A 72,089-nucleotide genomic window follows, 5' to 3' on the forward strand; every position below is an offset into this window, starting at 1 on the left:
GAGTGACTATAAAGATAGTCCTGTTGTTAGTGGATTCTGTAGCTGCTCAAACACATTATCTCTGGGTTTCACAGTCTGACTCTTTCTTCCTTTCATTGATTCAACACATATTTATTGAACTTCTTGTATGCACCAGTTATAGGCTGGTTACTGTCTTTCAGAAAACACTATCATATTTTTGAAGACTGAAGGGTATGTCTTTTTTGGGGAAAGGATAACAGAAGTGCAATAGTTTTTTAAATATTTTTTTAGTGGCTTTGCCTATGACTATGCACAGTATCAGGAGACTCTAAGTATTCAATATGTGTGTTGTTTTGTTTTTAATCAGTTCCCAAGCACTTTACTTCATGAAACTTCCTTTATCTATTTGCCAGTGTGCATCATGATGCCATAAAACACCCTCACTTTGCATGTACTGGACGGTGTCTGTTTGCATATCTGATGGGGCACAATCAGCAAATAACAGCTTGCAGGTGCTTATCTTAAACACTCCCAACTATTATTACAACTATTGGGTTAAAAGCCAGGATAGAAAGAAAATATCTCTGAGTCTTTGGGTATATAAAATGTTGAAATAGAAAACAAACCAAGTGTCAAAGAACATAAATCTCCTTGTCAAGACGAGTCACTTAGATCAGCATTTCCCAAAATATTCTCTGGAGAACAGTAAGAAGCAAGAAACTAACTTATTAAAGGGATTCTGGTCAACTAAGTTTAGAAAGTGTTGCCCTTGAATAAGTTAAGGAGGTTTCTTTGCAGCAAGACATAAAACCTTTAATCTGATACTGTGCTTTATAATCACTAATCACGTTGAAAAAATGGCCAGTTTTTCACCTAGAAACACTAATCACTTCCTTTACTAATATTGGTACTTTTTGGAAATCTTTTTGTTGAAATCTTATCTTAAGAAAAAAGATGACTTATTTTATAAAGTTGTTTCAAATCTTTTAAAGAATGTGTTTCCCCAATTTAAAAAATAAACAAAAAACAACAAAAACACAAACAGAAAAATACCTTATAATAATACAATTCAATTGAGAATCCTTGTTTGATTCATTACTTAGTTTAAACAGACCACACAAATTGACATTTCCAACACAAATAGGCAGGTTAAAATCTGTGGAAAATGTATTATCGGTAGTAAATGAAGTTTTTTAATATGCTAAAATATATGATGCTTTAAAATCAGGGATAAATAATAAGCAATAGACCATGTTCATTAAGGGCATATGCTAAGGAGATAATCTGTCCTGTGAACAAATCCTGACTTTGACATATACTAACTTAAATTAGGATAAGTTTCAAAGTTCCAAGTTCCTCATTTTTTTTCATCTGGGAAACTGAAAGAGTAATGATAGCTAACCTCACAAAAGTAATTAATAAATGTGAAACACAGAGTGCCTATTTATAACATTGCCTAAGAAAGTTACATATTTTATAATTATATACAAAGGCATAGTGTTAAGCTCAATAAATGGGGAATGCCAACAATATAAAATAAAAAGGTTAAATTCAGAATGACTGACTACTATTCAAAATTATTTCTTATAAAATGCTGAAATGAGAATTTGATGCATTGTGTAAATTAAAATCATTTATCTGAAGATATATTGTGTACTTTACAAGTCACAACTCATATGAAACAATTTAATTTTATTTCTTAATGAAAATGCTAAACAACTTTAGGCAAATTTATTAATTGTTTGAGCTCAATTTTCAAGCTAAGATTATTATTTATGTCTAATATTAAAGTCTAATTTTTCCCTTCAAGGTATCTCACAGTCCCAAGCACAAATTATATGAAAAAGGAAATAGAGAAGTTAGGATAATTTGCTCAAGACTGCTTAACTAATAACTCACAGAACTGAAATTTGAATATGGCTCCATGTGATTTCAAAGTAATTACAACATGACACAATTTTTATGATGTTCAAAGATTTTTGAGCACAGAACCTAAAAGCTATGTCAGGTAAATAGAAATTTTTGCCATATAACCTAAGTTACTAGGAAGAGAAGAATACTTTTTTTTTTTTTTTTGTGATCCATATGCTGAGATTTCAGCAAAAGTCTATAAACAAGAAATTATTTCATATAGTCCTTCACATTTAACAACCTTTAATGCAAGGACATAGAGCTTTATATCATTTAAATAACAGATGAGGTTCAAAACAATGCCCTGCTTTAAAAATATAGAAGCTAATTGTCTAGTCTCCAGGAACTACTTTGGAAAATTTAGGAGTTAATGTCCCCTGGGAAAATTTCATCCAGCTGCCTTTGATTAGGGAATAGACCAGTCAACTTGCTATCCTTCTATAAAAGTGTGCATGCTTCCTGCTTTGGGAATAATTAGTCAATTTGGTTGTTGATGGCTGGTTCCTGTAACTGGCTATGGAGAACAAAGGAAGGACAAAGAACATAGCGACAGAAAGGTTCTTTCTCAATCCAAAAAGAAAAAAAAAAAAAAGGCATAAATTCTTCTCTGGTTGTCCTGATCTTGAAAATAATTACAAAAAAGCCTCACTAAGCTACATCTTACTGACACAGTTTGTGAATAAATTATTCTCAACATTTTACAATAAAGTTTACAATTGTATGAAAGGAACACTTTGTTGCACAAATAAGACAGTGATGGACTGGTCACTAATTTTAAGAAATAAAGCAAGTGTACTTCTGTGTCCAATTATTATGAAAAATTATATGCCAATAAATTGGACAATTTAGAAGAAATGGATAAATTCCTACATACATAAAATCTTCCAAAAACTGAATCAGAAAGAAATGGAAAATCTTGAACAAACTAAATGCTAGTAATGAAATTAAATTGGGGAGGGAAAAAAAAAAAAAAACCTGCAAAAAACAAAAGCCAAGGACCAGATGGCTTTACCAGTAATTTCTACTAAACATTTTAAGAATTAGCACTTATTCCTCTCAAACTATTCTGAAAAATAAAAGAGGAAGAAAAACTTCCAAATTCATTCTTTCACCCCACATCACCATAATTTCAAAACAAATAAAGGCACTACAAAACAAAACAAAATAAAACAAAAAACTACAGGGCAATATTTCTGATGCACATAGATGCAGAAATCCTCTACAAAAGTATTAGCAAACTGAACTCAACAGTACATTTAAACAAAAAAAAAACAAACAAGAAAAACACTTGCTACAATCAAGTGGGATTTATTCCAGGGATGCAGAGGTGGTTCAGCATTCAAAAATCAATTAGTATGATTTATCACATTAATGAGAGAAAGGATAAAATCTATATAATTGTCTTAATAATGCAGAAAAAACATTTGACACAATACAACATCTACTCATGACAAAAATTCTCAACATAATGGATTTAGAGAGAATATAACTCAAGAAAATAAAGCCATATATGAAAAACCCACAGCTAACAACATACCCAGTGGCGAAAACACTGGAAGCTTTTTCTCTCAGATCAAAAGACAAGGATGTCCACTCTTGCTGCTTTTATTCAACATACTATTGTATGTTGGTGTTGTATTGTATTGTATTGTATTGTATGTTGTATTCAAAATAGTATTGGAAGTCCTAGCTGCAGCAAATAAACAAGATAAAGAAATAAAAGACATCCAAATTGGTAAGGAAGAATAAAACTGACACTGTTTGCAGATGACCTGATACTATATATAGAAAACCCTAAAGACTCCACCAAAAATTACATGAATTCAGTAAAGTTACAGGATAAAAAATTAATATGCAGAAATAGTTGCATTTCTATACAGTAATAATAAAGAAGCAGAAGGAGAAACTCAGAAAACAATTCCATTTATAATTGGACTAAAAATAATAAAATACCTAGGAATAAATTTAACCAAGATGGTGAAAGACCTATACTCTAAAAACTATAAAATACTGATGAAAGAAATTGAAGATGACATAAAAAATGGAAATATATCCCATGCTTGTGAATTAGAAGAGTTAATATCATGACTATAGTGCCCAAAGCAATCTATAGATTCGAGGCAATCCCTACCACAATACCAACAACATTTTTCACAGAACTAGAACAAATAATCTAAAATTTGTATGGAACCACAAAAGACCCCAATAGCCAAAGCAATACTAAGAAAAATAAAGCCGGTGGTATTACAGTTACAGATGTGAAGATATTCTACAAAGCTATAGTAACCAAAACTGGTACTGGCACAGAATAGAATGCATCAATGAAACAGGATAGAGAGCTCAGAAATAAACCCGCACCCATATGGTCAGTTAATCTTCGACAAAGGAAGCAAGAATATGCAATGGGGAAAGACAATTTTTTCAATAAATGGTGTCGGGAACACTGGTCAGCTATATGCAATAGAACAAACTAAGCCATTTTTTTACAGCATGTTCAAAAACGAACTCAAAATGATTAAAGACCTAAATGTGGGACATGAAAACATAAAACTACTAAAAGAACAAAGGCACTAATCTCTTGGATTTCAGACTGAGTAACATATTTATGGATATGTCTCCTCAGGCAAGGGAAACAAAAGCAAAAATAAACTATTGGGACTACATCGAAATAAAAAGCTTTTGCACAGCAGAGGAAACAATCAACAAAACTAAAAAACAACCTACTGAATGGGAGAAGATATTTCCAAATGATATATCTGATAAGGGGTTAGTATCCAAACTATTAAAAGAAGTGATACACCTAACACCAAAAAAAGGAAAAATAAAACAAAACAAAAAGCACCTCAAGTTGAATAAAAAATGGTCAGGGTGATGGGGGGTGCCAGGGTGGCTCAGTGGGTTAAGCCTCTGCCTTCAGCTCAGGTCATGATCTCAGGTTCCTGGGATAGAGCCCCACATCTGGCTCTCTGCTCAATAGGGAGCCTGCCCCCCCCCCCCCGCAACCTGCCTCTCTGCCTGCTTGTGATCTCTCTCTGTCAAATAAATAAACAAAATCTTAAAAAAAAATAATCAGGGGATCTGAGTAGGATTTTTTTTCAAAGACAACATAAAAGTGGCCAACAGACACAGAGAAAGGTGCTCAATGTCACTAATCATCAGAGAAAATCAAATCAAAACCTCAATGAGATAACACCTCACATGAGTCAGAATGGCCAGTATCAAAAAGACAAGAAACAAGTGTTGGTGAAGATGTGGAGAAATGGAAACCCTCATGCACTGTTGCTGGGAATGCAAACTGGTGCATTTACTGAGGAAAACAAAATAGAGCTTCCTTAAAAAAATTAAAAATAGATCTGCCCTATGATCCAGTGTACCCACTACTGGGTATTTAGCCAAAGAAAACAAAAACACTTATTTGAAAGGATATACACACCCCTACATTTACTGCAGCATTATTTACAATAGCCAAAATATGAAAGCAACCCAAATGTCCATTAACAGATGAATGAATAAAGATGACGTGTATATATATGTACAATGGTATATTATCCAGCCATAAAAAATGAGATTTTGCCATTTATGAAAATATGGATGAACCTAGAGTGTATGATGCTAAGTGAAATAAGTCAGACAAGAGAAAGACAAATACTGTATGATCACATTTATATGTGGAATCTAAAAAATCAAAACAAACAAAAACCAAAAAACAGATTCTTAAAAGAGAACAAACTGGTGGTTGCCAGAGGGGAGGTTGGTGGGGAAATGGGCAAAATAGATAGAGGGGAGTAAGAGGTACAAACATCTAGTCATAAAAAAAACTAGTCATAAAGATAAGAAGCACAGCATAGGGAATACAGTCAATAATACTGTAATAATGCTGTATGGTAACACCTGGTGATGTCATTTACTGTGGTGAACATTAAATAATGCACAAAATTGTTGAATCACTATGTCATACACCAAGAAATTAATATAACATTGTATGTCAATTACGCTTCAATTAAAAGAAAGCCTACAAATAAGAGAGTGGGGACTGGCTAGTCAGTCATAGACTGGCGGTCATGTTAGGGCATAGAGCAAATGTGCTTCTGTGTGTTCATTTCTTCCAAAAATGTTATTAATTCTATCGCAAGGATACAACTTTTATTCACAATTATCTATTTGCAAGTGTAGACTCCTTTTAGTTATTCTTTTTATAGCTGAGTTTAGCCAAATTTGGTCTTTGTTTAAAATAACTTATTTCTTATTAGCTAAATGCTAGTAGAAATGAGGGCAATAATTCAGGCATTGGAAATATATTTAATTTCCCTAATCACTCCATTTGTGTGCCTAATAATTCAAAACCTTTAGTTAGAGCTTACCCTTCCCATCCTCTGTGACATATGCAACATATCCACATTCAGATATAACTTCTATGTCCTTAAGGAAACTCAGTATTTAGTAAAGATTAATTGTAAGTAATAAAATAAGAGTTTCTATATAAAGCTGGGTGAGAGGTGTAAGTTTTATTACAAAGCATTATTTTTCCTATTTTAACTAGTTTTGCTTTATTCTACTTTTCTTTTTTAATTAGTTAAAACAATCAGTTGATTACTCAACCTTCAAATTAATTATGTACATATCTTTTGGTAGAACATTCCACTACTAGCAATTCATTCAAAAGAAATAACAAGCACATAGAGAAAATGTTATATACTAAGATTATCAAGGAAGAATTGATTGTAATAGTGAAAAGCTGAAAACTACCTAAATGCCCATTTATGACTTCAAATTAAAAACTGTATGGTTATCTATAAAATGAAGCATTATAAAACCATTAAAAAAGAAAACTATAATATAATTTATATAACTATAATATAACTATAATATATAGTTATATTATAAACTATAATATAATTTATATAACTGCAAATCAACTATAAAGAAAGATGATTTAAAATACACTAGGTAAAAAAAGCAGAGTCTGTAACATATGAATATATATACACACTCAAATATATATATATAATATATATGACATTTTTATATTCATTTAATAAAACATGTTCATTATGTTTATCCATATGAAATGGGGATTGTCAGGATTTTTTTTTTCTGTTGCATATATTTCTGCACTTGATACTTTTGAGGAAAATATATCTTTTCTCTCTAATGAAATTATAAAGACAAAAAGGGAAATAACATAGGAAATACATTTTAAACTATGTGCTTATAATTATATTTATTTTAAACAAGTATATATAAGAGATTCTTGGTTATATTCATAAAATTATGAGTATTTTTATGATCTTTGATACAATTAAAATCTAGTGAGACACAGTGACACATACTGGATAGAAATACTTCTTTTTATTAAGATGAGATCTCATTTTTAGAAAAAAATATACACAGGTATACCTAGATATGTGTATATACCTAGATATATGTATATATGTATTTAGGTAGATATAGGTATTGGTAGAGATATCAGAAGTCATTCCTGAAGCAGATGAACACATTTATCTACATGCTTCTTTTGATCCTGTCATTTCAATGGTCCCACTTTTCTGTTAAGCCAGAGATGCATACTTAGTTACAACAATGACATTTCCATGCGGGCTCTCTGATGGCGTTTTGGGCATTCTACATGCCGTCCAATAGAAACTTATAAGCTTTTGCAGTCTGATTACTCTTCTGATTCCAAACATCACCAGTCAACTATTTCTAGGCATTAAAAGTGTTTTGAATCACTTAATACTTTCGTTGCTGATGTGACTTGAAAAGCCCTACCAACAAGTAAGCTCAAATTCAAATTCTCTGGGTAGGGAAAAAAACCTCCCCATGTAGAGGGATCGCTCCGCCTGGCTAAGGCCACAGTGAGGACTGAGGATTTCAGCAACCCAAATAAATTAATTAGTGGAACCATCAATTAATTTGCAGTCCATTTATCAGAAAAGCTTAATGACTCTGACATAAGCCCGTATCTCATTTCACAACCTGCTGTACCACTCCTGCTCCCTGCAGCTGTTCCTTGTTGTGCCGTGAACACCAGCATGCTTGCAGAATGCTGGGCCAGAATTAGTGTCCCCGGGTTCTCCACACCTCTGGGGCAGGGGCCTGGCAGAGATCTGGGCCAGCTGATGTGGCAGTGATGCCAGATTTTTTTCCTCTTCTGCCCAGTCCTTTTGGCCTGTTTACATGACATTAGCAGATGGTTCCCTACTCTCAGATGTTTTGCAAAAAAGAAAAAAAAAAAGTTTTATTATTGTCATTGCAATTTTCATGTTGAGGGGAGGTGAGATCTGGAATGGGAGGGAGATCCCTAGGAAACACATGTGCTCCTCAAAGAAAAATGGTAAAACATCAACCTTTACCTTTATTAAAGGAAAAGGAATTATGTACTAACTAGGCCGTTTGTTCACACCACTCATTTAGTCGGTATTTAATATCTTATTGCATCTTGCTTATCTTAAAAACATACAGATAGATGAAACATGAAACATGGGAACATTTCAGGGAATATGAAATCATTCTATCTCCTTTGTAAATGTTAGTTTATATGGTTCATTTTCTCGGGAAAAAAATAACTCCAAAAAAGTGCAAGAGGAAAAATAAAAAGCAGACCCAAACCACAGCTCTTTTTCTGCAAATGATTACTCAAAATGTTGCCCCTCCGTACTTTCATTCCTGCCACATCAATTTTTCTTTTTCACTCTCACTGACTTTAACACAAACATGGTTTTTATGTATGGATTGCAGTTTGTAATCTCCAAATTTAAAGTCAGCAGTGTTTTAACTCTGTGTTACCACCTCGGGGTTTTTAGGTAACTATAAAATTTAGCTCAGAAGAATAGCAAAGCTGTTAATCACTGATTATAACTGAAGTGATCTTCAAGTTGCTTAAAAGTGAGAGTTATGTCATGTGTCAAGAAGTTCTTTTTGATTTTGGCTTATCTGTTCCAGAAGAGAAAAGCCATATTTCATCATTATCTATTACATATGCAGAAAAATGGACAAGGCAATATGGAACTCAGATAATTTAAGGGGAATGACTGAGAGAGAGAGAGAGAGAGAGAGAATGATTCTTTCTGGCAAGTTAAGGCAGTTAATAGATCCAACAGGGAAAAGTCCATGGGTTTAGGCAATGAGAACCAAAAAATGAGATGAACGTGTCATTAAAACCAAAAAGAACATCTGGGAAAATGTGGGTAAAGGCTTAGGGAGGATGACATGTAAGAATTACATGTGAATTTATATCCACTAGCTGCATCCACAAAATTACTGATAGAGCATTATTTATTCCTGAGAATGCCTCCTGCATTGAAATCCTTTTCAGTATTGGTCATCAATGAGATGACCAAAAGTCATCATGAGTAATGTTGGTCCATGAGATAAAACTTAAACTGTTTCCTATCTAGATCAAATGCTTGAGTGCCACCTATCAGGAATGGATACTAGAAAAAAAAGCTAGAATGTAATACTGATAGAGCATTATTTATTCCTGAGAATGCCTCCTGCATTGAAATCCTTTTCAGTATTGGTCATCAATAAGATGACCAAAAGTCATCATGAGTAATGTTGGTCCATGAGATAAAACTTAAACTGTTTCCCATCTAGATCAAATGCTTGAGTGCCACCTATCAGGAATGGACACTAGAAAAAAAGCTAGAATGTAATACTAAGCCAATTCTCTTCAGTTTAAGAGGAACATTTTGAACATTATGCCAAGTATAAGATACATATAATAATTATTACATATAAAAATATGTAATAATAATTACAAATAAAAAACAAGTCCAGGTTTAGGTAAAGAGAGACTTAATAAAATGCATTATTGCAAGAATAGGAAAAGAGACCATTGAGATGGAAAAAGGAGCTATTTCAGCAAGAACACTCTGCCCGTGAGAATTGCAGCATCTCAAAGGCTAGTCAGAGAAGGGCTTTTCTTTTATAGGGAGTAGTAAACAAAGCTAGAAAGAACTGGGTACCAGTGAGTAGGATGAAAGTGTTGTTTGATAGGACAGTAGATCAGAGACTGTTGTATTATGAGGTCAGCTATTCTCAGGAGGAACCTTAAAGTGGGGTTGTATGCTGGCTCAGGCTGAGTGCAGTGGTGGAGAGGGCTCCTAAGTGCAGGTGCCTGGGGGAAGGAGAGAAGCTTAACTCAAGTTTGGTCAAGTTAATATATAGCAGATGTTTTGTCCAGCTTGGCCAGTAGGTAGCAGTTCAACTAACATTTATGAACCAAAGCATGTGAATTTCAAGGGCCTGTGTCTGCCTTGTCATATGAAAAAAAGGGGGAACAACTATGAATCTTATATAAATCATATGGGGAAGGATAAAGTTCTTTCCAGAGCACAAGCAGGTGAGAAGATTTCGTATTGTTTCTATTTTCCAGCAGCACTGGGCTACAATAAAATATAACAATGTCAGCATCATGCTCATAGGAATTTTTTCAGCTTTGTTTACCAATGTACGTTCAGTACCTAGGACAGCACCCAGTTTATCATAGGTCTTCAGGGCATATTTCTGAATGGAGAGTAAATAAATAAAGGAAATAAGATTCACTGGGATAGAGAAGAAAAGAAATAAGTGTTCAAACTATTTTAGATGACACTATTTCATAGTTCAAAGACAATGTGTCTGATTTGAGGAGTGGACGGTAGGGCACCAAACTTGAGAGGTAAGAAGTGATGTTCTTCTGGGAAGAGAAAGTTACATTCTTTACTATTTTCCTAAACTGAGAAACAGGCAAGCTTTTTGCAAAATGAATTTAGTAATATGCCTAAATCTGTCAAGCAGAAGAATCACATTTCAAAGTTGTTGCTATTATCACCTCCCTTTGTAAAAGAGTTCTCATTTACAAAATAGAATTTGAATGTTCCCAAACATAAGATTCTTATTTATTTTCTCTTTAGGAACTGTATCTTGTTTTTAGTCATGATGGCAAAGTGTCACTAATGACATCAATAATCCATATACTTCAAAGTATTTGCACAGAGATAGATTCATTTGACCTTCATGACAACCCTAGGAAGAGGGGTAAGAAAATTTGGATTATACACAACAAATATTAGAAATTGAATCTATAGAAGTGATATTTCTATGGCCTTTTAGGCATGTAGAGGAGAAAACTGGATTATGGCCAAGTCAGTGTTTCTCAACACATTTTTTTTTTTTTTAGCCAAAAGAATTCTTAATAACATTATTTTCTTTGTCACCTTCTCACAAAATCCTAACACCACAAGTAAGCTATGTATGTTTTTATGTAATATATACTTATGTATCACCCATAAAATAGATTTTAATTTTTTTTTTCCTTGAGAACCAATGTTTTTACCACTTGTGGAAGAGATCTTCCCACTGAGAATACATGGCTTAGGCTTGAAGTCCCCACTATCCCCACATGATTCTACACAGCAAGAATGCCTATACTGACATACTGTCATATCTTACTTAATCTGCATAACATGTACTCCCATTTTATGGATGAGAAAAATCAAAATCCATAAAGTTTAAAGGATTTGTGCAGTGACACATATCTAGTTCATGCTAGAAAAAAAAATTCAAGTTAGTACTTCTAATATAAAATATATTAAACACATCTTTAAAAATGATTTGTTTATTTTAGAGAGGAGTGGAGGGACAAAAGGAGAGAGAGAGAGAATCTCAAGTAGATTTGCCCCTCAGTGCAGAGCCCAATGCAGGGCTTGATTTCACAACCTCAGATCATGACCTGAGGTGAAATCAAGGGTTGAATGCACCATCTACGAAGCCATTCAATATAAGATATTTTAAAAGACCATTCAGGATTTTGTACCAATAGAAACTTGCTATCTTAAGTAGACATTTTCATACTTCTGAGGAAAATACACTTTCCCAGTATTCTAAACAAACAAACAAAAAACCAAAGACCTGATAAAGAAGTAGTATCTCTGATCAAAGTTGATACACCACTCTCCTAAACATACTGAGGGCAGGAATAGATGTTTTTTCTGTTTCCTGGCACTGTACAAAGGTCCTGATATTACAGTTGTTGTTTTGAAAACATCTGTTAAATTACTTTTGAGTGAATGAATAAATAAAGGTCCTGTTCTTACAAATACAATATGGAATAAAAATATTTTTTTTCTTTTCTTATTAGCTAGAGAATATATGATTCCCAATGGAGAAGAATACATCATAACACGGAACAAAGTGCTGAATATATGTGGGTTTATATTAAAACTGATAATAAAGACCACCCTTTAACATTGTTATTCCATGAGAAATGCCAGTTTATTGAGCCTCTATTCATCTGGTCCTAAGCTTTATACTTTAAAGATAAGGTTCAAGAAACCTAATGAGGACCAGGGTGTGAGCTCTATCACTGGAGTCTTAATATTTTAGAAGAGAAGGATTTCGCTGTAAGACTGGATTAGGAAACATAGCTGAGACCTAAAACAAACCAGAATTTCCCTCCATACTAAATTTTGCCTTTTAACCTGCTTATGACAGGAGTGAATTCCACAAAGTACATTCCATGAACCATACAGAACACAGCCAATCTTACTAATTTAATCACAGGAAAAAGATAAAACTAGAAAAATACCAACCTCAACACATGCAATGTAACTATCAACATGGAAAAAGTAGAGGGGGGCTTTGATTCTTATATAGATTCAAGAAACTGGGATGAAGGAGTAGAGAGAGAGAGATGCAGGCAGGCAAAGAAGTGAGGAAGGAAGGAAGGGAAAAAAGGAGGAAGGAAGGAATGATTTGTGCTGTGATGCATGTCTAGTTCATGCTAGAGGAAAACAGAAAAGGAAGCCAGGGCTATATACAGGAGCAAAGTGGAATGATTTCTACCAAAAAATAAAGAAAGATGGAGAAATGATATTTTCTACCTAGAATCTTCAGTAAAGCAGGTGCTTTGAGTTGTTTTTCAATATTAGTAGTAGTCATCGCAATTTGAGTTACAAGGGACAGAAAATCAATAGAGCTTGTTTTGGCAAGAAGGTTAATTTATGGGAAGCATGTGAGAGTATTACTTGTAATAGAAGAAATGTTGGAAAACTAAACTGTAAGAAGGAGAAGAATGAATAGATTAGGATGCCACCAAGTCTTACTCTATCCATCTGTCATGTCTGCCTTCCTCTGGAAAACACACTTCATGCATGCCTGTGTTCTGTTCTGTTACACCTCAGACCCCTTGACAGGATCCACAGTCATCACTGACAGGGCCTGGACCTCATAGTCTAATGAAGAGCTTTCCCTCAGTTCTGTGAGAAAACAAATCTACAATTCTTACTGACCCAGCTTTGGTGAGTAGTTGAGATTGATCCACAGGGTCAAGGAGAGCAGATCATGCAAACCAGATCTAGGCTATCCAGAGTTAAGACAGCCCCTAGAACCACATGGTTAAGCAGCAGCAGGAATTGTGAGGTTCTTAATACAATATGAGTTTAATTATCGGGGCTTATATGTGGGTAGATTGCCACCTTGAGAGAGAGGCTGACCAAGTCAGAACAGAACCACTTTTTCTCATAGCAGTGATATTAAATAGTACAGATGCAGCTCCCATTAAACAAATGAAGAATAGGAAAAATATCAAAATAATAATTGAATGGAAAGTGAGATTATTCACATGAAAATAAGTTTTTAGGTAATAGCCATGATAGATTTTCATTTTATTATGCTCCCTTGGGACATAATGTTAATAAATCAATCATTGATAATCTCAGATGCTGGGGATAAGACAGTATGAACACTTTTCATGGTTACCAGTATTTAGTAGCAACTATCCTATGAAGAGAATGTTGGTACGATACAGAAAGCAGTCTTCCACTACAGAAGCCCCAAATGCCAGACATTCCTTTTACTAGCTTTTGTTGTCCCTATAATGTATGCATTTGACAAATTTTTGACCTACCCTAAACTGAATCACAAGCTATTGAAGCAAAGAATTGAGGCAGCTGGCATCAGAAGCAGAAACATCCAGTTCATAGGGTATCAGGACAAGCTGTGGCAAGAGCCATCTTGATGGACTAGTTCTGGGCTCTGAGCCTAGCTGCTCTTCAGTTTTCTTTTTTTCCTGATCATTTTCTGAGGCTGATTTTCCAGCCTTCTGCATTTCTTGGCACTAACCAACATGCTTATAATAAACTCTTTTTCTGCTTAAATAAGTCACAATTGATTTTTGATGTCTGTGACCTAGGTCTCTACTTGGTGCACTAGAAGAACTCAATAAGAACTCTTAAAAACTACAGCCCTCTAAGAATACATTGCATTAAATGTTAAAACCTCTGGGAATGTGTTTTGTAGTTCAGCGAGAAGATAAGGTATGATTTATACAGAGCTTGTCAGAAATGCAGTTTGGCCCAAAGTAAGGAAGACTCGCACTTAGTCTTTGTGAATGTATTAAAGTCATTCTCAGAATATAAGAAGAAACTTAATTAATGAAGGCTTCTAGTCTTTAAACATTTCCTATAAGAAAATTTTTTAGATGTATCTTTAATTGCCCCGCCAACTGAATGAAGTTTCGGAAATGTTCTTTCTCTTTCCCTATTAATATATAACACAACCTTTATTAACAGATTTAAGTATAACAGTAGAGACACCAAAGAAATACAAATACTCAAAAAATCATGGTATCATGACAAGTAAGAGTTGGAATTCTACTGGTTGCAAAATCCAAGTAGGTCACACTTATCATATGGTCTGGATTCTAATCAGATTAACAGAGCTTAAAACCAGCTTTCCACCCCAAGCCTTCCAAGAATTATTTAATTAACACAAGGGCTTTTACCTTTGATTTTAATCTCATTTCAAATTATGGTCCAGAGCCATATTGATTAATTTCAGAAAGTAATTTTCCAATTAACGTTTAGAAAGATACTCTACCACTTCTGCTCAGTAGAAATTTTCTATATTTTAATTCAATTCGTAGATATTTCATAATAAATTCCCAAGCAATTAGAATTTATGATTATGTTCTGAATTCATATGCAGATATGCTTTGTATAAAACATGTATTCCAAAAATGTATAAAAATCTATTTGTCTTAAATAAAATTATATTGCAAATCCTTAAAGAAACCATATTATTCATAATTTTTAAAAATAGGTTTATATCAATATCAATAGTATTTTTTTGGACAGTAGTTTTTAACAAAGTTATCAGTTTTAATATTTATAGTTACAAGAAGTCGAAGCCCTGTAAACTATCTCTAAATGAGTATCTGTCAGGTATATATGGTAAAGCATATATAAGAATAATAGGGAATAAAAGTCTGCTTTATTAAAGGTGAATATGTTCATAAGAAACGCTTTGTAAATTCAAGAAAGAAATGACAAATTACGTATAGTGTAAGCCATGAGAAGGAAAAATGAAGGAACAAATATCTGTTTGGCAACTTGGCAATTTTGCACAATATTTTACTTAGTTTAATGCCTACAGTAGTAAGGAAATGAATTACTATCCCCATTTCTAAAATGTAAAGAAGATGCTTGGATTGACTTATTTTGCTGAGCGTAATATATTCTATTTCCAACCATGTTGTTGCTTTCACTAATATGTGGAATTTAAGAAACAAAACAGATAAACATGGGAGAAAAAAAAGAAAGAGGCAAAACCATAAAACAGACAAACTACCAGAGAGCAAACAAACTGAGGGCTGCTGGTAGGGAGGTAGGGGTAGGTTAAATGGGTGATGGGGATTAAGGAGGGCACTTGTGATGAGCACTGGGTGTAATATGTAAGTGTTGAATCACTAAATTTTGTTCCTGAAAGTAATCTTACATTGCATGCTAATTAACTGGAATTTGAATAAAAATTCAAAACAAAGAAATAAAAATAAAGCGAGTCAGATTTGACATAAAAAATAAAAAAAGTAAATATGATTAGAGTTTTAAAAAGGATTAGTTTAAGTAAAATGAGGAATTAGAACTTTGAGATAATTTTTAATCAGAAATGAATATAACTTAAACTTCTGAAAATGATTTCTTTTATAGTGTAACAAAGTCTAATAAGCAGTAAGTACATATTTGATGGGTTTATATATAGATTAATTAAATGATTTAAAAATAACAATTTTGATTCCAATATATGTATTATCAATTTATCTGCAAATACTTTTAAGTTTAAAAAAACTTTTTTTTTTAAACATTCAAATCTTTCCCAGAATTCTCTAGATAGCTTTTGCTTTCTCTTTCTCTCTCCCACCCCTTCTGCTATAAGGACACAGTGAGAAGACAACTGTCTGCAACCCAGGGAGAGAGTTATCACCAGACACAGATCCTGCTTCACCTTGACCTTGGACTTCTTGTCTCCAGGACTGTGAGAAAGTAAGTTTTGATTATATTACTTAGTCTATTATATTTTGTTCTGGTACCCTAAACAGATTAAGACATAGACTTAAACAAATTACTGTATTTTTTGGCCATATATATATTTATTTATTAAAGATTTTATTTATTTATTTGACAGACAAAGATCACAAAGATCACAAGTCGGCAGAGAGGCAGGAAGGGAGGCAGGCTACCTGCTGAGCAGAGACCCTGATGCAGGGCTCTGTCCCAAGACCCTGAGATTATGACCTGAGCTGAAGGCAGAGGCTTTAACCCATTGAGGCACCCAAGCACCCCCCAATATTTATTTCTAGAAATATTTTTCTTTCCAGAAAAAAAAAGAAAAAAATATATATGTATATGTATGTATATATATTTAGAGAGAGGGAGAGAGTGCAAAAGTTGCTTCTTTGCATCCCCACTTCTAGGTTAGGACTACTTTTGTTAATTAACTACTATTTTATATTTTCAAAAGTTGATTGTTTTCCCTCTCATTTTTAAATTTACTTTTTGTTGTTGTGACTGTGGAGTATCAAAAGGGAGTAGGCTAAGTGTATGTGTTCAGTCTAACTTCTCTAACCAAAAGTTAACTTATTTCAATCCTTTTCAAAATGAAAATTATAATTGATTCAGACCTTATTTTGTGAATAAAAAGGAAAATAGGGTAAACCTACTGTCTTCACATCTAAACTTGGGCTCATAGAATCCAGAGAAAAAGCTCTCATCTATTCTTCAGTCATTCTGTCTGCTGTTCTCGGGTCCTTGCTCAGGTTCATAAGATCCACTCAAAAGCAAATTGTTCCATTGTTAACATTCATCCATCCGAGCCAAACTTGTGCATACAGTTACCAAACATTTACACAAATACCTTACCACTTCTATACATCCCATAAGAGCTGGGATTAGATTTCTACTGCTCAGTATCATTCCCATGACCTTTCACTGACCCTAACTGCATGCTAGCTGTATCCTAGTCCCCTTACCCTCTCGTCTTTAAGAAGCCACTTCCATCAGACCACTTTCCACCTAGGGCAAGGTAATCATTTCCAAGGGTCTAAGCCAGGGACTATTAATGAGGATGATACACCTCGGGAACATTGGTTGGTATGTTTCCCATGGACATGTTGATAGTTTAGAGAATCGCATTTAACGGGACAGGACCCTACCAGACATTCTGCAATTCACTGAACAGATCCACATAATGAAGAATTGTTTACATGCTTATGCCTTTCAAGTGTCTTGGTAGATATTCATTTAGGTGAAAATTCCAATACAGAAACATGATCATATAATCTAACCCCATATTACAAATTAACACAAACTAATTTTTCAAGATTGTTGTATAAAATCAATTTCTTGAAGCATCCAAACTTCATGTATGAATACTGATGGAAGACTGGATATTGTTTTGTTCAGAACTTTTCTATCACTTACTATATCTCCAAGGACAACACTTCCTAAAGAATTTGTGTGACCACTGCACTTGTGTTAGTTTGCATTTCCATGTATGGTTTTGACCACTAATTCATACCATCTAATAAAGTAATACAAATGTGCACATATTAAATTTCATATTGCTTTATAGTTAACACTTTGTTAACTATTTGTTTCCATTATTTTAAGTTGACTTTTATTTAAATGTTTAGGTGGTATACATTATCTATAAATATCAATCAGAAGGGTACACAGGGGTATAAAGATACTTTTAAGGCAATTATGGTCCTGATAGGATTTAGAATCAAAAGGTTTACAGTTGCAAAGGAAACTCAAAGATTCAAAGCTTTATATACCTTCTTTGGATATAGATGCAACATACATTTTATTATTTATAAGAAGCCTACAGCAGAAAAATGAGACAGTTAATTCCTTAATAAGATTATTCTGCCTCATTAAATTTCCAAAACCACATTGCTGTAAGACTAAAGGCATATGTCTTTTAAAGCTGTCATTTATTTACCATTTCAGCAGAAATCTTTTGACCATCTATTATAAACCAGATGACTGCATAATTATGGGTTTTAAAAAAAAATATCCTGAATGGATCAAACGACTTACTCTGTTTCTCTCTCCTTCCCTTCATCCCCTTTTCATTTCTTCTGTTTATTTTGTAAATTACTCAAGTAAGACAATAGATATATTCTGCTTGTAAAAAATCAACAGTAAAAACTTTACAGACAGGAAGAAACTCCTCTTTCAGCGTACTGCACCTATGAAATTTGAATCTTGCCATCACCAGGTAATCATTTTCTTTTTCTAATGTTTACATCTATTTAGATACCAGTAAGACATATGCGTGTTTCTGTAGCGGGGGAGGATATGATGTGTGTTTGTGTGAGGGTGTTAACATATTAGTTAAAACTGTCAGTACTTTGTTGAAAGATGTGTCTTAAGAGTTCCATCCATATTAGTGCATATAAGTTCTCCCTTATGGTTTTTCACTGCTCTTTTATATTTCCGCAGTATTAGAATATTAGTCTTCTAAACTCATCCATTCAATAACAAGTAGCAAAGACTTTGCAATGTTATAAGCCGCTCAGACTTAACTAGAAAGGTTCTGAGTAAATGCAGGAAGTGGATTAAGCTGGGAGAGGGTTTACATTGTACAGATAGAAAATCACCAAAGAACACCTCCCATCACTTACTTTCTGGATTTTCTTTGCTTAACCTACAATGATGTGGCAAAGAGATGACTGAATAAGAGCAAGAATGAGGGGCTAGAAGAGGAAAAAGAAAAAAAAAAAAATACTGCAGTTATCTGCACCTGTCTGTTCATGTATCTGTGTAACATGTAACCACATTGTGACCTGAAATTTTCTCTTTAGAAATAATTATCCATAATATTCCTTAGACACTGGCATTAGAGAAATGACAGATTCCCAAGACTTAATTTTCTATAATTTAGGACCCAGCTCTCTACCTGCAATCCCAGTTAGAATGCATTTGCCGCTGGAGTATGTTCCTTAAGAGCGTCTTAGAACAGAAGGCACATGATGCTGGTTAGAGTTTGTGTGTTTCTCATCCAAAGAAAGTAGATTTATCCTAGATAGAGTCTAAATTGGAGAGAGGGCAATATCAGCCCATAGCATAGTCCATTATCCAATCTAATTGGAAGTTCATTTCATTTTCTCCTAACTTGAATCAGTCCTGCAATGAATTCTGGGAAAAGAAGAAAGTAAGAAAAAGAAACAATGACAAAATAAGATTTTTCAATTTCTGGGAAAATCTTCGGTTATCTTACTTAGGACTTTATTATTTCAATTCCTAAGAATATAAAACCAAAATACAGAAATCAAGAACAGAGGTTTTAAAAAGATCGGTAAGATTAGTATTGTTTTCATCTTCATTATCTATGTAGGAACTTTTCTAGAATTTTAAATCCGAGTTTTCTTTGAAGAAACCCAAAGATTCAGTAGTATTGTGTGTTTTGCAAATCATTATTTTAATTCTCAGCAAGATGGAACTTCTTTAATTTATTCAGCTCTTCTGACATGGTAATCTGAATAGTATTATCCATAATAATGGGATTTTTGCTTTCTTAATTTATCTTCCAAGATGTACGCTATCCTTATTCTGTCTCCAAAGCGTTTACCATGGTGATTATCTACTGCAGTAGTAAAGCCACAAGATTCATGAGGATAGAGACTTTTTTGTGTGTGATTTTAGCTGCTTATGTTTTATCATCCTTTTTGGTGGTTTGTATTATATTAACCCTAATACATTACCCAGAGTCCTCTCCTCTTCTAATTCTGTTTGCCAAAATATGATTCGTGATCCATGCATGCAACCTTTTCCAAGGTAGAAAGATTATTTAAAGTAGAACCGGTAAAAGTAAAAAATAATTAAGGATTTTAGTCACCAGTATTTTTAAGCTAGTAAAATTTAACTTTAAAAAGAAAGCATCATGTTATTTTTCCCATGAAACCTTCGTGAATGCCCAATACCTGACATGCTTTCACTTAATAACATTGTCTATTATTGGAAAAAATAGCTAACGTATCACAATTGATTTGCTACTGTAATATAGTAAACTGCTTCATGAGATGGTTTATATTAATGTCAAAAATTAAATAAAACTTAAGAAAAATAAGTTGTTTCATCTTCATAATCTGAATATTTTAAAAACCAATTCTTCATATCTAGAATAATATCACATAACTATGTATAATAATATAAAAATTATACATTTCTTTTGTATTTCCTAAAGACACTAAAATTACTTAAATTTTATTTTTGTTTTCACTCCAATTGACTATAATATATAACTGATATACATATATAATTGACAAAATATATGTGTATATTTTCTTTTCTTTTTTTTTTATTTTAGAAGAGTTTATTTATTTGAGAGAGAGAGCTCAAGTGAGTCCCCAACTAGGCAGAATGGCAGGCAGAGGGAGAGGGAGAAGCAGGCTCCCGTTGAGCTGGGAGCCTGATGCAGGGCTCGATCCCAGAACCCCAGGATCATGACCTGAGCCGAAGGCAGATGCCTAGCCGACTGAGCCACCCAGGTGCCTCTATAAGTGCATATTTTCTAATCATAAATATTTATGTACATATACATACATGGAGAACACTTATTTAGTTTTATTGTGAAACAATAAATATTTATTTAGTTTTATTGTGAAAGATTCAGCTTGTGTTATTTTGAATTCACAGTCTACACTATCTTCATTATAAGTTGCTACCTAGTTCCATACTTTGAAAAACTAGTATTCATGTATCAATTTCTTCAAATAAAAAAAAAAGTTGTTGAGCTCCGATTATATGAAGAAACTCTACTAGGCACTGGATAAAAGTAATCACAACACATATTACCCATTTCTCTAAAGTGTTTTTTATCATATGCAGGAAAAATAAACATTAAACAAATACCATGAATCTGACTGGATTAAGAGAAAATAAATTTATTTACATTTGATTTAGAAAACAAGACTAATAGGTAGAAAATATATAGAAGTCAAAGGCAAATTTAAAAATTAACAAATTTGATTTAGCAATATTAATGCCAGATCAAATAGATATTTAGAAAAAATTACAGAGGCACACCTGAGTGACTCAGTTATTAAGCCTCTGCCTTTGCCTCGGGTCATGATCTCAGGTTCCAGGAATCCAGCCCCATGTCAGACTATCTATCCTGCGGGGAGTCTGCTTCTCCCTCTCCCACTTCCCCTGCTTGTGTTCCCTCTCTCACTGTCTGTGTCAAATAAATACATAAAATCTTCTTAAAAAAATAATTCAGCAAATATTTGTTGAACACTTATAATAGCAGACCACTCTACAAGATAGGTAAAAAAAGAAGAGATAATAAATACATTATAGATAGATAGATAGAGTGGTAAATGACAGAACTAGGGAGAAATAATCAGAAAAGGAGGAAGGAGACATGAATTCTATGGTTCTGGTGGACTTGAAATTTTTAATACAGTGGCTAGGAAGACCTCATGGAAAAGATAATATTTACAAAAAAGATACACGGAGGAGAATTGAGGAGCTGTTTGTTTCTCACAGAAGAACGTTTCTCACATTCAAGGGAAGCACCACATGCAAAAGCTCTCGTATACTGTGAAGTTATCTAGAACAATGAAGTAGAATAAAGGAGGCTGATATGGTTGAAGCTGAGGGGGTGAAGAAGACAGTATAAACATAACATTCGTAGAGGGTGTTAATGTAATCTGCCCAACATCTGGCTAAGCCCTCCCCAGTTTTCAGGCAGCGGTTTATTCTAAATGGGATTTAACCTTCTTCCCGCTCATAAAGTGGGTTCTTATTCATCCAAATATTATTTCAGTGCTGTAGTCATGTTGCAATATGTAGATTAGCCTATATCTTATCTATTACCCTTGTGACCTACATTGTCTCCAGCTTTGGGTACAACAATTAATAGGAACATCTTACATACCTTCTCTCACATTCACTCAAAACTTTCTCAAAACTATAGAACATGTGCATATTAATTCGAGTAAGTACTGCTTGATTCTGCTTCAAAGATGCTTTGCCAATTAATATCCTACCAGCTGCATAGGGGGGAGAGTGCCTTAATATCACATAACTTTCTAGTTTAAAAATTAATTAAGTGTAATTAACCTTTCATCATTAAGATGGTGATCTCTCTTTGTTTGATCTGTATTTCTTTGTTTTTCCAGCATGCTTTGGTCTCTATTTTTATTTTCTTATCCTGTCCCTTTCCAGGAATATTTTCAAAGTAAATTTGACCACGGGTTGTGAAATTCCAGAAATTTCCAGCCATACTTGTCTTCTTGTTACTTCTTGATTATGCCAGGCATAATTAAGTATAATTCAATATAAGTTTTCTTTTTTAATTCAAAATAAATTGTAATTGCCATAGATATATAATCAATCAGAAATGATCACTTACTGCAGTTGTTTAAAGATCAGATAGACAGGGGTGGCTGAGTGACTCAGTGGGTTAAAGCCTCTGCCTTCGGCTCAGGTCATGATCCCAGGGTCCTGGGATTGAGCCCTGCATCTGGCTTGCTGCTCAGCGGGGAGCATGCTTCCCTTCCTCTCTCTCTGCCTGCCTCTCTGCCTACTTGTGATCTCTGTCTGTCAAATAAATAAATAAAATCTTTAAAAAAAAAAAAAAAGATCAGATAGGTGGTGGGCTGGATCAAAATCCTAGCTCACTAGTGTATCTGGATCCATCTTTTTCTTTTCCTTCATAAGTGATATGTTCAAATGTAAGAGAAAGTGATGTTAAATCAGAAATATATGAAATAGATTTGAATATAAATCTAAAAGTTAACCACTCAGAAATTAATTTTGATACTTTGACCATTATTACTTCCAAAACACCTTTCAATCGATGGCGTTCTTATCATGTACAGAGTATCTTGTATTGAATCAAAGAGCTAACTGATAATACTACTTTGGCTGCTGTTCTTGATAAAGTATCCACTTTCTGTATGAAATAAACACATGACCTGATTGTTTGAATGCCCACTCAACTCGAGAATCTTTGTTTCATCTCACAGTATCATTTCATCACTAAATTTTGGAGAAAAGATACCTCTTCCCTGCTATTGTGCATTCCTTGCTAAAACTTGGTTAGAGAATTAGAATATCTAAAATTGATATTTGCCTCTGGCATCACAATTTACTCTTCAAAAGTTACTCTCAACCTCTGAAAAATACTGCCTCTGTTCCAGTAGTGTTCTAACTAGAGCGCCTCTTGGGATGATTTGGGATTTTGTAAATTTGAGCAACAAGTGATAGTTTTAGGCAGCTTTCTGATTTAAACATTTAATTAATTTGCTTTTATGACCTTTGTTTGATGTTCTACTCTGGAAACAATTGTAATCCCTAGTCTATTGAAGTGCGTGTGTAATGACGCACGCATTTTCCAGTGGGTAATATACGATCAAATTGGCAACCTAAAGTGAAATCCACTCACAACAATTCAGGGTGGTTATTTATTTTTACTTTAAATGTTTATTTTTTAGCTAATGGACATAAACTCAATATTTTTAAGTAAAACCTTTACTTATAGTTTAAATCTCAAAGAAAATTTTATAAAAAGATTTCTTCAGTGGCTTCAAAAGATAAGGAAAAGAAGTGTGAGATGACATAGACTTCCTCTGTGCTTTCTTTCCTTGACAGAGATTCTTGATGTTTAATCTTTTGTGTCTGACTTATTTATTTGACAAGTATTTCTTGAACACCCAATATGTGCCAGAAATCAACATAGGCACTTAAGATATTACAGTAAACAAAACTGATATTGAATTACATAAGCTTAGTGAACATCTTAATTGGCAATTTTAAGTTCAGAGAAGCTGTTCCCTTCACATCTGGAATTGGAAGAGCAGACATCTGGAATCAGAAGAGCAGATACCTCCTGATTTGGAGAAGCTAGTAAGATTAAATGATGTCATCATTGTTATAAGAGGGTTCTCTACTGATAAGTAGCGATTAGTATGCAGAATCTGAACTGTATAAATATATGAGATGATTTATACTATTGTAATGTAAGGTGAGGAGAGTAGATGATATATCTTTAACTTGTTTATCTCAGCATTGGTGCCTTATTTCAATCAACTATCAAAAAATATCAATCATGACCATTGTACATGAATCTGGTCGAGAGGAATTCATGTTGAATGGCATGGATATTTAGCCTGCCAACAATCAACCTTTTGCTAGGTGGACAGTAGAACATTAGTAAATGTTATAGTATTAGAAGTCAGGGAAATTAACTTTATGAATGATGCACATCAGTCCAGGGTTTCTGAAATGACAAGCTTTCTGTAAGATTCTGAGAGATTGCAGAAATCAGAAGAGATTATTTACACAAGCACATTACATGTAATTATCAGCTGATGAGTATTTCTAACTCACAAGAAACTTACATTATGTGTAGGCAATGGTTATCTGTACCTTTTAGATGTTACATCTTTTAATCTATATTGTAGCAGACTTTTCTGATGTGATATTCAATTTTAAATTTCCTGACAAAAAGTCAACTGGTATTATTTAAACAAAGAATAAATCAGTTTAATATTATATTGCTTTTGTTTGAGAAAAAAATATTAAGTAGGCAGAGTTAGTGTTTACTGCCATCCAAAGCAAATCTCTCTCTCTCTCTCTCTCTCTCTCTCTCTCTCTTTTTTTTTTAAATAACCCCTACTTATAATTTTCCTCCACCCTTTTGGGAGTTACTCTTTAATCACATGCCAAAGTGCCATAGAAAGATCTCCAATGTTATTTTGGGGATTGATGTACCTTGGAGTATACTGGGGTAGTTATTTGGTGAAATTAATCAGAGATTAATTGCTTTGAATATACTTTGTCTGAGTAATCTTCTACAATGACAATATACTAATCTATATTGTCACTGACAATTAAGACTATGGAGACTGCCCAATATCGAGGTTAAAGAGATGTCAGTTTGAGTTACAGCTCTCCTAACTACTCTATATCTTTTATCATGCCACTTCTTTGAATTTTAAAGAGATCATCTTCAAAATGAGGGGACTGAAATAATCTCCATAATCTTGTTTTATCCTTAAATTTAATGCTTGTAAGATGCTGCTAAAGTATCAGACAAGAATAGTTCGATTTAAAGGCTCTGTGCACTCTGATGATTGACCACCTCAAGATGTGAACTGAGTAAGATCAGAGTAGAATAAAAGACAATATAAAAAATATAACCATTTGCAACCTTGAAATAGCTCAATGTAGATCTTCTAGGTAAACAAAATTGTGAATATTGCCTTGAATTCCTTATTCTCTTTCAATATGGAACTTCTGCATTTATTTAACCATGATTTCCATATCTTTACAAACTTTACATACACAAAGGCAGAAAACAACTTCTCTTGTTTGGAACAATGTCTATTTGTTTACTTATTCAAACAAAGCCCATGGTCCATCATTCCAAGTTTACACCTATCAATAGCAAAATTTATCACAATTGTTTCTTTTTCTATTTTACAGATCCAACAAAACTTCCAACTAGATAAGTCCATAAATACTGCATATTTTAGTCAGAACCAAAATAACTGTGTTCCATTGGAAAAAGTCACACAAAAGTGCATATAGGTTCTCCTTTATGTTTATGATTAGCAAGCATAAACACTATATCTACCTGGTCCACCAGTTGTTCTCTTTTGGCTCTGATCTATATGCTGTATCACAATTCACAAGGATTTCAGACTTTTACAACACCTTTAAAAATCCTGACTTCTTCAATACCCTGGCTTATTTAAGTACCTCATATTTTTAAACCTGTGACTTGAAAACCACTCTTTACTTTCTCATTACTTTCATTATCAATTATTAAGGATTTCTTACGTATTCAATCTCTCAATTTGATTCCTTCCCTGTAAAGGATCTGTTCGTTCAACATTCCCCTCAATCGCTGCCCTACTTCTTCCTCAGCTGATAGCTAAACTCTATAAAACATGGTACTCACTATCTCTGTTACCTTGGTTCTCTCTCAGGTAGCCAACCATGCTCTCTGATCTTGCTTCAGCTATAGGAAGAATTCTCTCTAATTTGTTGATTTTCAGTCATCAGCTTGTTGACTTCTTAATCGCATTTGGCATTGCTGGTAACTCTTTGCTTCTAGAAAGATTCATATTTTGCATTCCATGACCAAAACTACCTAATTTTTCCTGTACTATTTCTCAGGTTAAAACTCCCTAAGGCTCAATGTTAGATTCTCTCCTCTTCTTACACTATATAGAGTCATTTCATTCACTTGGACTCAAATATCATTTATATTATTATTTTTGGCAAACAAAACCTACTATTCTACTTATTTCTCATCTGTACATGGATGTTCCAAAGGCATATTGATATCATTATCCCCAAGCTTACCTCATGGACTTTCACATAGAATAGGATCACCATTTTTTAAATGGCCCCAACACATATTCCAAGACACACAAACCAGGAAGCTATGAGCTATAAATCTCTTTCTCACTCAATTCTTGGGACATAGTATTAAGACTTTCTTACCTATATTTCTCTAGATTTACTGTTTTTTTTTTTCCATCCAACTGCAAATCAAACTACTACCATCTCTCATCTGGACTATCTCAGTTGTCTTGCATGAATCACCTTCCAATTCTTTTTTCTAGCTTGCCGCTAGGAGATTTTCTGAAACACAAACATTATCATTTTATCTCCTGTTTAAATATTTCAGTGGCTTCCCTGTATTTATTTATTTATTTTATTTTTTACTTTTTTTTTCATTATGTTATGTTAGTCACCATACACTACATCATTAGTTTTTGATGTAGTGTTCTATGCCTCATTGTTTGTGTATAACACCCAGTGCTCTGTGCAATTCATGCCTTCCATAATACCCATCACCAGGCGCACCTATTCCCCCCACCCCCTCTCCCTTCTAAAACTCTGTTTGTTTCTGAGAGTCCATAGTCTCTCATGGTTCATCTCCCACTCTGATTTCAACCCCTTTGTTTTTCTTTTCCTTCTCCCAATGTCCTCCAAGCTATTTCTTACGTTCTACAAATCTGGATGGGACTGGAGGAGATTAGAATTTGGAATATTTAGAATCTGTATTTAGCATAAAGAAATTGACACACACATACATGCATAAGACCCTTTATTTTCTGATTCTCTGGATATATTTCAAATGGCATTGCCACCTCTTCTGTTTCTTAGCACTGCTGGACTTGCTTCAGTTCCCCAAATTTGCTATGCTTTGTCTAATACTCTAATATGCTAATACATCTAATCTGCATTTACATATATAGTTGCCTCTGCCTAGAGCACTATTCACCCTCATTCCAGACACACTTACCATTTTTCTCCATAATGCATTATTTTTCACGACTGTGCTCAAAAGTCTTTCTCCCATGCTCCCCACCTCGCAGACTACATAAGGTAATTCATTATATGCCTGGAGACTGTCCACTTATATTCACAATTATAGAATCTGAGCCAAGTGAAACATAAAATCTATTTTGTTATTGCATAAAGGGCTGAATAATAGAAAAATATTAAACTTGAAAGGCACTAAAATATTATTTTCATATAATTTGAAAATGTTATGGCCTAAATACTAACTAAACTAACTAAACTAATTAACTAACTAACTAAATACTAACTAAATATTTAGTTATAGACTAAATATCTGTGTCCTCCCAAAGTCCTATCTCCTAACGTGAGGAAGGTGTTAGGAGGTGGTGGCTTTGGTAGAAAAATAAATCATAAGTCATGTCTCATGAGTGTCATTAGTTCCTTTATGAGAAGAGAGACAAGAGAGATAATCCTTCTCTTTTCACCCTGTAGAGAATGCAGGAAAAAGACAAACATCTGCAAATAAGAAATTATGCCTTTGCCAGACACTAGATCCATTCACACCTTGATCTTGTGTGTTTAGACTCCAGAACTAAAAGAAATAAATGTTTGTTGTTTAAGCAACTCAGTCTATGGTACTCTGCTGCAGTCATCCAAACTGAGTAAGACACCAAGTAAATTTAACAACACCCATATAAGAAAAAAAAACTCTAAGTATTATTAGAGGGCCCTGAAACTTTTGAGCCAATGTCTCTGATGCTGATTTATTATTTCTCTTAAAGAAGTACACAGACTGATATGCACCTAAATTTCCCTGATGGAAGAACACTTCAAGTACTAGAGCACAACTTATGTCTGTATTTTTATTTTGTCAGCCCACCACTTCTCTATGAATGAAGGCATTTCCATTTTATCTACCTTCTTTCCATTCCCCACCTAAAGATCTTCCAATGCTTACTAATATATCAACCTGTTCATGCAAGTGCTTTTATCCATTTATTTTAATGAGAGTTTACTCCCACTCTTCCATTTCTCCCATTTTACTTCCATCTGAGACTTAAGTTATCTACCCACTCCTCATTTCCCACATTAGGCCTACATATACTTTCCCTGTCAGAGTATCTGTCAGTTAACACCAAAATTTCTAGTGTAATCCTGAATTTTCCTTTCTAATTAAAGGACCCTGAAGAATATTACAACATTGTCATGGGCCTTGACATCCTGCAGAAGTAAAAGATCCCAATTTCATGACATTCTTATTCTCAAAATGTGGACATTAAGCAGAATGTAATCTTTATCATTTGATATTTAGGGGCAAATATTTTAAAACATAGAAAAATAATTGTGAAACATAAACACAAGTTTATCCCAAAGCTAATAAGTTCTCCTATTGTCAAGGCAAAAATTTTCCACTCCTCATCAGCTGTATGCTACTCTAGGCCCTTAATTCATTTTATTACAGGAGATCCTGGTTTGTTTGTTTAAGATTTTTTTTTTTTTTTGAGAGAAAGAGAGAGTGAACAATTGGTGGGGGAGAGGCAGGGAGGGGTTGGAGGAGAGAGAGAGAAACAAGCAGACTATGCATTGAGTGTGAACCCCATGGAGGCCTCAGTCTCATGACCCTAAGACCATGACCAGAACCAAAATCAAGACTCAGATGCTTAACTGACTAGGCCACCCAGATGCCTTCAGAAGATACTGGTTTTAAATAAAATTACTCAATGCCAAAAAAAAGAATGGAACTTTTTTGCTGCTCCAAAATTTGTATATAGAATACAAAATGACTCTGTTGCTTGCTTAATAGAAAGATAATTTTGAAATTAACTCTTACTTCAGACAATAATACTTTGAAATTTTTAAATTAGACTACAGTGATATGTCAACTTATTACTTATGGGATGGTGCACTCATTATAACTGACCCAAACCAACAACATTTCTAACTAACCAAAAGAGAAGATAGTAGTTGAGTTAAATAATACATCAGGTGTTTTCCTCAAAAAAGGTAACATATTCTTAAAAATATAAGAAGAATGAGATTTTTATATTCCCCAATGCTATTTCATCTAAAAATTATTTTCCTTTTACTTCAATGCGAGCATTTTAATCACTTTGCCACTTTTTTTCCTACTTCTAAATGAATTTCTTAAATATATAACATGTTCAGAAAAGCACATGAATTAAAAGGATACAGGTTTATGTGTTTTTTTAAAATAAACATATATTTGTAATCAGTGCCCAGATCAAAAATCTTAGTGTTAGTTCCACACCCTTTACCTTTTCCTAGTCCATCTGTTTATCTGATTTTTATCTCTATTTCATTCAATTTAGAAATTTCTAGTTTATCCATGTTGTCGCAAATGGCAAGATTTCATTTGAGGGTTGCTGGGGGAAGGGGGTTTGGGAGAAGGGGGTGGGATTATGGACAATGGGGAGGGTATGTGCTTTGGTGAGTGCTGTGAAGTGTGTAAACCTGGTGATTCACAGACCTGTACCCCTGGGGATAAAAATATATGTTTATAAAAAATAAAAAATTAATTAAAAAAAAGAAATTTCTAGTTTAACTCTTTCATTCACTAACTAAAACACACATACACACATAAAAATAAAACACATAAGTAAGAGAATGGAGGTAAAGACTGAAAGAGAAATGGTTGCAGAGATAAGGATTAGAAATATAACAGTATGCTAGAGATCTATAAATATGCTAGTTAAAGCCATATGTTTCCCTTATTTCATTTACCTGATATTTTTTTTTTTTTCCTGTTTGGCATTTTGGCAATTTGCTGTGCACTGTTTTTAAGAGTATTATTAAACAAAACAAAACAAAAAATCCTTTATCAAGACACCTGCGTGGCTCAGTCAGTTAAGCATCCAATTTCTGCTCAGGTCATGATCTTGGGGCCCTGGAATAGAGCTCTGAAGGGTTCTCCACTCAGCAGGGAGTGTGCTTGGAGATTCTTTCTCTCCCTCTTCTGTCATTCCCTCTGTTCTCCCCCAAGTAAATAAATTATTAAAAAAAAAAAAAACAACTGTTAATGAGCTTTTGTTAGTGAAAAATTAAGGCTATTTAGATATAAAAATCTTAGTAAATTTAAAACATGATATGGGTCAAAAAGATAAATATATTCTCTTTGGATATAAATAGAGATTAAGGGATATCTCAATAACTTAGTTACACCCATAGATACTCTCAATCGCTAATGATCTATGAGAAATAGCTTGTTAATTCAATATTTATTTATTAAAAACAGCCTCTTTTGCTATTGTTTATCCAAATTAACTGAAGAAACAACTCTTGAATTGTCCATGTTCAGTTAATTATAAGAGTGGGGGAAGAGCAAAGACAGCAGTATAAACAGTAAAAACAGGGGCAGTAAGTCACCAATGGGGACTTAAACAAACGAACAAACAAACAAACAACATGCCTGAATGAAGAGGAAAGAGAAATCCTAAGAGATGTAATCCTTTATTTTCCTATGCAAAATTTCTTAAGAGAATCCACTAAGATACATCATGTACAACAATTCATTGCAGAAGGGAAAATGAAAGAATCTAAACTAAGAAAAAATCAGATCTATTCTCATACCATTAAAGAGAAATTTGAATCATTCCACTTGGGATACTCTACTTCATATTTTATAATTCATTTAACTCTAACAATTTCACCAACTAAAAGTTTTCTTTTGTATCATAAATGGCCCAGGATGTAAGGAGAATTCATGAGAAGACAATGCATCCCATGATTTCTCATTGAGAAGGTAATATTGAATTTTGCAAATAGGACTTCTCAAGAGCTAGAAGGGGACAGTGAAATAAAGGTTTGAAGCAGTAAGCTAGGGGTTTTGGAAGAAAGTGCCACAGTCACTCAACATTTTATCTAGAATATTCTTTAAGGTGATGGGAAGGACAGTGTGTTAGTTTCCTATGGCTGCTTAACAAATTATGACAAACTTGGTGGCTTAAAATAACACATGTTCATTCTCTTACTCGCCCTTACCCTGAAATGCAAAGTCAGTTTCAACTAAGCAGCCAGAGATCAGGGTGTTAAGCAGGGATGTGTGTTCTCTGAATCCTTTAGGGGAGAATCTGTTGCTTGCCTCTTGTTTCTGGTTGCTGCCATCTTTCCTTGGCTTGTGGCTGCATCACTTCAATCTCTGCCTAAGTAATCACACTGCCTTCTTGTCTCTCTATGTCAAACCTTTCTCTGCATCTCTCTCATAAAGACTGTGAGCAACTAAAACCATGGAAACTGAAACCATGATAAGGGGAATGGGGGGAGGTGCTGTACTATGGAACATTTTTAGAATCTCAGAAATTATTTTACAGAGAATTTCAGAATAAGAAGATATAGAATTCTGCATTTACATCACTTTTATTATTAAAAATAAAAATTTATGGGGTACCTTGGTGGTTCAGTGGGTTAAAGCCTCTGCCTTTGGCTCAGGTCATGATCCCAGGGTTCTGGGATCGAGCCCCACATTGGCTCTCTGCTCAGTGGGAAGCCTGCTTCCTCCTCTCTCTCTGCCTGCTTGTGATCCTCTGTCTGTCAAATAAATAAATAAAATCTTAAAAAAATTAAAATAAATAAAATAAAAATTTAGCCACTCAAAGATAGCAGTTGGTAGGAATAACAATATTTCACTCTTTCATACTCTTAAAATTATAATTGCAATGTTAGGCATACTTGTTTTTTTTTTTTTTTTTTTTTTTTTTTTGGTGTTTGCCTCTTCAGAAATTCCCCATTTTGCAAATGGAATAACTAGGACTCTGAGACTTAAGTGATATACTCAAAACTAGATAGTCAGTAAAGCATTTTGTCTCCTGATTTCAAGTTCAATGCCATGCCCCTCACTCTGTAGCACACAGTTTAAATATATCTAAAATTTTTTTGTTTTTTGTTTTTGCCTTCTCACACATGTCTCTAAGGAATAAAACATGACAAATGATGCACCTAAAATCAAAGCTGTCACCCAATAATTTTGAGACACAAAACCAACATTGCCCATCAGCATCTGTGAGATTTCAAGTTAAAATAGATCAAATCTTTCAATAATGATGAGATTGACTCTGCTTTGTTGTAGTTCAGAGAATTAAGCTCTTCTGGGAATTGAGCAAGCAAGTCAGCCATCAGTGGGGGAGGATAGGGGCTAAGAGTGGAGCTACTGGCTTTTCTCAATTTCTCAAGTCATGTCACTTAATTTGTATGTTCTTGATCTTTTCATGGAAGCACAAGAATGTATATACCCTATAAAAACACCATGCTTTCTGAAAAGTAAGGATGAGTTTAGAGATGAAAATAGAATCCTGAATTTTCTTTGTCATTTGAGTAAAACACTACCACAACATAGAAAGTTTTTTTAAAGAATTTTTAAAAAGCAAATAAAAGACACAGGAAGTAGGTCCCCTGTATGTGCAAAATGCCATTTCTACTTAACACATTGAGGTTCCTGTATCTTAGCTTCTTGTCCTTATCAAGTAACTTAGAAATTAAAAGCATAATAATACAGTGTAGATGGTTGCTAATGTATTATTCTTCCATCATTTTCTATAACTAATTAACAGGAGAAAAGTAAAAGGTTAATTTTCTAATTACGTACTCCCCTGAGACAAATTATGGACGTTATCACATTCATTGACACTCTATAAGGGGCACTTTATGGAAAAGTGATTTTCTTTGAAGCTATGAACAATCAACAGTTTATTTTTAGGAATCAAGTAGGCAGCAGACATACCAGTAAAAATGTATATTTATTAGTAGCTTTTCCCTTCAAAGCAGGCTACAGTGTTTCCTAATCACTCAGTCTAACTGCAATTAATCAGTCAAGGATAAGCTGTGGAGTCAGCCCCGGGTTTGACTCCAGGCTCCTTCTTAATGAGTTACCTGATCTAAGCACATTCTTACATTATCTATGCATTTATTTCTTCATTGACATATGGAAATAATTAATGTGAGGATGCAATTCAGTGCAGAAATGTGGTGATATATGTATAGCAACCAGCGTCTGCCACATATTAGACTCTTAATACTTTATAACTGTGATAATGAGTCATGAGAGAAATTGAAATTAGGGAGTGGAATATATGTGTTAAGAATATCCCTAGTTAGAAGTGTATGTAAACATATTTTCTCAGAGCATGTCTCCATTTTGTTCATTCTTTGTGAGGAAAGGAGTATAATTCTTGGAGATAGAGGTAAATGGTTTCATGTGGCATTTTTTATTTCTAAGCCCATTGTATTTCTACAAAAAATAGAAGAATTAGGGAAGAGAGAGAAATCATACTTTTAAGCCAGTTAATATCTAAAACTCAGGTTCCTGCATCTCTTTAGGATCCATCCTCTGGAACTTTCACTCAACATTACCAGTCAGGTTTGAAGGAACATAAATGGAGACAAAATGGACAAGGGTATTGTAGAGCTGCTCAAGAAGTCTGGGGAAAGAGAAGACAGCCCAAGGCCAAAGATGTCCCAGTGACTCAAATCTGTTTTTACATCCCTGCTTCTAGCACAAAAGACCCGAGCTAACAGGTAACACATGCTTTAAATATAATTAACACCTTCATTCTACTTTCATCATTAACATGAATGTGTTTTTGTATTTTTAACATAGCAGTAAGAGTGAAAAATGAAGTAAGAGGATAAGAAAGAGCTGCTTGTCCATTTTAAGAAGGATTTTTTTCCCTAATGATTTCAAGGAAAACTTAGTATATGTTACTGCCTTGCACTTATTCACTAAGTAAATTTCTCTTGAATAGACGTAACGTGGGTAATGAAAAGAGCCCGGAATTTAGCATAGATCCTAGGTTTAGTCTTACTTTTCCTGTAAGTTGGAGCAAATCACTTAACCCCTCTAAATCCCAGTTTTGTTACTCATGAAACAGAGATAATGACCCCAGTATGGGGGGCCGTGAGGAGCAGTAAATACAGACACAAGCAAAGTACTTGGCTTAGTGTCTAACCCGCTGAAGTCACTAAAATGAATAGGTTTTGAGTAAATGAACAAAGTAATTATTTAAAAATTATCTATGCTTTTTGTTGGTTAGAGAGAAATTCCTGCCCTAGGGAGATGGATTTGGTCAAACACACAGCACCTGACTGCATAGATAACAATCCATTTGATAAGAAGGGTTGTTTGAGCCTGGTGGTGGGTATTAAGGAGGGCATGTGGTATAGGGGGCGCTGGGTGTGGTGCATGAACAGTGAATCTTGGAACACTGAAAAAAAAAATTAAATTAAAATAAATAAATAAATAAATAAATACCTAAAACATGGAATAAAAAAAAAAAAAATGGGTTGTTTGGCTTTGGCACCTTATCTGTAGGAACAAGGTAAAGAGATCCTAAATTTAGGCAATTAGAGGCCCTCTTATTTTCCTAGTTATTAACATAACACATAATATTGAGTTTTAGTTCTGATAGAGTGAAAAAGCTCAATCTTCCTGTGGTCATCTTGATCCAGTATTTTCCTTATAAAAAAAGAAAAATACCAGGATATTAATAGTTTCTTAGAATGACTAACAGTCCCATGGATAGTATTGTAATCTGATGACAATTTTATACAGAAAAGAAGGAGGAAAGGGAGGAGGAGAACAACGACTTGAGCCAAAGACTTCTTGGAGACACTCTGTGATGCTACATCAAGCGATGATGCTGGTTCTATTGGTGTGATCTTTGAATTAATATTACAAATTAAAGTAGGAAAGGTGGGATAAAAATAGGATAAACGGGGACGCCTGGGTGGCTCAGGGGGTTAAGCCTCTGCCTTCAGCTCAGGTCATGATCTCGTGATCTCAGGGTCCTGGGATCGAGCCCTACATTGGGCTCTCTGCTCAGTAGACAGCCTGCCTTCCCCTCTCCCTACCTGCTGCTCTGTCCACGTGTGATCTCTTTCTGTCAAATAAATAAATAAAATCTTTAAAAAATAGGATAAATGGATTGTTTTTAAAATTTAATTATTGGCTCATTGAATTAAAATGAAAGCAGGAAAAAAGTGTTTCTAATTCATAAAAATAATAATAATTGTCATTTTTTAATTTTATTTATTTATTTATTTGTTTGTTTGTTTGTTTATGGAGAGAAAGAGGATGAATAGCAGTAAAAGGCAGAGGGAGAGGGAGAATCAGATTCCTCACTGACCAGGGAGCCTAACATGTGGTTTGATCCCAGAACCCTGAGCTCATGACCCGCGCTAAAGGGAGATGCTTAACCAACTGAGTCACACAAGGGACCCTACATGTCTTTGACATACAGCCAAGACTAACAGAACAATGAAACATGATTTGCTGATATCCAACTAACTCCATTTCATCCATCTATCATGTACCTCAGTCTTCTCTCTTAACCTCAACACATCCCTTCTGACTGAAAGTTACTTAAATATCTTTTTTCTTCAACCACATGCTTAGAAGTTTCATCAAAATCTCACTTTCCTTGGTTTAATTCATATTGTATTTCTAAATTTATCCTTTGCCTAATATTTTGCATATTACAGATACAATAAAGGAAAGTCTTAGATCAGATTTCCTAGTTTGACAATCCTTTTTAACTCTAATATCTCTCATCATTAATCATATGCAGCAAGTATTTTCATCCTGTCCTTATTTCAGAGAGAAATAACAGTGCCCGATTTTGGCCTTTGGAGCTCTTAAAGTAGACTTTATAAAATCTATAGGAAGAAAAAAGCATCTTAAAAATCACACTTAAAAAATGAAGTTCTAAGAGTTAGGAACTTGAAAGATAAATTGTGTGTGTGTGTGTGTGTGTGTGTGTGTGTGTGTGTTTTCTTCTGAATTCCAAATGGGTTGGCTTAGAAAGATCAAGTGCCAAAGCCTAAAGGAATGCAAAATGAAATGTGGTAATGAAAGAAAAGGAAAATGATGAAGTGACTTGTGGCTCAGTCAGCTAAACCTCTGCTTCCTATTCAGGTCATAAACCAGGGTCCTGGGATCAAGGCCCCCAAGCATCGGGCTCCTTGCTCAGCAGGGAGTCTGCATCTCCCTCTCCCTTTGCCCCAGCCCCCCATTTATGCTTGTTCTCTCTTTGGCAAATAAATAAATAAGATCTTGTTTGTTTGTTTGTTTGAAGGAAAAATGAGAAAACAAAGCTAAAACTCCAGAGCTATTTCCAACTCAAAGGAACTTAAAGTTCTACCTGTAGAATACAGACGTGATTGTATTAGAAACTGTCTGGGTTCCTGAAAATGAGTCCTATGCCCTCATGATCTCTACTCCCCACCCTACCCCAGCCTTAGGGCTAGTGTGAATGAAGTTTATATTTTGTTATAAAGAATATATGCATAGGAAAAGCGGAGGGTGTTTAGACCATGGACATCATGTAGAGGACCACATTGCACAGTGATAAAAGTCATCTGCCTTACACCTCAGCAGAAGTCAGGATGGATGAAGGACAGCAGGCAATGTAGCATGTGGCCTCCCCCATACCAAGACAACACAAGCCTCACCTTTCCCTGCCACAGTAGAGTAAAATAAGAGAAGAAGGAAAGGAGAACATTGAATTAACTTAGTTCAACTCAAGAATGAAACTTTTAAACTCAGGAACGGTATAATGTATTTGAATTTGCAGGATTAGTTTGCTTTTACTGAATGAAAATAGAAGCTTAGTTTTACTAGCTTCCTTAAAGTAGTTTTTGTTTTTGTTTTTGTTTTTTGTATATCTTATTAGTGACTATCAACTGTAACCTCTCTGTGGGTAATCCCATTAAAAGATAATATATTTTAAAGTTTAAAAAACCCACAAAATAAAAGGACACCCAACACCTGAAATAATCTCTGTTAATTATGGCCATATAACCCTGTATTGGATACTTTCTCCTCAGCTAGTTCATCATGGTCTGAATCACCAAATACTAGGCAAAAGATAAAAAATACAGACTTCAGGGGGCGCCTGGGTGGCTCAGTGGGTTAAAGCCTCTGCCTTCAGCTCAGGTAGTGATCCCAGGTGGGATCGAGCCCCACATCAGGCTCTCTGCTCAGCAGGGAGCCTGCTTCCTCCTCTCTCTCTCTTCTTTCTGCCTGCCTCTCTGCCTACTTGTGATCTCTATCTGTCAAATAAATAAATAAATTCTCTAAAAAAATACAGACTTCAAACTGATAGTAGATATTTATGAACTTAAAGACATAAGGATAAAGATCATTCCTTTATGCAAAAAGCAAGCATATAATATGGAAGGCATGATATCACATCACACATAAATAGTAGGAGAGAAAACGACACATGTAATGAACCTATGCCAGAGTCACCGCCAAGGGGGGACTCAGCAAGGGGGCAATCAAAAGATGTGATGTTATCAGCTTAAGGTGAAATGTCCAAAGACACACCCAGAAGAAGGTAGGGCTGCTCCCATTTCATACCTTCCACTGCAGAATTGCTTCTATTTGGAATCCATGTTTGCCTTTTATGTTGTCTTAAAAACCTCTTAGATTTTTGTAATTATAAGAAAATTTAGAAGATGTTCAGTCCAATTTTACCACAATGCAATCATCTTCTACAGTTTAACTGTTGGCAAACAGGCAACGTCTTCATGAATCCTTCCAACGACCGAACAAGCATTGATTGCTTTGTGTTCAGCTCGTGACAACGTGGGCTAGTAGTTCTTCAGCGTGTTCTGATAAATAAAACCTGCTCTAGAAAATATCCCAAGTTCTTCTCAAAATAATAAGTAATAACAAAAAAAAAAAAACACTATATAATGATCCATTTCAATGTCAGTCACGTTTGACTACTTTATTGATACCCTCTTGATTTTCGTAAGACTACAAGTAAGTATTATTATTTTATCCTTTTACAGATGAGAAAGCTGTGGCAGAATGATATTTAATAAATTGCCCATGCTAGAAAGTGGCAGAGCCAAGATTTAAATCCAGTCAGTGTGACTCTTAGGCATCGTTTATGAATCTGTAACTCCTATTATTTCACCGTTACAACATATATACCCTGATTATTGTTAATTAAAAATTAATTTGTTGCATATAATAGATTCCAATAGAGAACTAGTCACATATAATTTAATTATTCAAATTAAGTCACCATGGCTTTTTTCATAACAAATATTGTTGAATATTTACTGAAGATCATTGAAAATGATTTATACCAACTTTCACATTGTTATATTAGAATCTAAGACCCAGGGAAAAAAATCCGATGACCATCCATATTCACACTATTTAGTAGTGACCACATTAGATTCAAAATTTAATCTTGGTTTTCACTACAGTGAAACTTCTGCCAACAGATACCATTATCTACTAAAATATCAGGATTTAACAAAATGTGCCTCCATAGACAGTAAAATCCAGTTGTAAAAAACAATATGCACACAAGGAATTTCCATAAACTGCTACGTGTAACAAGTCCTTTTAGAGTGACATATATAAGTGATGGAGATAGTTGTCAACTTTTAGTTGATGTAATCCAAAACAGCATCCTGGACTATGCCAGAAATAGTTAGTATGATAGGTTTTCAGCTTGTTCTTTCTGAATGCACCTTAGCCAAATCACTTGCAAAGCAATTGGAGTATTTCTTTGAAACGGCCATCTATAGATTGTAAAGAACAGTTCTGCCCTTACTGCTGTTGCCTTAGTGATGCTTTTACCACCATGTTTTATTTTAAGATCGTGTCCATCTTCACATATTTGTTTTCTAATTCACATACAGGCAGTGCCCACTTTCAATGTGCTGTGTTCTGGGAGACTAGATCTTAAAGTGGATCTTTCAGGCAAATCCGAGTGTGCAGACTTTGACTTTCTAAGTGTTCTTAGCCTCATCTGTTCAAAAAGTGGTGGAAGTTCCTGAATGATGCATGATGTCACCTGAATTGGCAAGAAGTGAATTGTAGAATGTTATTAGGAACTTTTGAGTTAGCAAAGCAGGGTTAATGAGAGCTGCCTGAATTTGTAAACAAACCCAGCTCTATCTTTTTGTAACCAAATTTTCTTTTAGTTTTTATAGTTACTGCATAAGGTTGAAAGAAATACTCTGGTTCAGGAATCGGTCCTCTCACTATCATATTACAGTTTCAACTTGCTTTGGTGCACAAAGACAATTTGTTTGGGTGAGCCTAGCTCATTCCACATGGAGTAGAGTCTAGCCCACATTCCCAACCCACGGAAATATGAGCAAATTCACATTTGCTGTTTAAAGACACAAAGGTTAGAAGAAATGCACATCTAACTCCATTAATTAACCCAAAGGAATGTAAGTTAAAAAAAAATTAGCACAAAGTAGCTTAGTAGAAAGAAATCAAGTTTATAAAACATACAAGTAATGGCAATAAATATAAATAAACCAAGCAACCTATATGAATCAATCTCTAAATTTGGATTATACAATATAGCTAGAGTTATGATTATCTCATCAAGCATAGTAATTATTCATGCAATATTAGAAGGGCTCCTTTGAAAATTAGGAATAAGAGAAGAATGTTATTATACTTGAGATGAACCTAGTACCAAAGGGGACACAAAGGCAGGCTTTAAAATGATGGATGAAAGCAAATTAAGGTAAGTCCTGTCATAACATCATGTCAGGTCCAAACAATTCTATTGTGAAAAAATGGAGATTTATGTTCCCTTAGATTTAATAAAACAATAAGAATTTCAGAAGCCTTATGGTGTCATCTAAATAAAATCTGGACTATGGTGTGTTTCATACTACTAAGGAACAGTTTAAGGCTTAGGTAGAAAAGGGGATGTTTCTGGCTACTATGATTGAGACTTCAAAGACAGAAGCAAAGATTCCAATGAATTCCTGGTAAATTAGACTGGGATTTGTTGCCCAATGAAAATACTGAGAAATAGGAGGGCACTCAGCTTCTCCTCCTAAGTACAGGGTGATGTTGCACTTCCCTAATAATCCCCCACACTTTATTGAGGATAACCACTGAGAACAGATTCTGGGAGAAGAATAGACAGGAGTCAAATATCAGGAACATTACATTTAAATTTACACTATTGTGGGAGTGTTTTTCATATGTAATAAACAGAATTTAAAAATTGAGATAGTCCTCTTAATGCCATATTATAAGAAAAACAGATACATAAGATTTATGTAATAAAAGCTAGAAATTTCCTTAATCTCATAAAGGTCTACTAGAACACCACAGCTAAGGTGACACTGGATTTGAAATACAAAAATCATTCTTTTTAAAATTAGGACCAGAAAAGTGATATTACTGCTTTCTCTATTCAACGTATCATTGAAAATCTCAGCCATGCACGATATAAGAGAAAAGAATAATTTATAATGCTTGGAAAGGAAAACACGACTGTTATTTTTAACTGTGACATTATCATCTATATAGAAAGCCCAAAATGATATATGCAAATTTGAATTCATAAAATATTTTTAGTTAGGAGTTTGAATAAAAGGTCAATAAATATAAATTGCATTTTCATCTATCATCAGCACATAGTAAGAAAGTTGTTACTTATTTAAAAGATAAGATATATAAATAGAAGACAAATTATGTACTTGAGCTAGGTCAACTTCAAAGTATGTAAAGCTGATCTTCATAACAATGTTAGTAGATATACAGTGTTCTCTGTAGGAGGATTATACTTTCCTGATTATGTAATTTACTTTGGCCAGTGAAATTTGAGAAGTTGTGATTGGTATCACTCCTAGGGGGAAGGATTTAAAATCCATCCTGTGCTTCTCCATGTCCTTTCCCCTTTCATCATAAATGCTGAATCTTTCTGTTGAGATGACTGTGCCATGAGTTGGAGATTTCATGTATCTCTGTCTTCAAGAAGCTACAATAAGCAGAGCTCAAAATTGTTTGTAAAAATATATATATAATGTTGTTACTTTAAGGCATGGAGAGTCTGGAGGATTTGTTATCCTGGCATAATCTAACTTCCCATCATGATGAACGCAATCATAGTCTCTCTAGACCCAGTTCAAATATTTATACTTTGTACTGAATGTTGCATAGGCTAAGACTTCTATTCATCTGTGCAATGTCTTTTCTAATCCACTTCAGATTCAGCCCACTACAATCACCATAACAACCAAGATTTTACACCAAATAAGGAGAACTGCTCAGAATGGGGAAGGGCAAGAAGGAGGGGCGGGGATGGGTAGGGATAGCACACTTCTTTTTAGAAGCCATATTGGCATTTTTGCTTTCCTAAAAGGGTCTTTTGACACATTGTAGCCTTGAGATTAGCCCTACACATAGCAGGTAAATTTTGGAATCCTCTGTATCTTTGCAGTTGAGATACATGAATCCTATGAGACAAAGAATGAGAAAGTAAATAAAAACTCTATTTCTACTGTCTTTTATCACAAAAGAAAAGGAACGCAAAAATACAACTATATTTATTTTTAAGTCGATAATTTTATTTGAGAAAAGTATTATCCATATAGTAGCTTCTGACTAATAAAACAAACGTCTAGGGAAAGTATACCAAAGATGATTTAAAGTTCTCTGGGTCTTCAGTTTAGATGAATGAAGTTCAATTCTTTTTGAATATTCTAGAAATAAAGAACATGTATGTGAGAGAGAAGACTCTGTTCTAAAACAGAAACACTTGTAGGAGCCTAGACTCTGGGTAATATATTTTGTAACTCAGTTGTATAAAATAAGACATGAAGCTTCAACATATGGCATCTCCCATAATAATGCAGATGCCACTAATAATGTTCAAGTACACTGTGATTTGAGTTTACATATTAAGACTAATAGAGTTTATGTCATCTGTATTGACCTAAGAGGCCTGCTTGCAGATAGCAATTGTGGTTTAGGCCACCCCAACAATTATGGCTGAATTGTGTACAGGCAGAATGGAGGTTGGAAGGACAACCAAAATTTCTGCCAAAAAAGGATTCGGGATTAATCTGTTCTGTATGATTCCATTCATCTTATTTGTCTTTAGTATGGATTGAATTGCGTCTTCTAAAAAGATATGTTGCAGTACTAATTCTCACTACCTCAGAAGACAATCTCATTTAGAAATAAAGTTGTCGCAGGTCAGGTCCTGCTGGAGAAGGAGGAGCCCTTAGTGCAAGAAAAGCTTTTTTCTGGACAGAATAGAGTGAAATATCACGTGGCCACAGAGTCAGAGATGAGAGTTAAATAGCTGCAAATCTAAGAACAGCAAGAATATTAACATCAGCAGAAACCAGGTATGAATATCTGACTTGAGAGGCTTCCCTGGAAATAAAATTCACAAGATAAATTAGTGCTTGGAAGATAAAATATATTAAGTGAATTTTTTGAGGGAATTTTATTTATTTTTTTCTCCTTTAGTACATGGAGACTAGTAAGTATATTTTGGACAATATTAGTTCTTGTGACTTTTGAAATATACTAAGTAGAACTTATGTAAAACCCTAATTTACTCTGGATTTTAATTATTTTCCCAAGTTATTTTTGTGCCTATTAGTCATAATCTACTGTGTGCTAGGTAGAGAGCAGGAGAAGAGAGGATAAAGACCATCCTCATTAGTCAATGATTCTTAGCAAGATAGCTTTAAAGGCAAAAACATATTGTGGCTAAATGATTATAATTTTCTTATGACTTTGATATTGATTATATGTTTTCTGAAAGCAACAAATATATTTAATTAAGTTGTGCTACAAATAAGACGATAAAAATGCTAAATTTGCTGGTAAGAACCATATCCCCAACTGTAACCCAACAGAAGTCTAAGAATTTCCCAGTTCCCTAGAGATGTATTTAAACTCCAGAATATGCTGGCTACTGAGAGCAAGGGGTATTTGTGTGGTTTAAGGCTTTCTCCAGTCACACCAAGGACCATCTGGGTGTGAAAAGCAGGTGCGTGCATTTTTATGGCTTATTCTAATAAACTAAATTAGTTATTACCTGGTGCTGATTTAGAGTTCTGGGGACTTTTTGTTTTTATCTTTTATTTTACAGTATAGATTCAAAGACAAGAACAGAAAAAAAGGGAAAAGCAGAATGAAGATTTCTTATTTTTGTACTTAGAAAAACATATATGTATGTATGTTCTCTCCTCTTCCTCCCCATTCTTTGGATAATTTGAACATTTAGGATTAAATTCTGGGACCACCAATTAATAGCTTATGATTTTGGTTAACCTAAACTCATGTCAGAGTGCTCTGTTTTTTTTTTTTTTTTCCTCCCATTTGCAAAATAAAGTAATCACAAAATCCAAGTCACAGAGTTTTGGTGAGGAAAATAAAATAAATGTTTTTATAGTGTGCCATAACAACTGCATGTTAGTCAATGGTAATAATCGATTATCATTTGTTTTGTTTGAAAAATACCAAGTTATTATAAAAATAATAATTTAGACAAACTGGTTGTTTTAGACTATATATACATAAGTATATATGCATATATTTGTTTATTTACATTTGTAGGGTTTGTTTTTTTTTTCTGTGCAGATGTCTCATAATTTCATGTTAAATGCATACAATATCCCATGATGGTCTCACAATATATTCTCAGTCTATAGGGTAAAGCACATGTATTTCTTCCCACTCAGGATCTATGTTTGCAAGATATAGACCACTTTGCCTTTAGTTAGGAAAATAATTATTATTTTCCTTGCAGTACTGTTTATTACAAAAATCATCTTATTCACTTAGTACTTCACTAATAATATGGTCTCGTCCCTAGTCCTCCTCTCATCAAGGATATTTTTGATTGAATTAAAATGTTGGAAGTTGTAAATACCTATGATTATTTATCTAAAAAAGAATTACCAAGGATCAGGCAAAAAGAAGATTTTCTCATCTCCAAAGAAGGGAGTTATTTTTTTTATACTCCAAACCAGAAGTATTCTATGAACAATGTATTATCTATCACTTATGAATATTCTTGAATACTAAAATTTTCATGTGTTGTTAGTTTACAATACATTTTCTATAGTAAAGAACTTCTCTTCAAATATTCTAAATAACAACATAGTTAAAATTACCACCACTATTCTAATTTACTTTTTCAGGATGTTCCATATTCAATTATCTGATGATAACTGATTCCAAAAATACTTGTATAAAAACCTCTTAGACTATAATATATATGCTACAAATAATGATGTAAACAGTTAAAATTAAATTCTGCATTTCAATTATTGAAATCTAGCTCACATGGATAATCTTTTTTTTTTTTTTTTTTAAAGATTTTATTTATTCATTTGACAGAGAGAGATCACAGGTAGGTAGAGAGGCTGGCAGAGAGAGAGAGAGAGAGAGAGAGAAGCAGGCTCCCCGCTGAGCAGAAAGCCCCATGCGGGACTCGATCCCAGGACCCTGAGATCATGACCTGAGCCGAAGGCAGCGGCTTAACCCACTGAGCCACCCAGGCGCCCCTCACATGGATAATCTTGACAGTAATTGGCACTTATCATGTTTTTAATCCTCTCTGCTATTGGATGAGTAATTACTGATGGTCTGTATGTATAAAAGCAGCAAAGGGGGAAAAAAAAAGGATTCCTATGAGATATCTCTTTTTTTCAGATAGCAACACAGAAATGTCACTTGAAATATATCTATGAAGTTGTATTTGACTCTAACCTTGGTGCTTTGGAAAGGAGGATAACATATGTTTAGGTTAACATAGTTCAGGGAGAGGAGCATTTGGACAGAGTGAGCTTGATTGAAAATGCAATGTTACCAACCATGACCTAGTGAAGTGTTTTACAAGAGTAATTTTTATTGTAGTAAGGCTCTGTAGTGTTGAACCTGAACAGTGAAATTGAATCACTCATGAAGTCATGCCAGATGTTATTCATATCGGATGCTGATTAATGCATACACTTCATTTAGAGGAACTTAATATTGAGTTATTAAAATGGGAGGCTGTCAGTTTCAGAAATGACTGACAGCTAGAATTAGAAAGATTTATGAGTTAGGTTTGAAGTATCTAGAACATTCCATGCATGGAATTTTTCAAGTTGGAAAATGATTATATTATTTTTTTTCATTGTTCTATCATCTTGCAGTAGGTACCTACTATAACCAAGACTCTGAGGTAGGTTTTAATCCACAGCTAGTTGAGCTATGGATCATGCTCTCAAAATATGGATGAAAAAGTATAGGTATATCCAAGTAGATATATCAAGAGTGAATTAAATAAATGCTATAAGAAAAGTGGACTCCTAAGATCAATTGTTGTTGAAATTAAAGAACTAATCATTCTGGGTCAGTTTCCATTTCAGGTTAGTTTTGTTAGATTTTGGTCTTTTAAGATTTAGCCACATAGATCCAACACACAAAAAGTATTACTAGACATATGATAATATTGAATTAGGAAAATGGGTGGCCTAAAATAAGATCATAGCACCCTGTAAGGTTTTTAGTATGGGAGATTTGTAAAGTCTGGACTTGGAAAGTAAAATGGTTGCAGGGGATGGTGAAACCAGATCATAGAGAAATCTGAATGACAAACTTAGAAGTTCAGATTTTATTTCACCGAGAGTGGGGAATACCCAGAATTTTTGTAGGGAAGTATCTAAGGGAAATATCCAAGGATCTCAGCTTTCCTTAAAAAGCACTAGAGAATTTTCGATAGAAAAATAGAGACAATCCTATTTTTTATTTTGAAGATGGTTTTGACTTTTTGGACAGCCAAGGATATGCATTCCATTTCTTTTTCAGAGCTGCTGATCTTGGCCTCTACAATCTTAAGCTTCTATGGTGTCCAAAGTACAAAGTTAGAATATCCAAATTTTCAAAAGAATCAGTGGGACTTGAGTAATATTTTTGGACCAAATAACAATTAATTTGTCCCAGAACTGCAGAACTCTTCTGTTAGAATGTTTTAAAAATAATTCCGTAATAGCTCTTTGATACGAAGGTAATGCCTTTAGATATAATAGAGCATATTTTCATTTGCATTCAAATGAGAAATTTATACCATGCATATACAACTTTGAAGAGCTAACTTAAAAAATTTAGGGGGGAAAAAGACAAAAAAAATAAACAACAACAACAAAAAAAACCACCACCAACAAAAAAACAAACCAGACCCCAATTCAATTTGCATTTCTTTTTTTTTTTAATTTTTAATTTTTAATTTTTTATAAACATATATTTTTATCCCCAGGGGTACAGGTCTGTGAATCACCAATATGTAAACTCTAAGTGGTTTAAGTATGTTTACTGAGAAGTCAAAGTTGACATAAAAAGATAAAACATTTCCTTATTTTCCCAGTCTGAGTTCTGAAGTTAAACTGTATAATTCATGGCTTCAAACTGAGAAAGAATGTCCAGTTTGCCTTTCACTATAACTAAAATTCTCCTAGCTTCAGCCCTGCCAAATGACTGCTTCCTGGCATTTGAAATAAGGGCCAGATGGCCAACCAGCATTATCAGCACCCCATGGTGATTAACAAGTGACAATTTGCTTGGTGATCAAACATAATTTAAGGTCTTTTAACCTTTGAAATCCAAAATATCATAGTGACAGATTCAATTATTTTTTAAAGTACAAACAATTACCTGCTCTGCCCCCAACCTTCTCCCCACTGTGACCAAATAAACACTCAACCTACATTGCTCATGTATTAAGCCTCTTTGCATGTCTCAGGTATAAAATGCTTTATCACATATCCCAAATGAGAAAAATGCCATCCAGGCCATGGACAGGTAGATAAGTAGAGACTCCTGTGGCTCCCTGGAAGAGACTAGACATACCTACATAAGACATATTAAAAAACTGAGTTATCTACGTGGATGGTCAATTGAGTTTTGCCAAAGGGACAAGAGAATTCAGTGGGGGGGGGGGGAATGTGGTCTTTTTAGAGAATGATGTTGAAATAATTGGATATCGATGTGCAAAAATCAAGTCTCGACTTTTACCTCATACTATATACATTTATTAAAATGAAATAGGTCATATGCCTACCTTTAAGTGCTAAAACTATATGACTTCTAGAATAAAATGTAGGTGAAAATCCTTACAAGTTTGGATTAGGCAAATATTTCATAGGACAGAAAGAGCACAAACCATAAAAACAAATAAATAAAAAAATTGGGGATCCAGTTGCCAATAAGTTTATTTTTCTTTCTAGGACACTTCCTTCAGATATACCCACCATAGTCCACACTATTCTATATTACAATTGTAATAAAAGTTTGTATTTGGTAAACTATGAGATCCCTTAAGGCAGAAACTATTTTTTAAACATCTTAGTATTTTGGCATCTAATATGGTATCTGCTACTTTAAAAATACTTAGTAAATGTTTATCAAGGGAAAAAAATCTAATGGACTAAATTTTTCTCCACTTCTTTTATTGTTGTTACTATAAGACACTGAATCATTATACATATGTATCTATGTTACATATAATGTATATACAGTATATATTATATACATATGTGTGTATTTATTTTTATACTTAGAACCATATGTCTAGACATGGAAGCCCCAGGGAATAAAGCCAGAACATTAGTTTCCCTTTATAGGAAATACAGAAATCTCTTCTTAATTGTGGATTTGAGGTTCTGTAGTTTTATATTAATATAACACAATTTTTAGTATTTTTAGCCTTTTATCTATATGATTCTCAATTTCCTTAAACAATCAAACAAAAATGATAATGCATATTCTTTCCTCCATGAACAAGAGCACAAATTTATTTTGCTTCAGCAGCTCCTAGTTTAGATGGTTAGAGAAGCATGCTCTTTAGCAGCAAGATAATCAGATCTCATAAATTCTAGATTAGTTGGTTGTAAGATTATAATGAAATCTGCTTTCCTATAGTAGTTGTTGATAATAATTCTCTTTCCATTTGACCCACTTACTCATAACAGGAAAGTTTATCATTACCCCCATACTTTTGCACTATCCTCAGAAACAGCAAGAAATGTACAGATTTCTGGGAGAAGAAAGTTTACCATGAGCCCTACACTCTCACTCCCTTCTTAGAAGTCACTCCTCTTCAGAGAATCACAACAAACACCCTTACTACTCTCTGCATGGAATTATCTTAGAACACATTTTGACTTTAAAATAAGCATAAATTTCCTGCAAGTCCCAAAGGAGATGTCAGGGAAAGAGACAGATAGAACTCTGGTGATAGATAAATACTTTCTTTACAAAGTTATTAAATTATTAAAGTTTCATGGTGTGCTATTGCAAGAACAAACTTGTCTCTGTGAACTGGATTAGAAAGATGTCACCTTCAAGTATCCTCTCATTACTATTTGATGTGTGCTGAACACCAACAGGGAACTTTGATAGCTTTTGGATCACCCTGAATCATCAACATTAAAGATAAAGAGGGGAAAGCAAAACAAAACAAACTATAGAAATGATCCCTGAAAACAAAACAAAACAAAACAAAAATCCTAGCAGGTCTTCTAGTCCCTAGTAGAGCTGGACTGGTTCCTACTGAGAGTTTGAAGGAACTCTGCCCATATATAAGATGCTTTCCTGAGTGACCTAATTTTGAACTACCCAATGATACTAAGATGCCCATTCAGAGTTAATCTCTTTAGATAACTAGGTGTACAAAATACTGTGTCTTCCTAATTCCAAGTCTGTATTACCCTTATTCCTATAGCTAAAGCCATTTGAATCCCAAACCAAGGCCATCTCCTGCAGTTCTTCCTAGTGATGATACCCCCATAGGAAAAAAAAAAAATTGCTTCCTCTTCTCTGTTTACTCAACTTGATGATTTACTAGACTGCTACCCCATACTTATTACTATAGTATCTATTTTGAACATTTCATCTGTGATGCTGAAATCCCTTTATGGTATCTCTTTCATTTCAGAATGAATATATATCCCAAGTATGTATCCTGAAAAAATATATTTGTGTATATATATATATATATATATATATATTCATCTTTTTAAACATCCTAATTTAATTTTATCTTTTTCAGTGTTCCAAGATTCATTGTTTATGTACCACACTCAGTGCTCCATGCAATACATGCCCTCCTTAGTACCCATCACCAGGCTCACTCATCCCCCTATCCCTCCCTTCCAAAACCCTCAGTTTGTTTCTCAGAGTCCACAGTCTTTCATGCTTCATCTCTCCCTCCGATTCACTCCAACTCACTTCTCCTTTCCTTCTCCAAATGTCCTCCATGTTATTCCTTATGCTCTACAAGTAAATGAAACCATATAATAATTGACTTTCTCTTCTTGACTTCTTTCACTCAGCATAATCACCTCTAGTACCATCCATGTTGATACAAAAGTTGGATATTTATCCTTTCTGATGGCTGCATAATATTTCATTGTATATATGGACCATATCCAAACTACTAGAATTCATATAGCAATTCAGTAATGTGGCAGGATACAAAATCGAAGCACAGAAATCAGTTCCTTTCTTATACATTAACAATGAAAATATAGAAAGGGAAATTAGAGAATTGATTCTATTTACTATAGCACCAAGAACCATAAGATACCTTGAATAAACCTCACCAAGAGGTAAAGGATCTGTATTCGAAGAACTACAGAACACTCATGAAAGAAATTGAAGAAGACACAAAAAGATGGAAAAGTATTCCAAGCCCAAGGATTGGAAGAATAAACATTGTTAAAATGTCTATACTAGGGGTGCCTGGGTGGCTCAGTGAGTTAAAGCCCTTGTCTTTGGTTCAGGTTGTGGTCCCAGGGTCCTGGGATTGAGCCCCGCTTTGGGCTCTCTGCTCCGCAGGGAGCCTACTTCCCCCTCTCTCTCTATCTGCCTCTCTGCCTACTTGTGATCTCTACCTGTCAAATAAATAAATAAAATCTTAAAAAAAAAAGTCTATACTGCTCAAAGCTATCTATACTTTCAATGCCATACTGATCAATAGAACAAATCAATGAAACTAGGAGCTGGTTTTTTGAAAGAATTAATGAGATTGATACATCCCTGACTTATCAAAAAGAAAAGAGAAAGGACCCAAATAAATAAAATCATGAACTAAAGAGGAGAAATCACAAGCAACACCAAAGAAATACAAACAATTATAAGAACATCTTATGAGCAACTATACGGCAGCAAATTTGACAATCTGGAAGAAATGGATGCATTCCTAGAGACATATAAACTACTACAACTGAACCAGGAAGAAATAGAAAACCTGAACAGACCCATAACCAGCAAGGAGATTGAAGCAGTCATCAAAAATCTCCCAACAAACAAGAGCCCTGGGCTAGACAACTCCCTAGGGGAATTCTACCAAACATTTAAAGAAGAATTAATTCCTATTCTTCTGAAACTGTTCCAAAAAATAGAAATGGAAGGAAAACTCCCAAACTCATTTTATGAGGCCAGCATCACCTTGATCCCAAAACCAGACAAGGATTCCATCAAAAAAGAGAATTACAGACCAATATCCTTGATGAACACAGATGGGAAAATTCTCACCAAAATACTAGCCAATAGGATACAATTGTACACTAAAAGGATTACTCACCATGACCAAGTGGGATTTATTCCAGGGCTGCATGGTTGGTTCAACATCCATAAATCAATCAATGTGATACAATACATTGATAAAAGAAAGAAGAAGAATCATATGATACTCTCAATAGATGCTGAAAAAGCATTTGACAAAGTACAGCATCCCTTCCTGATCAAAACTCTTCAAAGTGTAGGAATAGAAGGCACATACCTCAATATCATCAAAGCCATCTATGAAAAACCCACCACGAATATCATTCTCAATGGAGAAAAACTGAGTACTTTTCTGCTAAGGTCAGGAACATGGTGGGGATGTCCATTATCACCACTGCTATTCAACATAGTACTAGAAGTCCTAGTCTCAGCAATCAGACAACAAAAAGAAATTAAAGGCATCCAAATCAGCATAGAAGAAGTCATACTATCACTCTTTGCAAATGATATAATACTTTATGTAGAAAACCCAAAAGACTCCACTCAAAATCTGCTAGAACTTGTACAGGAATTCAGTAAAGTGTCAGGATATAAAATCAAGGCACAAAAATCAGTTGCATTTTTTTATACCAACAACAAGACAGAAGAAAGAGAAATTAAGGAGTCAATCGCAATTATAATTGCACCCTAAACCATAAGATACCTAGGAATAAACCTAACCAAAGAGGCAAAGAATCTATACTCAGAAAACTATAAAATACTCATCAATGCCATCCAGATCAAAATTCCACTGGTATTTTTCAAAGTGCTTGAACAAATAATCCTAAAATTTGTTTGGAACCATAAAAGACCCCAACTAGCTAAGGAAATGTTGAAAAACAAAGCTGGGGCATCATGTCGCCTGACTACAAAGCTGACTACAAAACTGTGATCACCAAGACAGCATGGTACTGACACAAAAACAGACACATAGACCAATGGAACAGGGTAAAGAGCCTAAATATGGACCCTCAAATCTACAGTCAAATAATCGACAAAGCAGGAAAAAAAATCCAGTGGAAAAAAGACAGTCTCTTCAATAAATGGTGCTGGGAAAATTGGACAGTTATGTATAAAAGAATGAAACACGACCATTTTCTCACAACATACACAAAGATAAACTCAAAATGGATAAAAGATCTCAACATGAGAGAGAAATCTATCAAAATCCTAGAGAAGAACATAGGCAGTAACCTCTTCGACATTGGCCACAGCAACTTCTTTCAAGACATGTCTCCAAAGGCAAAGAACATATAAATATATTCTTTCCCAGATAACCCTCCAGGTACACTAGTCCTCTATTTCCTCCAATATAGTATGCTCATTCTCACTTGTTTTCTTTTCCTAGAATCCTCTTTTTGCAAAACTTTGAATATCTCATTTCTCCTTATTTTACAGGTCTTAGATCAGCTATCATTGCCTTAGAGAAGACTTCTATAGTCACTCAGTCTGAAGGAGACATCCACCCAGTCACTGTCCATAATATATCATCAGTTATTGCTCATCATTATAAATACATTTCTGCCTGAGGTTATATGTGCAGGTGTGATTTTCTCTTTCCTACCAAACCCCAGTCACTACAATGTCATCTCTGAAAGCAAAGTCCTTATTGGTCTATTCATTAAACTCGTGTCTAGAACAGTACCTAACATCCTATGGATATTTATAAATATTTGTTGATTAAATGAGAAAAAAGGAATAAAAAAAAAGATCCTATATAAACCGGCTTTCATCTTGATAGTCCTGTCATTGATGGGAAAGGAACCCACAATGTAGACATCGTTTATTTCAGAACAAACCATATTTACTTCCACTTAAAAAATAAATAGTTAGGAAGTCTTATTTCTGCACAAAACACTGGTGGGGTTTGGGATGGCTTAAAAATGAACTATCTACAAACCCTTCCCTTCCTTAGGATCGTATGGTCTAATTAAGGAGATGCTATAGAGCACAATGTATTAAAAGAGACATATATATAATGCCCATCGTATTTCATATGTGGATGAATCTCTCTCTCGGGTGATTCAGAGACAGCTTTGGAAAGATACAACAAAGATGCACTTAAAAGACAGTATAAAGGTATTGGGCGCCTGGGCGGCTCCGTTGATTAAGAGTCCAACTCTTGATTTTGGCTCAGGATCATGATAGGGTCAGGAAATCAAGCCCCACATTGGGCTTCACACTGGATGGGGGGCCTGCTTAAAATTCTTTCTCTCCCTCTGCCTCTTCCCCCTCCCTTCTCTTTCTCTCCCTCTTTAAGAATAAGTAAATGAAAATTAAAAATAAAATTTTAAACCCCCTACAAAAACAGTATAAAGGTATTACAGGGATGATCCAGACAGAGAAAAGAAGATACGTGAAGGTCAGATGGGAAAACTAGAAATGGGAAGGGAGATATTTAAAAGGGTGACTATAGAAAAGGCATGAATGCTATTGAGAGACAGGATAAAAAGTCAGGCTTTAATCCTTCAGGCCAATACTTCTCAAAATGAAGAACCCGTATACCTGAACATCCTAGGTATAAGAGAAGCCAATTATTATATATTCCACATGTGCCTCAATCATCAATTTTACTTTATAGTAAATAATTTAAAATATATATTGGACAGAAATGAAATACTCACTTACATATACATTAAATATAAAAGTACCACCAGAAACTTTTTAAAAAATATCTAGATCATGCAAGGTTACTATAAGATATTTTGGTTGGAAAAATATTTGAAAACCAATGCTATAGCAGAGATCAGCAAACTTATTCACAAGTCACATCTTCCTTTCTTGTTTTTATGAATAAAATTCCTTTGGAATATATGCATGTCTATTAATTTAGAAATTATCTACAGCTGCCTTTGCACTGCAATGGTAGATTTGGACAGTTGTAACAAAAACTAGGTATATATTGCAAAACTTAAACTATTTACTATCTGGAACTCTATTTTTATTTTATTTTTTTTTAAAGATTTTATTTATTTATTTATTTGACAGAGAGAGAGATCACAAGTAGGCAGAGGAACAGGCAGCGGGGAGGGTGAAGCAGGTCCCCTGCTGAGTGGAGAGCCTGATGCAGGGCTCAATCCCAGGACCCTGGGACAATGACCTTAAGGCAGAGGCTTAACCCACTGAGCCACCCAGGTGCCCATATTTTAATTCTTTCAAAAGGTTTTACTTCTTCATTTGACAGAGAGAGAGTACAAGCAGGAGGAGGGACAGGGACAGGGAGAAACAGTGTCCTGGCTGAACAGGAGGTCAACATGGGACTTGATCCCAGGGACCCCAAGATCATAACATAAACCAAAGGCAGATGTTTAACCGACTGAATCACCCACGTGCTCCATCTATCTGGAACTTTAAAGAAAATTTTTGCTGTCCCCTATATTGATAATGACAGGTCACTTCATATTTTTCAGAAAGAGTAAAATGTAATAATAGTATCTTGGAATTGAAATTTTACAGAAACATATTATATGAGATAAAAATAATACATTCCAGAAGCAAGGCAAGAGGTTAGGAAGAAATTAAAGGTTCTAAGACAATGTTACAAGGATATAGAAGAAAGCAGTAGCAACAAAATGGAAGAAAGGAAATAGGAGAAGTATTTTTGCAGTAGAACTGCATACCAAATAAATAATAGCATGGAGAGAAATGAAAGTTGCTTGAAGTTCTAGAGTCTAGGTTCCTGGGAAACTAACTTAAGGTAGCCAAAGTAGGGAACTGAGAATGATATGTATGGAGAAGAAACATGTAAGGAATATGTTTGATTGGGAACTTCATCAGGGGATTATTGTGGATGCATCCAATGGATTCCACTTGAGTTAAACAGTAGAAATCAGAAACAGAAATGGAAAAACATCAGGTTACTTTGGTGTATTACTTATAAGTCTAAGAGTTGCTAAGAAGGAATTTGTAGAGAAATAGAGTTAAAGGTAGAGGAACCACTTTTAAGAGTGGGAGAAAAAAGAGAATGTTGAGATTGAGACACCTACACTTATTTTTTATTCTTTAATTTACCATATGAATAGTGTGTCTGCTCATTCTTCAACATGCTTCTAGGAGGTGATAGACCTCATACCATGGTGGGCATAAACTACTAAATTGAAAATCAATACAATACATACTGCTATCAAGAGATGCTTCTTTGGTGCTAAAAAAAAAAAAAATACAAGGGACAACTTTTCATCTTAAATCTGAATGTGCAGATGACTTTTCTGGACACAAGGAACACAATATATTGTGTCTCAACATAATACAGAAATGGAAGGAACATGCAGCTCAGAGCACTGGAAGAAGAGAGAAATCTCTCCCAGATTTAGCAAATCATCAGCGGACATTCTACAGAGCATACTGAAGAGACAAGATCTTCATAGAAATTCACAATAAATAAAAGAATAAAACCCTTCCTCAAGACCTCAAGAAAAGAGAACAATCTATTCCAGTGTGGAGTGAATGGTACAAGAACTATCTGGAACAGAAATAAGTGGAAGCTAGAAGAATGGAAACTGAATTAGAAAAGCAACACATGGGGTGCCTGGGTGGCTCAGTGGGTTAAAGGCTCTGCTTTTGGCTCAGGTCATGACCCAGGGTTCTGGGATTGAGCCCCATATCAGGCTCTTGGCTCAGCAGGGCGCCTGCTTCCTCCTTTCTCTCTCTGCCAGCCTCTCAGCCTATTTGTGATCTCTGTCAAATAAATAAATAAAATCTTAGGGGGAAAAAAAAAACCAACACATAACCCTCAAATCCCCCTTTAACAACTCTAGTAAAGTTGTATCAGTTCATTAAAGAAAAAAGATGAGAACTTTATATTAGAAGTCATGTAATATTTATAATTTATTTAATATATTTAGAATCAATTCTAGAATTACATTTGGGTGGTTCTTATTCCTTAGTATGGATTTAGTTGTCATCAGTCAAGCTTTTGGTTACCATATATGGTTATAATTAAAGAAGCCCTCTAGTCAGTAAAATATAGCTAACTGGAATGAATCCAAACTGACGATTTTGGTGAAGTCTGTGATGCTGAGGGTAGAAACCAGTAGCACACATTCAGAGCAGTTTTTAGGAGAATAATTTCGGTGTGTGTGTGTTAGACGTTGCCTTGGCACAAGCCGCCTCTCTCACCTACTTACTCAATTACACAAAGAATTCCTCCACACAGAGTGTTTGGGGAGTTGAGTGTTAGGAACTGCAAAAAATACAGTGGTGCGTAACATTGTAGTCATCTATGTATCTACAGTAAGAAGAAAACTAATTTGTTGAATTTGTTACCTTTCACAGACATGTTTCTGTTAAGCCTTATATCAACATCATAAGGCATGTATGGAATTATTACTTTAGTATGTACACAAAAAGAATGTGTATTAGAAGGGAAAGACCATGGCAAAGACCATGCACAGATAGTAACCAAAATTTGTATTACAATGTCCTTTGATCTATGTTTGGGTGATCATTTAGTTTCTTCACATGTTTATACATACCATAACCATCTGTGCCACATTCTCTACTCCATATGGCAGGATTTCACTGCTGGGGGAGCAATTTAATATATATTCCATAGGTTATGCTGATTCTCTGGGAAAATACTGAAAAGTATTCATTTTAAGTATTCACGTCAAATTTGCAAGACCATATATTTGCGTATCCTTAGGATGGAGTAGATTAGGTGAATGCTTTAATTCTGACGTGAAATACAGCCTTATACAATAAAATTGACCACAACTAACTCAAGGTAGAAAGATGTGGACAAACTACTAGATGTGGCCTATAAATGATCAGTGTCCAGGATTTAACTCTGTCAATATACTCCCCTGACCTGCTATTAGTATTGATGTGAAAGCACCTAAATGGCTCCATCCACTAGAATTTTTAGTCTCATTGTGAGAATAATAACCTTTGGAAAAAGGCAAAAAAAAAAAATGAGGGGAGAGTAGAAGGAAGGAATGAAATATGTGTACTTCTCATTGTGGATATTTTCAACGTAAAGTCATCAGTCCTTTCCTCCCATTTCATTACTCAGCCCAAATGCCATCAAGCCAAGTTGAGTGAGAATTGCATACAAGGATGGAATTACCATGGCAACCAGATTAAAAATTTGTTTCCCTGCTGAGAATTTAGCTCGCTGAATAATACTTTGTTTTTACCTTTCTGGAAAATTAGATGGAAGGTAATTCTGGAACTATGCATGACCATCAATAGGTTCAAGCTATTACTTGGCTTACTTTTCCTAGAGCTAAAAAAAAAAATTAATAATATATAAATATAATAATTTTGGGTCCCCTACAAAATAAAATACAGACTTTCAGACGGCTAGAAATTCAGACTCTTATGATCTTTAAGTCACCAGTGTTCAGATGATATTTCAAGTGCTGTTTAGTTACTTATTGAAGCCCTCAGTTTTTGAGCATTAGGACATGGAGTTGTGAGCAGGAGCTCAAAGAATCATGATATTAGAGAGCATGAGATGGCCTTTTGTTTCCAGTGAGATGGTGGAATAGACCCCCTGACACATCTTCTCATTACAGTTCTCTAAAACACTAGGAAAATGTTAAAAATTTAAAAAAATCATTTGATGTGTATTTAAACATAAATTCTCCTGTAACAACTAATAACCCCCCATACACACACACACAAATAAAGTGCTCATTATTTTAAAGATTTCAGAGAGCTATGGACATAATGTTGTCTAAGGAAACTAAACTGCAGAGAGCAATGATCTCTTCCCAGAGGAACAGAGATCTGTCACCTCTGAGAGGCATTTGTTGAGTGGGTACATTAATAGAAGAGTGAGCCTGCCATAGGCAGAGGGATCAGCTGGGCAGAAGAGAAAAGAGTACACTTTAAATGGTTCTGGAATAATTAGCTGTATATATGAAAAAAAATAAAATAAAACTGAACACTTTCTCATACTGTCCACAGAAAAATCTATGAGATGAATTATAGACCTAAATGTAAAAATCAAAAAGTATAAAGCTTCTAAAAGAAAAATATATTTATCATCTATAGATAGGCAAAGACTTCTAAACACATAAAAGCATAAATAACAAAAGAAAAAGTATGTAATTGATGTTAACACATTAAGAACTTTTATCAAAGGACACATTTAAAAGAGTAACAGATGAAGAAAAATATTTATGCTATATATATCTGACAAAAAAGAAAAAAGATGACTCTTGTATGAGAAATCATATGTATATATCATAAAGGATATATTTTAAAATAATTTTTAGATACATTTATATATGATAAAATATGTTTTTCATATATGTAATCTATAAATCATTCAAAATACAACAACTCAATAAAAATTGGCACAAAACACTTAAAGGCACTTCACAAAGGAAGATATACAGTCCATGATTATAAATCTGGGAAATAGAATAGCCCATAAGATGAAAACAATTTTGTCTCTTTTAAGAGTACACTAATTAGGGGGAGGAGTCAAGATGGCGGAGAAGTAGCAAGCTGAGACTGCTTCAGCTAGCCGGAGATCAGCTAGATAGCTTATCTAAAGATTGCAAACACCTGAAAATCCATCGACAGATTGAAGAGAAGAAGAACAGCAATTCTGGAAACAGAAAAACAACCACTTTCTGAAAGGTAGGACCGGCGGAGAAGTGAATCCAAAGCGACGGGAAGATAGACCCCGGGGGGAGGGGCCGGCTCCCGGCAAGCGGCGGAGCAACCGCGCACAAAATCAGGACTTTTAAAAGTCTGTTCCGCTGAGGGACATCGCCCCAGAGGCTAAACCGGGGCGAAGCCCACGCGGGGTCAGTGTGGCCTCAGGTCCCGCAGGGTCACAGAAGGATCGGGGGTGTCTGAGTGTCGCAGAGCTTGCGGGTATTGGAACGGGAAAGCCGGCTACAGATACAGAGCCGACAGTAAGCTCGCAGCTCCGTGTTACCTTGAACCGGTCGCAGGCTCGGTGAGCTCGGAGCGCGGCCGGAGGTCAGGCAGACGGGAGTAACTGGGCGCTGTTCTCTGAGGGCGCACTGAGGAGTGGGGCCCTGGGCTCTCGGCTCCTCCGGGCCGGAGACCAGGAGGCCGCCATTTGTATTCCCGTCCTCTGGAACTCTACGGAAAGCACTCAGGGAACAAAAGCTCCTGAAAGCAAACCCGAGCGGATTACTCACCCCGGCCCTGGGTAAGGGCGGTGTAATTCCACCTGGGGCAAAGACACTTGAGAATCACTACAACAGGCCCCTCCCCCAGAAGATCAACAAGAAATCCAGCCGAGACCAAGTTCACCTACCAAGGAGTGCGGTTTCAATACCAAGGAGAGCAGCAGAATTCCAGAGGAGGAGAAAGCCAAGCACGGAACTCATGGCTTTTTTCCTGTGATTTTTTTTAGTCTTGCAGTTAATTTAATTTTTTCTTTTTCATTTTTTTTTTTTCTCGCCTTCGGGTAAAATTTTTTTTTTTTTTTAACTGTTACCTTTTTCTTTTTTAACGATTTTTTACTAGTTTATCTAATATATATATATATATTTTTTTACATTTTTCTTAGATGTTTTCTTTTTTTTTTTTTTAAATATTCTTTTCTTTTCTTTTCTTTTTTTCTTTTTTTTTTTTTTCTTTTTTCTTTCTTCCTTTTTGAACCTCTTTTTATCCCCTTTCTCCCCACTCACGATTTTGGATCTCTTCTAATTTGGTTAAAGCATATTTTCCTGGGGTTGTTGCCACCCTTTTAGTATTTTACTTGCCCCTTCATTTACTCTTATCTGGACAAAATGACAAGACGTAAAAATTCAACACAAAAAAAAGAACAAGAGGCAGTACCGAAGGCTAGGGACCTAATCAATACAGACATCGGTAATATGTCAGATCTAGAGTTTAGAATGACAATTCTCAAGGTTCTAGCCGGGCTCGAAAAAGGCATGGAAGATATTAGAGAAACCCTCTCGAGAGATATGAAAGGCCTTTCTGGAGAAATAAAAGAACTAAAATCTAACCAAGGTGAAATCAAAAAAGCTATTAATGAGGTGCAATCAAAAATGGAGGCTCTAACTGCTAGGATAAATGAGGCAGAAAAAAGAATTAGTGATATAGAAGACCAAATGACAGAGAATAAAGAAGCTGAGCAAAAGAGGGACAAACAGCTACTGGACCACGAGGGGAGAATTCGAGAGATAAGTGACACCATAAGACGAAACAACATTAGAATAATTGGGATTCCAGAAGAAGAAGAAAGTGAGAGGGGAGCAGAAGGTATACTGGAGAGAATTATTGGGGAGAATTTCCCCAATATGGCAAAGGGAACGAGCATCAAAATTCAGGAGGTTCAGAGAATGCCCCTCAAAATCAATAAGAATAGGCCCACACCCCGTCACCTAATAGTAAAATTTACAAGTCTCAATGACAAAGAGAAAATCCTGAAAGCAGCCCGGGAAAAGAAGTCTGTAACATACAATGGTAAAAATATTAGATTGGCAGCTGACTTATCCACAGAGACCTGGCAGGCCAGAAAGAGCTGGCATGATATTTTCAGAGCACTAAACGAGAAAAACATGCAGCCAAGAATACTATATCCAGCTAGGCTATCATTGAAAATAGAAGGAGAGATTAAAAGCTTCCAGGACAAACAACAACTGAAAGAATTTGCAAATACCAAACCAGCTCTACAGGAAATATTGAAAGGGGTCCTCTAAGCAAAGAGAGAGCCTACAAGTGGTAGATCAGAAAGGAACAGAGACCATATACAGTAACAGTCACCTTACAGGCAATACAATGGCACTAAATTCATATCTCTCAATAGTTACCCTGAATGTGAATGGGCTAAATGCCCCTGTCAAAAGACACAGGGTATCAGAATGGATAAAAAAACAAAACCCATCTATATGTTGCCTCCAAGAAACACATTTTAAGCCCGAAGACACCTCCAGATTTAAAGTGAGGGGGTGGAAAAGAATTTACCATGCTAATGGACATCAGAAGAAAGCAGGAGTGGCAATCCTTATATCAGATCAATTAGATTTTAAGCCAAAGACTGTAATAAGAGATGAGGAAGGACACTATATCATACTCAAAGGGTCTGTCCAACAAGAAGATTTAACAATTTTAAATATCTATGCCCCCAACGTGGGAGCAGCCAACTATATAAACCAATTAATAACAAAATCAAAGAAACACATCAACAACAATATAATAATAGTAGGGGACTTTAACACTCCCCTCACTGAAATGGACAGGTCATCCAAGCAAAAGATCAGCAAGGAAATAAAGGCCTTAAATGACACACTGGACCAGATGGACATCACAGATATATTCAGAATATTTCATCCCAAAGCAACAGAATACACATTCTTCTCTAGTGCACATGGAACATTCTCCAGAATAGATCACATCCTCGGTCCTAAATCAGGACTCAACCGGTATCAAAAGATTGGGATCATTCCCTGCATATTTTCAGACCACAATGCTCTAAAGCTAGAACTCAACCACAAAAGGAAGTTTGGAAAGAACCCAAATACATGGAGACTAAACAGTATCCTTCTAAAGAATGAATGGGTCAACCGGGAAATTAAAGAAGAATTGAAAAAAATCATGGAAACAAATGATAATGAAAATACAACGGTTCAAAATCTGTGGGACACAACAAAGGCAGTCCTGAGAGGAAAATATATAGCGGTACAAGCCTTTCTCAAGAAACAAGAAAGGTGGGGCGCCTGGGTGGCTCAGTGGGTTAATCCTCTGCCTTAGGCTCGGGTCATGATCTCAGGGTCCTGGGATCGAGCCCCACATCGGGCTCTCTGCTCGGCAGGGGGCCTGCTTCCTCCTCTCTGCCTGTGTCTCTGCCTACTTGTGATCCCTGTCTGTCAAATAAATAAATAAAATCTTTTAAAAAAAAAAAAAAAAAAAGAAACAAGAAAGGTCTCAGGTACACAACCTAACCCTACACCTAAAGGAGCTGGAGAAAGAACAAGAAAGAAACCCTAAGCCCAGCAGGAGAAGAGAAATCATAAAGATCAGAGCAGAAATCAATGAAATAGAAACCAAAAAAACAATAGAACAAATCAACGAAACTAGGAGCTGGTTCTTTGAAAGAATTAATAAAATTGATAAACCCCTGGCCCGACTTATCAAAAAGAAAAGAGAAAGGACCCAAATAAATAAAATCATGAATGAAAGAGGAGAGATCACAACTAACACCAAAGAAATACAAACTATTATAAGAACATACTATGAGCAACTCTACGGCAATAAATTTGACAATCTGGAAGAAATGGATGCATTCCTAGAAACATATAAACTACCACAACTGAACCAGGAAGAAATAGGAAGCCTGAACAGACCCATAACCAGTAAGGAGATTGAAACAGTCATTAAAAATCTCCAAACAAACAAAAGCCCAGGGCCAGACGGCTTCCCGGGGGAATTCTACCAAACATTTAAAGAAGAACTAATTCCTATTCTCCTGAAACTGTTCCAAAAAATAGAAATGGAAGGAAAACTTCCAAACTCATTTTATGAGGCCAGCATCACCTTGATCCCAAAACCAGACAAGGATCCCACCAAAAAAGAGAGCTATAGACCAATATCCTTGATGAACACAGATGCGAAAATACTCAACAAAATACTAGCCAATAGGATTCAACAGTACATTAAAAAGATTATTCACCACGACCAAGTGGGATTTATTCCAGGGCTGCAAGGTTGGTTCAACATCCGCAAATCAGTCAATGTGATACAAAACATCAATAAAAGAAAGAACAAGAACCATATGATACTCTCAATAGATGCTGAAAAAGCATTTGACAAAGTACAACATCCCTTCCTGATCAAAACTCTTCAAAGTGTAAGGATAGAGGGCACATACCTCAATATCATCAAAGCCATCTATGAAAAACCCACCGCAAATATCATTCTCAATGGAGAAAAACTGAAAGCTTTTCTGCTAAGGTCAGGAACACGGCAGGGATGTCCATTATCACCACTGCTATTCAACATAGTACTAGAGGTCCTAGCCTCAGCAATCAGACAACAAAAGGAAATTAAAGGCATCCAAATCGGCAAAGAAGAAGTCAAATTATCACTCTTCGCAGATGATATGATACTATATGTGGAAAACCCAAAAGACTCCACTCCAAAACTGCTAGAACTTATACAGGAATTCAGTAAAGTGTCAGGATATAAAATCAATGCACAGAAATCAGTTGCATTTCTCTACACCAACAGCAAGACAGAAGAAAGAGATATTAAGGAGTCAATCCCATTTACAATTGCACCCAAAACCATAAGATACCTAGGAATAAACCTAACCAAAGAGACACAGAATCTATACTCAGAAAACTATAAAGTACTCATGAAAGAAATTGAGGAAGACACAAAGAAATGGAAAAATGTGCCATGCTCCTGGATTGGAAGAATAAATATTGTGAAAATGTCTATGCTACCTAAAGCAATCTACACATTTAATGCAATTCCTATCAAAGTACCATCCATCTTTTTCAAAGAAATGGAACAAATAATTCTAAAATTTACATGGAACCAGAAAAGACCTCGAATAGCCAAAGGGATATTGAAAAAGAAAGCCAACGTTGGTGGCATCACAATTCCGGACTTCAAGCTCTATTACAAAGCTGTCATCATCAAGACAGCATGGTACTGGCACAAAAACAGACACATAGACAATGGAACAGAATAGAGAGCCCAGAAATAGACCCTCAACTCTATGGTCAACTCATCTTCGACAAAGCAGGAAAGAATGTCCAATGGAAAAAAGACAGCCTCTTCAATAAATGGTGCTGGGAAAATTGGACAGCCACATGCAGAAAAATGAAATTGGACCATTTCCTTACACCACACACAAAAGTAGACTCAAAATGGATGAAGGACCTCAATGTGCGAAAGGAATCCATCAAAATCCTTGAGGAGAACACGGGCAGCAACCTCTTCGACCTCAGCCGCAGCAACATCTTCCTAGGAACAACGCCAAAGGCAAGGGAAGCAAGGGCAAAAATGAACTATTGGGATTTCATCAAGATCAAAAGCTTTTGCACAGCAAAGGAAACAGTTAACAAAATCAAAAGACAACTGACAGAATGGGAGAAGATATTTGCAAACGACATATCAGATAAAGGACTAGCGTCCAGAATCTATAAAGAATTTAGCGAACTCAACACCCAAAGAACAAATAATCCAATCAAGAAATGGGCAGAGGACATGAACAGACATTTCTGCAAAGAAGACATCCAGATGGCCAACAGACACATGAAAAAGTGCTCCATATCACTCGGCATCAGGGAAATACAAATCAAAACCACGATGCGATATCACCTCACACCAGTCAGAATGGCTAAAATCAACAAGTCAGGAAATGACAGATGCTGGCGAGGATGCGGAGAAAGGGGAACCCTCCTACACTGTTGGTGGGAATGCAAGCTGGTGCAGCCACTCTGGAAAACAGCATGGAGGTTCCTCAAAATGTTGAAAATAGAACTGCCCTATGACCCAGCAATTGCACTATTGGGTATTTACCCTAAAGATACAAATGTAGTGATCCAAAGGGACACATGCACCCGAATGTTTATAGCAGCAATGTCCACAATAGCCAAACTATGGAAAGAACCTAGATGTCCATCAACAGATGAATGGATCAAGAAGATGTGGTATATATACACAATGGAATACTATGCAGCCATCAAAAGAAATGAAATCTTGCCATTTGCAACAACATGGATGGAACTAGAGCGTATCATGCTTAGCGAAATAAGTCAAGCAGAGAAAGACAACTATCATATGATCTCCCTGATATGAGGAAGTGGTGATGCAACATGGAGGCTTAAGTGGGTAGAAGAAGAATAAATGAAACAAGATGGGATTGGGAGGGAGACAAACCATAAGTGACTCTTAATCTCACAAAACAAACTGAGGGTTGCCGGGGGGAGGGGGTTTGGGAGAAGGGGGTGGGATTATGGACATTGGGGAGGGTATGTGATTTGGTGAGTGCTATGAAGTGTGTAAACCTGGTGATTCACAGACCTGTACCCCTGGGGATAAAAATATATGTTTATAAAAAATAAAAAATTAAAAAAAAAAAAAAAGAGTACACTAATTAAAATCAATTTCCCTTTGCGCTCTACATGGAGAAAGGTCTAAGCAAACATAGACTATGGGCTACTTGATAGTTTATATCAAATAACTTGCAGATGCACAGTGATTTTTTTTCAAACTATTTTATTTAATACTACTTTTGAATACTACTTTTTAAGGTGAATATCATTTTTATATTGTAGATGTGAAAAGTCAGGCTTCAGAATACCAAGAAATTTCTCCAATAAAATAATATTAATTAGTGTTAGAGACACAAGCTTCCAGCTTCTAATTTTAAATTATATATAACTTTTACAAAATGTTTGCTATGTTCAAAATTAAGATGAGTTGTCAGGAGTGAATTTGATGCTGCATTCTGAAAGCATTCCTTTTTATACTGGTTTTAGTAAGCTGTACTTGGAGCCGAGAGGCAAAAAGAACCTTCTGTTTGTGAAAGAAGGAAACATAGCAAGGGATTTTAGAGCGTTAATTCCCAAGGCTGTTCATAGCTGGGTTTAAATTCCATCTCCACAATTTGGATGCTTTGGGCTTTGGAATAAATTACTAAATATATATGTTTCAGTTTCTTCATCTATGAAATTACAAGAGTATATTTGATACAATGATACATGCATTAAAGTGATGCACAAAAGTATGAGTCAACCATAGAAAAAAAGACTGGCTATTGTTTAAGTCATTAATAAGAATTGGAATAAGGAGCCAAAGGGGCATGGGAAGGGAGATTCTTGGAGCTACTGTTTCATTGGAAATCTGGGTTCACATAAAATATCTCTCTGAGAAGATAGATGCCTCAGGAGAGGCTTAAGAAACTTGTTATTTAGTACTTGGGGAAACCTTTCCACCCTACTTACTGTTATCATCTTGATTCATGCTCTTGGGCTTGTTTGTTTTCCTTTCCTGCCATTTTGGCATTTCTCATGTTTGATGCATCTCACACCGCCAATGCACTTGACTGCTCAGCCTTTTACATCAGGGAAGGATTATTTATTATAACCACTCATTTTTGTTTCAGTACATCTGAAGTCAAAAGTCTACATGTGCGCCAGCATACTGATAGATGTATATTAAACAAAGGAGGGACTTCAACAAATCGAGGCTTCTTCCATACTGTATCTGCATAATTTAAGCAAATTGAAGGTGGCGGATGTTTCCCATAAATGTTATCAAGATAAGAACTTCCTTAGACTGTACTATTTTTATTCTGTAGAAGTAGTTTAGGTACTTAATTGTATTTCTTTCTCTCAAGAAGAAATTGAAGAATTTACTTTTGTCTATAAAACTTAACCTCTGATAGGAACCCTGAAATTGCTATATTTCGTTATAAAATGAATTGTTTTTTAAGTAACTCATATTTGTTTTACATTCCTGTATGTCTTGCTCATCTTCAAAATATAGACTATTTCATTTAGTCCTATGCAACAATCAGGTAGATGCATATATGGTTCCTGCATATGCAGCATTTAATAAATGCTGAATGAAAGTTTCATTTAACTAATAGACTGATTATTTGATTAAGCTGATGATTTTCTCTAGTTTAAGAATACCAACTTAGGGGCACCTGAGTAGTGCATTGGGTTAAGCTTCTGACTCTTGCTTTTGGCTCAGGTCATGATCTCAGGGCCCTGGTCTCAGACTTGTGAGATTGAGCCTAAGTCGGCTTCATGCTTAGCAGGGAGTCTGCTTGAGATTCTCTCTCTCTCTCTTCCTTTGCCCCTCCTGCTCATGCTCTCTCTATTTCTCAAATAAATAAACAAACAAATCTTTAAAAATAAAAAAAGAATACAGACTTAAATTGACTTATTTCGGTATCATTTAAAACTGACATGAACTAGAAAAATAAACAAAATACATGACAATTTTACACTGCCTCGATTCTAGTAAGTGCCAATTTCTTTTAGATACTTAATAAATGAATGAATGAAAAAAATATACACATATATATTTTGCAGAGCATAAAGAGGATACTAGTACCAAGTAATGTGTACAAGTATGAAAAACTAATAGCTTCTTTTACAAGATAGAGACAAGTCTGCCAACTATTCTATCATTAATATTAAATCACAATTATATGTAATTAATATTAAAACTTTCAGGAGCCCGTAATTTATTTTTAATAATTAATTTTTAAATTTGAAAATGTTTACCGCAAATGTGATCTTCTGTCAAAGATTCCTTATACAGCTACAACTCTTTGAAGAAGAAAGGATTATGAAAGGAATATCCTGGTTTTAGGGTATCAATAGAAGAATGATAAAATTCCCTTTCTTGTTCTCTCCTGCTGTAGCAGTTAGTTGGTATTTGGTCTTTTATAAGCCACATAACTGACTAACTTCTTTGATCTAGCCTTGCAAACATATATATTCTAAGGATGCAATTATAGTCAGTGAATATATAAATATAAAAATGAACTAAGTGTTGTAGAAAGGAGACCATAGAGATGTAAAAAAAAAAAAAAAGCATAATTTAAAAAAAGGTATTTATCTTTTCTTCTACTCTACTCACAAAATACCTTGCAAAGTTTGGACACAAATTAGTTGACCTATACTAAATATTGATTAAATATTGATGCATCTCACACCGCCAATGCACTTGACTGCTCAGCCTTTTACATCAGGGAAGGATTATTTATTATAACCACTCATTTTTGTTTCAGTACATCTGAAGTCAAAAGTCTATATAATCTTTAAGTCTAATACTATTTTAGGTTTAATACTATTTTAGAAATGTTTATTAGAATTGGCATTAAGCTCCCTCTTGCAATTGAGTTATCCTTCCTTATTCTTCTCTCTCCTACTCAAAAATCAAAATTTTATTTGAACCCAGCAAGATCTGAGCTTCTGTGTTGAAGGGGAGGAAGAAATTTTCCTCAGTCCAAAATTCTTCTGCCTGGACTAAGAATTAAATTTATATGAAACATTACAAGGAGAAGAAAAGTTTTATTATGTGTGTATAAAGGCCCAATGATGAAATTGAAACCTAAAGAAATGACCAAGGCAGGCAGTTTTTCTATTTTTCAGACAGACAATAAATCTATAAGAAATTGACAGGACAAAAAAACCTGCACTTTGAGAGCTTCAATTAGTAAGGAATTCTAAACAGCATTTGGTTTTGGGCAGTAAATTACTTTAAAAAAAAAAAAAAGGTTTTTATACATACAACATTCTCAGCCTTCCATTTCCTACCTCTGGTGATAAGGATGTGTAAAGGGAGGGTATCTTTCAGGAAGACAGAACCCTTCTTTACAGAGGCTCCCTTGAGTAACTTTTATTTAAAATAATCAATATGCCAAAATGGAACATTTTCAGTGGGCTGCCCATGCCCCCTACAAGGTCACACCAGAGACTAAATGCCAAGGTGAATGTACCAGTTGGGAAGATGATTAGAAGCTTTAAGAATCTACTTCTTTTCTATATCTGGAACCACAAATCGAATTGTTTATTTCATTCATTGTGCTTTGACTATTCATCATTTGTGGTTATTAGAAAATGAAACTAAGCTTACATGTTATAGATAAAAATACATTTATCTGGTTTTGAACCCAGCGTTAGTTAGTGACAGCTCAGATTCAAACATTTTACTGTTCCATTTAACTTATTAAGGGTATTTTAAGATAATGTCCCCAAGTACTTATTGAGAGCTAAATTATGTCCCTAGATACTTATTAGCACTTAAATTATTTGCCAGCTTCATATCTTCATAACCCCTACTTAAGTGCCAAATCATTATCATTTGGTTCTATCTCTACTGAAGCTACAAGCACAAAAGTACACAGAGAGCAGAAATATAAACTAAATTCCTAAATTAAGTGTTAGCTCCAGGGGCGCCTGGGTATCTCAGTGGGTTAAAGGCTCTGCCTTCAGCTCAGGTCTTGATCTCAGAGTGCTGGGATCGAGCCCCGCATCGGTCTCTCTGCTCAGTGGGGAGCCTGCTTCCCCCCCACACCTACTTATGATCTCTGCCTGACAAATAAATAAATATAATCTTAAAAAACAAACAAACAAACAAACAAATAAATAAATAAATGTTAGTTCCATACTTGTCAATACTAACGACTCTTACTTAACCTGATATCAAGACATTGTTCAACAGTTTCGGTGGGTTCCAATTCTGCTATAGCTTGGATAATGAGCTAGAAAATTACTAATAAAAGATTTTGGCATACATGGAAAGAATGAATACTTGAATACCCACATAGAAGGGTGATCTTTGGCAAGAACATATTCTTCAACTTCTAATTCTCATATTAGAATTAAATAAAGATTTACAATGCATTTAACCTGAAGATGTTCAATTAGATAATCTATAGAACATTATATGAACATCTTACTACATAGTAGCCCTATGATGGTGATTTAAATAAATGGTAATAGAGTATGGTTGAAATGACTACATCTTTAAGAATTCTTTAGACAAGGTATGCAAGTTTCCTGCCTGTCATATTTATAAATAAACATTGAATTGAATTGCTTTTATAATATTTCAGCATTAGATGACATTTATTCCTACTTGAGATTTCAAATGAGCTCAAAGAATGACTTCAGAGTCAAGCCGTGACCATATAAATATAAGCTTTGGGACAAACAAGTAGATTTCCTCTCTCTGTCACAGGATTATATATTTTGTCATTGCCAAGCAAAAAGACCTTGCATATGCCAGTAGAAACTCTTTTTGTAATGGTGACCTTATGTGCTTTTGACATCCTCTTTCCCTTTGATGAAGAGAAGCACTCAAGTCAGCTTTGGAAGAAAAAAGCCTCATGAATAATAGCTTGATACAAAATCTTCAGATCTAGCATATTATGCTGTGATAATCAAACCCCCCTTGATTTGCATCATCTTTTGATTTAAAGTAAAGCCTACACACCAGAGAGAAGATGAAACTCTAGCACAAGTTATTCATTCAATTTTTTGTCTTCCATATGGTCCTTGCATAAAGTGACTGTTTCTTGCTCTCAGATTTAATCATTCTCTCCATTTTTCCATTAACTGATAGAGACTCAAGCACATTATGCATCATATTCTGCACTAGGTCCATTTGCTTTTACTATTATCCATAATTATCTTAGCTAATTATTACAATTCTCATTTTACCAATTACAAAACTCAACCCTGGTCTGCATGGTCTGCATCCTTCCTGGGAGCTCTTTGATCTCCCTTTTGGGAAACTCCCAGTTTATATAATTTTGGTGGAAAGTAGTGTAGAGATTCTTTACTCTTATGATCAAGGTTCACAAATCATTATGAGGTCTCTAGTAACTCCAAGTCTTGTGCAAGAACATGGGGAGAACTGATAATCCATCCTTGCCGTGGCAGTGTCAAACCGAATTCTTGTTGACATTGGTTATGATTCTTGCGATACAATGCTTCTCACACTTCTCATCTCCCTTTTACCTTCCACCTATTTAAACTGACTTCTTGGCCTCTTGACTGCTGAGACAAATTAGAGCTAATTTCGTAGGTCTAAGGAAGGTATAACTGTTCCTAACAATGCATAGCTGGTAATGGCAGAACAAAATTATGCCCTTAGATCAATTCTGATAGGGAGACTCGTTCTGTTTCCCTTATACCAAAGTTTCTTTCTTCTGATAGCTAGAGTATGAGTAAACATATATATTTTTTAAGCCAATAGCTCCTTTTTATTTGGTGTATTTAGTATGTACAAAGTAGAACGCCACTTTTATTACCTGACCAAAGAAAATCTATATTTTCCTATATTTTCTATATCTTCAAATTCCAGTCGTATCTTTAGAAGACATGAATCTAAATTCTTGAAGAAAATATTTGTTTTAATTTATTCTGTAATTACATAATATGCACAATAACTTTAAGAAGTTTATGTGTCTTTCAGCTGAGGCCAACTTCATTTGAAATACCCATCTGTTAAGCTTCTAGAACTTTCAACAGTTCTAATGTTTTGGGTAAATACAATTTACAGCATCTTAAATGTATTCTATTTCTTTTCCACTATTAATTTGATCATATTACAAATTCATGTTCATTAAAGGATTTTAATCCATTCAAATTCAACAAGATTTCTCCATCCACACAATATTTCTTGATTTAATAAATTTCCCTAAAGTAGGGATTACCAAGTCTTCCATCTCTCCAAAAAAAAAAAAAAAAAGACATGGAAGCTTAATCTAGTATACACTTCCTAAGATTTTTGAATTAACAAATGCATTAAAATGAGCATATATCAGGGCCTAAAGGATCTGTGAAAATAGAATTAGTCTCCTAAAATGACAATAATCATGATTCTCACTTCTTTTGGAAGTCTAAGCTATATGATTACAAAGAATGTCTAACTTAAATTTAGAAGACTTAGCAATGAATTAACTCAAACCTGAAAACTTAAAGTATACATTGAAACAAAGGTTAGGTTATTATAAAAAAAAATTCAGATAAAAGATTATAAATAAGTAGATAGATAAATAATGTGAAGAAATAAATCAGATTTTCATAATAAGGTTACAACTTCCAATTGACATACTAATGAGTTTAGTTTTTAAAAAAACTATTTATATACTTGAATTACCAGTGAGCATTTTAGTTTTATCCCAACATTTCCCAAAAAAAATCACTTCAAAGTTTATTTTTTATATTTCTAAAATCTACCTTTAAATAAAAAAGATTTTATTTATTTATTAGACAGATGGAGATCACAAGTAGGCAGAGAGGCAGGCAGAGAGAGAGAGGAAGGGAATCAGGCTCCCTGCTAAGCAGAGAGCCCAATGTGGGGCTCAATCCTAGGACCCTGGGATCACCATCCGAGCCAAAGGCAAAGGCTTTAACCCACTGACACACCAAGGTGCCCCGCTGAAATCTACCTTTATCTGAAGTTTTAAGTCCATAAATAATGACCCTGTTCCTTGAACATAAAACCACAATTATTTATTGAAACCTATCTTGCAAAGAATGACTTGGATCATGTTATCAGTCTAGTTGCTGCCCTTGAATTGTAGTGATTATAAATCACAATGGCCAAACCTGTTAAATCTGGTTCTATTGGTGAAGAATGTAAGAATTCTCAACAGCTATGGAACTCCTCAGAATTTTTTTATGTTTCATGTGTCAAAATTTTGTTTTCACCTGAAGTTAAAGATTATAAAATATACTAAAATTTGGTAATCAATATCACATTTTAAATAATCATCATTTTATGCTTTGGTTAGCATTTGATCAGGTTTACAGAAAGTAACTGAATTTTTCTAAAGTTGTCTCTTGCTCTTTCTTTCTTTC

Source organism: Mustela lutreola, chromosome 1 (genome assembly GCF_030435805.1).
Source record: "Mustela lutreola isolate mMusLut2 chromosome 1, mMusLut2.pri, whole genome shotgun sequence".
Classification (NCBI taxonomy): domain Eukaryota; kingdom Metazoa; phylum Chordata; class Mammalia; order Carnivora; family Mustelidae; genus Mustela; species Mustela lutreola.